Genomic DNA, 72,089 nt, shown 5'->3' on the forward strand with positions numbered 1-72,089 from the left:
ATCAACTCTTTTTCCTTATAATCATAATTTCTCCATTAATAGTATAATTTTAGGACTTCACATTCTACTTCTTTTTCAATACACAAAACACCTCCTAACAGAAGTGGATGATATGGATATTTCATGTTTGGCAATAGAAGAAATAAGCAATAAACAAAAAGGTAAATCTATTCCCATGACTCAGTTTTTTAAGCTGCAGATTAAAAAAGTTAAACTACCTGATTTTCTAGCAATGTCATAGGTCTCTGGGGAAGACCAATGGCTGTGATGAAGTATTATGTTTCTGAAGTTTGGAAATATGTTTAGGCCAACCAATAATGCAATAATAAAAAGTGAAAATAAAGTCATCTAAAAATCTTTTTCTTTATTTTTTTATTTTTATTTTTTTCCGAGATAGAGTATCACTCTCTCACCCAGGCTGGCGTGCAGTGACACGATCTTGGCTCACTGCAACCTCCACCTCCAGGGTTCAAGCAATTCTCCTACCTCAGCCTCCTGAGTAGCTGGGATTACAGGTACCCGCCACCATGCCCAGCTAATTTTTGTGTTTTTAGTAGAGATGAGGATTCTTCCATGTTGTCCAGGTTGGTCTCAAACTCCTGACCTCATGTGATCTGCCCACCTCAGCTTCCTAAAGTGCTGGGATTACAGATATGAGCCACCACACCTGGCCTCAAAATATTCTTAATTAAAAGTAAGACATTTTAAATAAGATATTCTTAATTAAAATTCTTTTAAAAATCAACTTTTATGAATAAATGTATGTAACCATTAAGTGATTCAAGTTTAAAATTTTAAGGTGCTATTTGTTTACAGGAATGAGAGGGCCCCCTTAAACATGCATACAGGATTTTACCAATAGAATGATGTTAGTATTCAGAATATCTACCACAAAATATCAAAGTGCATTTAATAACTCAAGATAAGTTCATTTGATATGAAAACTAATATCAAATTAGTTAAATTAAGATATAACACCACTAAATATAAAAGACTATGATATTAAACAGACACAATGCAAGAGTAAAATCAATAAGATAACATTGCAGTTGGTTAAACATGACTCACAATCTCCTCCGAAGCTACAGAATACATTGCCCAAATCATCTATGACTACAACATTGTTATTCTAAGATCATAAATTAATAGTGTCAAAACCTATGTAAATGAAATTGGTGTCTGATGTCAAATGAGAACAGCAGTTTTAGATGCCAAATACATTTCGTGTCATCAGTCAATGTTGTTGTTAGCTGTGTAAAACTTAAAAAAAAAAAAAAGATTGACACTATCCTCAAGATAATTGCTTCAACTGTTAATATCAATCTAATTAGCAGTAAACAAGATCGAAGTAAGGCAATCAAAAGATACTGAATGACTGGGGTGCTGACATGAAGAAGAACGGCAAAGAGCCATTGGTGCAAATCACTGCATAGTCTAATAGTCTGATTAGGTAAAATATGCAAACTTCAGAGGAGCCACAGCAAGCAATGAATAATAGAAACAACTTGGGTAGCTGGATCAAGAAAATATGAATGATCCCTGCTGAGTGTGTACCCAAGTACCTTAGGAAGCAGCTTGTTATTTTAGAAAGAATATGAAATTTATAGTCACTAGTTATTAATATTGACATTTCCACCTACTACCTGTGTGACCTTGGAAAAATTATCTTACTTCCATAAGACACATTTTTATCAATTTTATATTGGACATAGTGATACCAGCTGTTCACAGGGTGACTCAGAAGAGATCACATATGTCAAAACAGTGTGAAGTCTGTAAGGTGACACTCAAATGATGGTTTATTATTATTTCTTTGCAAGTGTTCTACATGATTCAGACATTACCTTTGTCCTAACTAGTGGAAGTACAGGGTTGGAATCCTGCCAACCAGCATTGCAGTCCCAACTCAGTTCTTTAGCCACTATGCAGCATATATGTCTTTCTTAGACACAGAGGAACTCTGAGAACTATAAATCATTCTTTTATAATTTGATCATTACTGGACTTCTTCGTTGCTATAATAGAAAAATCAAGTAGCCATTTCTTCTACAATGCATAGACATAATCTGTAGGTCAGTTAGTTCAGTGCATGTGCTAATAATTATTGTGCCTTGTACAAGAGGCTAATTTAGAAAGGAGGGAATTAATTGTTTTTTAATGTTCCTTTTTTATGCCTCATCGTGAATTCTTAAGGTTTAGGATTAATGTGTGCAAATTCCAAGAGTAAATAAACCATTGACAGCCTTAAAAACATAATTTTAAAACTTTTTTTTCCTAAAACATGAATTGTGAAATGGCCAAATAAAACCCAATGTTTTCTTAATTCTACCATCAGGTTTACTTAATATTCATTCTTTTTCTTTACCTATAATAACACTTTACTTTGTCTTATGGTAAATTCCTAGTTTATTATGTAGAAAGTACTTTCTTTGATATTCTAGCATATATAATTTTTTCATTAACTGATTCTTTGTACTACTTTAAGAATTACAATAGCAGTCCCTTCTTGCAAATTACTGTTGTGAATTATCCCATATAATGTGTTTCTATATTGAATTCAACTAAAGAAAATGTTGTTAATTTAATTACTAGAAATAAACAACAAGGTCCCACCAATAAAATGATCCAAGAGATTAAATCCTGAGGGGAATAGGTAGCATAAAAATTAATACCTATTTATATTCATTAACCACAGGATTGTCTAAAAGTAATTGTTCAGAGATCATCTAGTAGACGAAAGAAAGCTGCAATTTAAAAACCAAATGGTATATTTACCATTTGAATAAAAAATATTTCTGAAAAATAAGTTATCTTTATTTCCCCTAACTCTCCAGGTCAAATTATTTTCAATCGACCAATATTTATGGATGCTTGTGTGTAGTAATAAATTAGAAATTTTAAAGACACACTTCTGCCTTCAGATAACTAATACGCTAACTGGAGAAGCATGACATAGATGGATAATGTCTTAAAAGTTAAGTACATTCATAATAATGTAGTATCTTTGCATAGTGCTTAATATCAAAACTCTCTGTGAATGTAATTATTTTATTTGACCATTGCAGGCTACAATTATTGCTAGATAAATATTCAATACCAGTAAGGATATGCTATGATTCAGAAGAGAATCTCTTGCCAAATGAGTGATATTGGCAAATGATGCTTTAAGCCAAAGGAAGGTATTAAAATGATAGTGTCTATCACAGAAATGAAGAAGCAACCTATGTCAACTGGTTTTAGGGAAGATGAATTCACATTTAGACATGATGAGATTGGGTTGACAAAAGAACATACAATAGAAAACATGCAGCAGATAATAATATGCATTCATTTACAATAATATGGATGAACCCAAAGAACATATGTGAAATAAACCAGGAACAGAACAACAAATACTTCATGATCTCACTCATATGTAGAATCTAAAAAAGTTAAACTCACAGAAGTGGAGAGTAGAATAGTGGTTAACAGGAGTTGAGGGAGGAGGTTGGGGAGACGTTGAACAAAGAATAGAAAATTTCAGTTAGTAGGAATATAAGTTCAAGAGATCTATAGTACAACATGGTGACTATAGGTAATAAAAATATACTATATTCTTGAGAAATAAAAAAAAAGAAAAACATGAGCTAAAAGCAAAGCACATAAGTACATGAAGGTAACTCACAAAGAAGAAACTCAACTGGTCAGGAACACACTATTTTCTCCCAAAATTAAAGAAAATTAAAAGATCTAGGATACTGATGAAAATATAGACATAAGACATTGAAAACAAGTAAGGTCAAATATATAGATTTGTTTAAGTCATTGATATAGAAAGGGGATTTATCTTAGCACAAACAAGTCTTTAATGCTGACAATGGAAATGATAAGTTAGAAATTGTAGCAGCAAATATTATATGGATAAGTTTATAATGGCAACTGAAAACAGTTCAATACTTGGTTAGTGGATCAACAAATTTAAAAACTGGGTAAAAGCTGAGGAGAAAGGGTGCATCACAAGGGGAAGAGAGTAGAAATGTGATAATTTATTAAAATAGTTACAGCTAAAGAAGAATTGAGAAAATTAAAAGGCAATACCATTATGCTCAAAACATTGAAAAGTTACAACAAAGTCCCTATTGAATGAGACCATATCCTCTTGAGGTGTATTATGCTCTGGGGAGAGCCGAAGGCCACATTACCCAAAATAGAGAAATGGAATTTGGAGGACAATCCACATGAAAGATCATCAAACCTGCTTCCCACATTTCTGTGGACAGAGGTGGCTGCTATGAATGAATAATATTCTGGAGCCCTACCTTAGCAGGAAGATGTGAGGACTGTTGAAAAAATATCTGTGAATGGAGCTTGTTGACTAATGTATTCATGAAACATTTGCATCCCATTGTGGGACATGCACATTTGCATATACATTGTGCAATAAGTCCTTGTTCTAAGCCTTAAATTTTCCTTTATTTTTGTTAAGTTGGAAGTATGAAATTTCATGAATTGTCCAAGAAAGATAGCGCAGATAAAGGAGAGTCAAAAATTTAACTTTCTAGAAAAATAGGAGAAAGAAATGGCAGTGAAAGAAATAGGAAACAGCAAAAGAGAAACAAGGTAGTAAACAAACAACAACAAAAAAGAACTTCAAATGTGTTTGCAAGGAACAAACACCTAGAGCACAGTGAGAGAGAGAGAGAAATGTCGTTGTAATCACACCTGGAGGTCAATGCAGAGAGAACTGACTGACCTGATTCTTACTTTTTCTGCTTTAATATGTTTACATTTCTGAAAGTGTTGGGATGAAGGAAATACATTTAAAATGTTTAAACTGTTGTTATGATGTTATGTTGTTATGATCTTGATTTTCAGAATTAACTCTGTCTCACAAAATTAGATGAGGCAAATGGTAAATGATTTATAAAAATTAGCAATGAGGAAGGATACAGGAGAGGGCCCATTTTCGGTGGCAGAGTACTATTGCTTGATGAACACATTGATGGAGCTCATTCCCAGTTATATGAGCTTTTATTTGGACTTTCTTCAGAGTATTTCTTTCCTGCAAAATAACAACTGCAAAAAAAAAGTATATTGGCAATAATAGTTTGATCTATTATCAGTCTGAAAGCTGAATTTAGAGTACATGAGGAGTCTACTGTCAAGACCCCTAATTACCTTACACAACTATATTGACAAAAGAATCTATTATTTCATTTAGAATTCATAGAGTGCTCAAATCTTTTCAAAAATATTTTATTCACTGCGATACTAGTGTTGTAGAAATTTTAGCATTTCCTCAAACATCATCTTTAAACTTTTTAAAAACATTAATTGAATTATATATATATATAATATATAATGTTATATATATATAATGTGTATAAAACCTGCACATAAACTTCATATGGTAGTCATATAATTTTTACTAATAAATTTAGTTTACACAAACACCTTCTGAAAATACTATTTTTTTTTTTTTAATTAACCAGCATTAAGGGTTACACTGGGCCTGAAGAGTATGATGGCTATTTAGTAAATCTGTCCTTTTCTTTTGAAAGCTGAAAGGTGGGAGAAAGAACTTGCATTTCATTTGTTGTTGTTGGAACTGTAGAGAACTATTTACAATCTTAGTTATGCTTTCGTTTTCAATTCTGCTCATGCTTTTAAGTAAGAAAATAATATACATATATGGTTTTAGAATGATTGGTAAACATCTTTTGGTGTTTGGAGAAAAGACACAGAAAGTCCTAGACAACCTCTTTATTTCTAGGTAAAGAATAGCTCAATACAATGAAAAAATAAGAAATTTCCTCTACCTCCACCCTCCTAGGTTCTTTGAAATGTGTCATATGTCAGCTAATGTGATGAATAAAATGTACTTTTGACAAATGAGTACATTTTTGCTATTAACAGCATCACAAACTTTAAAATGATTGGTGATTTGTTCGAAAAGGGGTATATTTGTAAAAGCTGAGTATTATTGGAGAAAGAATGGCAGAATCAAAATCTCTAAGACCCCTATCAACTCTGCATGTCAGAAAGAGAAAAAAAAATGGCAGTTTGAGTTTTAATTCAGACTGTGGGGGCCTATCTTTCAAAACAACTAGACAGGGTTTCCAAAGGCTGGCCCACAGGTCTAAGGGCCCTAGCAGCAATGGCCCTGTTAGTACAAGAAGCAGATAAACTAACCCTTAGGCAAAACCTGAATATAAAGGCCCCCCATGCTGTGGTAACTTTAATAAGTACCAAAGGACATCATTGGTTAACAAATGCTAGATTAACCACGCACCAAAGCTTGCTATGTGAAAATCCCCACGTAACCATTGAAGTTTGCAACACCCTAAACCCCACCACCTTGCTCCCAGTATCAAAGAGCCCAGTTAAACATAACTGTGTAGAGGTGTAGGACTCAGTTTGTTCTAGCAGGCCCAATCTCCGAGACCATCCTTGAACATCAGTAGACTGTGAGCTGTATGTGGGTGGGAGCAGTTTCACCAGCCCCTGCAGAGTGACTCTGAAGAAGATGACAAGCTCTGCTCCAGTCACACCCGGAAGCTGACTGTTCCACGCACGGCCGAAGCATGAGAAAACACATCGCAGGACTCATTTTCCTTAAAATTTGGACTTGTACAGTAAGGACTTCAACTGACCTTCCTCAGACTGAGGACTGTTCCCAGTGTATACATCAAGTCACAGAAGTAGGACAAAAGGTTACTATGGTCCTATTATTTTACAGTTATTTTAAGTGTACTGGAACTCTAAAAAGAAGTTGTTTGTATAATGTTATTCTATACAAGGTATGTAGCCCAGGAAATGACCAACCTGATGTGCATTATGACCCATCTGAGCCTCCCATGACCACAGTTTTTAAAATAAGATTAAGAACTGAAGACTGGTAAAGACTCACAAATGATACGAGTAAAGTGTAAGCCAAAACAGAAAAAAAAAAGGGGGGTGCCCAAGCAAGTCACCTTAAAATTTGATGCCTGTGCTGTCATTAATAGTAATAAGTTAGGAATAAGGTGTAGTTATCTTAATTACAAAAGAGGCTATATGGCAGAAAATAAGTACATCTGTCATAAATTAGGACTGTATAGAAATAAATGTAAATACTAGTCTAGTATCATTTAGGCTACTTGGATTAAAAAAAAAAAATGAAAAGGATCAAGTTCACCTTCAGAAAGGAAAAAATGGCCCTTCCTGTACTAAGGGACAATGTAACCCCTTAGAGCTAGTAATAACCAATCCCCTTGATCCTTGCTGGAAAAAAAGAGGAACATGTAACCCTAAAAATTGATGGAGCTAGACTGGATCTTCAAGTAAATATCGTGGTTTGAGAAAAAAGTTTATAAATGCTCTCCTGAGCCAGTATTTCAAACCTTCTATGATAAACTAAAAGTGCCAGTACCAGAAATTCCATGAAAACCAAGAAATTTGTTTTTGCAATTAGCAGAGCATGTAGGCCAGTCTCTCAATGTCACTTCATGTTATGTATGTGGAGGAACTGTAATAAGAGATCAATGGCCATAGGAAGCCTGAGAATTAGTTCCTGATGAATTCCCGGCCCAAAAGAATCACCCTGATCACTTCAAAGTCCTAAAAGCCTCAATTATTAGACAATACTGTATAGAAAGAGTGGAGAAGGACTTCACCCTTCCTGTAAGAAGACTACATCGTGGAGTTCAAACCATACAGAGAAAAATCCATTCAGTAAATTTCCCAAGTTGCAGACCATTTAGGCCCACCCAGAATCCCACCGGGACTGGACGGCCCCCACTGGGCTATGCTGGATATGTGGACATAGAGCCTATGCTAAGCTGCCTGACCAGTGGACAAGTAGTGTTATTGGCACTATTAAAACCATCTTTCTTCCTACTGCGCATAAAAACAGGCGAACTCCTGGGCTTCCCTATCTATGCTTCCTGTGAAAAGAGAAGCACAGCTACAAAAAATTGAAAAAATGATAAATGCCCCCCTGAGAGAATCATACAATATTATAAGCCTGTTACTTAGGCACAAGATGGCTCGTAAGAATACCGGACCCCATTCGCATGATCAACCGAATCATACGGTTATAAGCTGTCTTAAAAATAATCACTAATAAAACCAGCAGAGCCTTGACTATTCTGGCCCGGCAAGAAACTCAGATGAGAAATGTTATCTATCAAAATAAATTAGCTCTCGACTACTTGCTAGCAGCTGAAGGAGAGGTCTGTTGGAAATTTAACCTTACTAATTGCTGCCTACACATAGATAATCAAAGGCAAGTAGTTGAAGACATAGTTAGAGATATGACAAAACTGGCACATGTGCCCGTGCAAGTGTCACATGGATTTGATCCTGGGACCATGTTTAGAAAATGGTTCCCAGCGCTAGGAGGATATAAAATTCTTATAATAACAGTTATAATAGTAATAGGAACCTACTTACTGCTCCCTTGTTTCCTACCTGTACTTCTTCAAATGATAAAAAGCTTCATCGCTACCTTAGTTCACCAAAATGCTTCAGTACAAGTGTACTATATGAATCATCATTGATCTGTCTTGCAAGAAGACATGGGTAGTAAAAATGAAAGTGAAAACTCCCACTATTGAGTGAGAGTCTCAAAGAGGGGGAATAAGGGAGGAGACCACCCCTCATATTGTCTTATGCCCAATTTCTGCCTCCAAAGAAAGAAAAAGTAAAAACTAAAAGGCAGAAATGAAATCCACAAGCAGACAGCCCGGCGCCACACCCTGCGCCTGGTAGTTAAAAATCGACCCCTGACCTAATTGGTGATGTTATCTATAGATTACAGACACTGTATAGAAAAGCACTATGAAAATCCCTATCCTGTTTTGTTCTGATCTAATTACCAGTGCACACAGCCCCCAGTCACGTACCCCCTGCTTGTTCAATTGATCACGACCCTCTCACACTCACCCCCTTAGTGTTGTGAGCCTTTAAAAGGGACAGGAATTGCTCACTCTGGGAGCTCGGCTCTTGAGACAGGAGTCTTGCTGATGCCCCTAGCGAAATAAACTCCTTCCTTTTTTAACTCGGTGTCTGAGGAGTTTTGTCTGTGGCTCGTCCTGCTACATAACCATTTAGTATTATTCTCTTGAGGGAACTCATTGAACTTTTTTGTTAGAATTACAGTAGTCTCCCTTATCTAAGCTCTTGCTTTACTCGGTTTCAGTTATCTGCAGTCAACCACAGTCTAAAAATATTAAATGGAAAATTCATGAATAAATGATTCATAAGTTTTAAATTGCTTGCCTTTCTGAGTAGTGATGAAATCTCATGCCCTCTTGCTCCATCCAGCCCAGTCCATGAATCATCTCTGTGTCCGGCATATCCATGTCGTAAATGCTACCAGCCTGTTAGTCACTTAGTAGCCGTCTTTGTTATCAAATTTAAAAACAGTGTATATATGGTTTGCTACTATCCACAATTCCAGGCTTCCACTGAGAGGCTTGAAAGACGCTCCCTAAAGAAAAGGGAAGTCTACTGTACTTTTCCCCTTTCTTTCGCTCGATTTCCTTTAAACTGAAAACGTTTATTTTATCGCTGTTTTTACGGTGAGAATTAAGTGAATTGTAATACATAAAGCATCTAAAATAGTGCCTGGCACATAGTAGGTACTATACTGGTCCTTATTTTCTGCATAAACTGTGTGAGAGGAGGGACTTTATTTTACATATCACAGTGTTCCAAATCTAGAACAGTACTTCTAGAAATACATGAATTGAGCCCAGAGAAGTTCTCACTTTCCTATATTGGTTCATTCGCAGGTGGCATCCTGATGCAGTGTAAAAAAAACCCAAAATGGTCGTCGTTCAACTTAGTAAAGGCTTTCTTACTTACCTATGGATTGCCCATGAAATTATTTAAGTCACTTAGCAGGCCCAGGACTTAGTTTACTTGTGTGTAACATTAGTTGACTAGATTAGATAATCTGTAATGTCCCTCACAGCTCTACATTTGTTTTGAGATATAATTTGTACTTTCAGAGAATATTTTTAGTAAGGACAAAGGACATACTAGAAATTTTTCTTATAAATAAAGCATCAGACTTAAAGTATTGTATCGTGTCTACCATCAGTTTTCCTGTGAGCTTAATATTGTCTGCAGGGTATTAGTTCATCTTTAGGCCCTGATTTACAGACACTTCATTCTTTGATGTTGGCAAAGTCCAGGCAATTGCCATGGAAGAGTGACTAACTTTGGGTGGGAGGAACTAACAATTATCTTTGTGTTTCTAGGTCTCTGTGGCCTTTTGATTCATCTTTAGTGACTCTGAATTTCCTGTGAGTTTTAATGGGCTGTAGCAAGATATTGGTGTCACATCCAAGGTGGCCTTAAGAATAACAAGCTGATGGATTCTCAGAAGTGCAGTCACTCCTTAAATTCTTGGCACACTTGTGATTTCTGTTAAAGAAGAAGATTCTATTTTTCATTGAGATTCATTTTAATGTGTCTGTCTAAGAGCTTCAATGAGGCAGTAAAAATACAACTGAGAATCATGAGGAGATAAAAAAGAAAATAAAGGTGTCAAAATTTTTTTCTTTTAGCAATCTATTTGGAAGACCTTAAGCTAAAAAATCTATGTATAATTTAAACCCTGCACATCTATATACTCTTACATGAGTTTTTTTTTTAATTCCAAAATTGTGTCTAGCAATGAATTAAACAGAGAAAGACAACTTGTTAGCTCAGAGAAAGGATCAGCAAACTATTTCCTGAGGGCCATATACAGCCCACCACTTGTTTTTATAAATAAAGTTTTATTGAAATGCGGCCATGTGTTGTCTGCAGCTGCTTTTGCCCACAAAAGCAGTGTTGAATAATTGTGACAGACTGTATGACCCACAAAACCTGAAATATTTAATATCTGACCCTTAACAGAAAGAGTTTGTTGTCCATTGGCTCAGAGCATTGTTTTTGTTTTATGGCATGAGTTTGGAGGGCTTAGTGCTACATCCAGATAGATGCAATGTTTCAAGGAATCTTATCTTTTCCAAGGCTGCTAAAATTATTAATAAAATCATTGTTAATTATTAGTGAAGAAAACTCACTTTTTCTATTTTTAATTCTAATGTAGAAAGAAAATATGGTAGAATCTTTTTGTATCAAAGAGGATATTAAGATATTAATGAGTTACTCAAAAATCCCTAAAAAAAGGTGTAAGATGGTATCTTAAGGTATTAATGGATTGCTTTTCTCTAACAGTTCTTTTTCCTCCATGACCTTTTCCTGTACTCAGTCTACCAAGGTATTCATAAGATAATTCTGCACATTTGCTTTGTTCTTTAACCTTCCACAGAAGTTTCAATCCTCCTATATTTCATGTCATAAAGATATCACTTTTTCCCACTCAGGAGAGAAAGCTCTTGTTCACTCTTCATTAACTCTCTCTCATTTTTGCTGTTAGTTTCCCTTAAATTAGTTTCTCCACCCTTTTACTCTCTTTGCTTTGGTCAGGGCTCCAGGCTAGTCTCAGGGTAAATCTTCTCCAAAGTTGCCAAAATTTTCTTCCTAAAGCTTAGATCTGACATTTAATAGTCTAGTTAGAAATATCAATGGTTCCTCAATGGTTATAAAATAAAATCTATGCCTTTTGTTTTGTTTTGTTTTGAGACAGTCTTGCTTTGTTGCCCAGACTGGAGTGCAGTGGTGCGATCTCGGCTCACTGCAATCTCTGCCTCTCAGGTTCAAGTGATTATCCTGCTTCATCCTCCCAACTGTCTGGGACTACAGACACCTGCCACCACGCCTGGCTAATTTTTGTATTTTTAGTAGAGAGGGAGTTTCACTATGTTGGCCAGGCTAGTCTGGAACTCCTGACCTCGTGATCCGCCCACCTTGGCCTCCCAAAGTGCTGGGATTACAATTGCAAGTGTGAGCCACTGCACCCAGCCAAATCTATCCTTTTTATTGTGATTTTTTTTTTAAACTTCAATTACTGGATCTCTGTCTGAAATGTTCTTTCCTTTTGCTTGACCCTATCAATTTCTTCTCATAAGATGTGTCAGGCATCAGTTTTCCTTGGGAATTTTTTTCTGGTCACTTGTCCTCCTCTAAACCTGCATTAGGCATCCTTATTTTCTATTCTCCTATAACACTTCACACACACCCTGCTTATGCAACCCGTTGCTGTGGGAGCACTCTAAGCTCCAGTGAAGAAACAGCAGGAAACAAAACACTCTCCGGACCAGATTTGTCATCTCATGGGGAGTCTCACGTGACAGTCAACAGACAAAACTTTTGCGAAGTGTGAGAAATGTCCCTCGACTCCACAGTGTTTAGAGGAGAAAGTGGGAACAATAATCCAAAAGTTACTCAGAGACCAGATGCCAGAGATCTAAGTTTGGGTTTTGATGCTAAGGGGGTCTCCTTTATACCTACAAGTCAAAGGGGCCTAAGGACATTCAGGTTACATTTACATCCTACACTTCATACGTCATCTAAAAATTGCTACATTTAAATTAGCAATCGGGCTTCAAACTACCTTTCGTCTTCACCTCCCATTCACCCTACTTTTTTTTTCCCCTGTGCCCTCACTATTCAAAATCACATTGAATGACTTCTCTAATGCACACTTTCATGCCTCTGTGCTTTTGATCCAATCTAACTTCTCCTGTAATAATTGACTTCCATCTTTTTACCTCTCAAAACCTTAGTTACTTTATAAAGCTTAAATAGTTCAAATGCCATTTATTCTCTTATTCTTGAAGTAAATGACCTACTCCTCTGCATTTATTGGCCACTTAATCCTTTCCTTGACAAATCAATTAACAGGTAGTATTTTAAATCATTATAGTTTCATTTGAAATCATTATAAGTAGCACATCACACAATGATGTGTTACTTGTATTACCCCAGTGACTGGCACAGTGCTTGATGTATAATACAAGCTCAATAAATAATATATTATGTTATGTTATTAAACTGAACTCTACTAAGTGTAACTTAGTACTCACACAGTACTTATAGGTAATGCCATTTTTCCCAACTACTTCAAGTCATTTGTGATGCTTTGTTTTGTTATTTTTTAACTGGGAGAGAGATTGTAAATTTGCTCTAGTTTTCCAATATGTACTCTTCAATTTCCTATCACAGTTTTTCTGTGCATTATCTTTCAAATGAATCACAACATAGCAGCCCCGACAATCTAGCAGTCCTCTGAGTGGCTGAGACTAAATGGGTGTTTTCGTGTGCTCACAGAGAAGTGCTTCGCTTTGGCTTATTACCGGCAGTAAACTCATTCAAAGCTTTTGCAAAAGGTACTCAAGTTTTATATCTCAGTAAGTTATTTTTCCTTTCAGAAATATTTATTATAAGCACCCAAAATATTAGTGGATGCTGTATATGGCTTATTTAATATCATTTTATAAGCTGCTTACTTACACTAGGAAATAGTGTTGGTGATATTCAGTTGATTTTAAGTTCCTAATACAAAGAATATTCTCACAAGTCTAGTGAGGAAAAAAACAATTGGATGTGATCTTACCAAGCATCCTCCCTTTTGGATAGTTGTGGCATAGAAGTTGCACCTGCTGTCTAAATTCACCTTGTTCTTCTAATGGTTTATTGCTTGTGTGGTATGTCTGTAATTAAAGCTTGAGATGACCTTCTCTACAAAGCGGCTCCATGTGATGACCAAATGAAATGCAATGCAAATTGATAAGATTAGTTCTGAATTCTCTAGCTGAGATAGATTGGATATTTATCCCTCTAAATTTCATGTTGAAATTAGGTATTCAGTATTGGAAGTGGGATGAGTGGGAGGTGTTTGGATCATGAGGATGGATCCCTTATGAATAGTTTGGTGCCATCCTTGCAGCAATGAATGAGTTCTCACTCTATTAGATCTCTCAAGAGCTGGTTGTTAGAAAAAGAGCTTGGCACCTTCCTCCTCTCTGGCTTTCTTCCTCTCTCACCATGTGATGCTTGCTCCCCTTCAACTTCCACAATGAGTGGAAGCTCCTTGAAGCCCTCACCAGAAGCAGACACTGGCATAATGCTTCTTGTATAGCCTGCAGAACTGTGAGCCAAATAAATTTCTTTTCTTTATAAATTATCCAGCCTCCAATATTCCCTTATGGCAACACAAAATGTACTAAAACACTAGCTTTCTTGTATCTGCAAGACTGATCTTTGACATGTATTCAATTTGCCTTTTAAAATTTGGGTCTTCCCTTTGTATATTTTCAATTTCAAAAAAAAAAATTCACACAAATCTGTAAGAAATGAGCCTTTTTGAAGTTTCTGTTAACAGCTGCTAGAAGCAGCTGTGCCCACTGGCAAGTTAGAATATTCAAGTCACCTTCGTTTCTTTTGGCATTGAAAGCTGACTTGGCTTTAGAACTTCCAACTGTCAGGATCAGAGTTAAAACAGGATGGATTTAATTCAGGTTTTTAAATGTGCAGTACCTCCATTCATTTTATCATTCACTCATTTATTCATTCACTTAGTATGTCTATAAGACAGAATGATAAATGCCAACTATAAATATGGCATTAAAATAAAGAAGAAAATAGTATCAGTTTGGGTGGTTGAAAAAGGGTAGGTTTCATTGAGGAGCTGAATCTTGAAAATTGGCCAATTTTTACCCATTCCAAAAAGGAAAGCTGGGCATGATCAGGTATGTCTATAGTGCCAGCTACTCAGGAGGCTGAAGCAGGAGGATAGCTTGAGGCCAGAAGGTGGAATCCAGCCATGTCAACATAGTAAGGCCCCATCTTTAAAAGAAAAAAAGGAAACAATTGAACACTTATTTCAAGAAATATTTATATATGAGTAACAGGATGTCTCTTGTTGTATATATATGCCACTTTATTTTAAGCCACGACATTTATTTTACTATTTTTTAAGCTATATGAGTATTCAAGACATTATTTTTCTTCTATAGAAACTGAAGCACCCCTTACATTGTTAATACATTATGATAAGAAGAAATGCTTTCTTTATACAGGCTTACAAAGTGTTTAAGGAGTTCAATATTTTAGATTAAATTGCACATGTCCAGGAAGGGAATTTGACTTCACTATTGACAAAGGCTAAGTAACCATTTGCAGACTTAATGAAGGGTGTTTTTGCCTGATGTAAATACTAAGATTGAGAATATCATGTTTAATAGGCATACAAGATTATAAATGATTTATTGGGAAATTAATGGAGGCAATTCCATAAAAACCACCATTTAATCTTGTGGACTTTAGCTATTCATGAAGTGAATTATTTCTGAATACACAACTAAAAAGGGGATACATTCATTTGACATGGAAACAAAATACACTAAAATGCAGAATACTTACTTTTCTAGTCTTATGCTAAAGGTTATAAAATGAGTAAAGATAGGGGAAAGCATCTCTTCCTCTGGCCTTTGTAGAATCCAGAGGGATCAGAGACAATGAATAATGATGTTTCAGGCATGACATTGTATGAACCACGATTAGAGAGATAAAAATATAGACATTAATTAGAATAAAATAGGATCAATGTTATAATGGCAGTGCTAAATAGACAAAGGGAGTATTTAGACAGGTAAGGGGGAAAGAAAATTAGGACACACAAAGTGTATGAATGAAAACTTGGAGTTCAAGCATAAGCGTGATGTGTTTGAAAATCAGTAAAGAGTTGGGTTTGAGCTGAACAATTATGCTGGTGTGAACTATACAGAAAGATCAAGTTAGCTTAAGGTGGTGTCAAAATGTGGAACAAGTTTTTCTTACAGTTCTTAAAAACCAATGATCAATTTTGACCAAGGGTGGTTATATGTGAAGATCAGTTAGGGGAGTAGAAGTATAGAGATTAAAATAAAAAGGGGAGTGTGAAAATAAATAAAACTTGTAAGCTGTTAGAACCCAAAAAAACACTTTAAGCCTTGAGAGAGATGTGACTGTGATCTAAGTCATGTAGCAATTCCGTTTCTTGGATTATAGCTTAACTCCTTTATTGTTCTTGTTCTGTAAATGACTAGGAAAGATGAGAGACCAGAACTCCTCCATTTCAACCACTGATCTTTGTTATAGATTAACAGCCTCCTTTATTGTCCTGTAACTAACTCAGAGCAGATGGAGCCCCAACAGGGACCCCATGAGAGTTACATCTTCAGTGTGGAATGTCAAATACACCTTTCCTGAAAGAAAAAGACCACCTTAACTATTGAAATCGTTGTAACTATGCACTAAGCCTTACATAGAAAGATGTTGAAATTCTGTTTAACTTCCTTAACTTTGTCTGTATAAATGATCCTAAACTTCTACACTTTGCAACACTAACTTATGTTCTTTGGCATCTGTGCTTCCCGGGCAGGTTACCCTTAACCTTTGTGCTTGAATAAACTGTCTTTAAACCAGAGTCTGACGTTTTTGATTATTTTAGATTGACAGAAGGAAATGTAAATAAAATACCAAGCTGGTACACAGTTATGTACTCTAGGCAAGAAGTAAGGCTGTGGTAATAAATTGAAAGAAAGAAAAAAAAGTTCAAGGGAACAATTGATAATTTAGTGTGGCTTGAACATGGAGAGTGAAAGAAGGCTGTTTCAAAAATGACTCTGAAATTTCAAGCTTGAGTAATTGGAAATAAAGAAAAAATATGAACAGAAATAAAGAAATCAAAAGTGGGGAATCTGGATTGGAGATGAAATGGTAAACTTGAATTTTCAGGTATCTCATTTGATGTGATGGAGACACATTCAAGGAGTGACACTATGGAAAAAGCATGTGTAAGAGCAAATATAAATTAAAAATAAGAGGCCTAATTATCTCTGTTGAAAATGTGGAAGAGATTTTCCTCCTTTATTTTTTTTTAGGCATCTATCTTAAAAAACTTAACATTGTAAGTACTTTCTTATCACTTTAAAATGTATATAAGCCTTTTCCAAAACTAAATAGGTGTTTTGTCAGTTTTAGGAGCCAAGCTTGTCCTTCTCAAGTACTTGGGAGCCATCTCTTTTAAATGCAAACACCAAGGATGATAACACCACTATCTCCCAGTTTCTATGGGAAGGTAGGAGGCTAACTTGCAAAACTGCCTTCTGTCATAAAGAGATGAGAATAAAGTGAATTTGCTAATACAGAGGGACATCTCAATCACCAGGCAAATTTAGGATGATTTATGTGTGACAAATGGCACTGTCAAGTCCTCTTATTTGAGGACTAGTTATTGTTTATCTTAAAAACATGTATGTAATGAATTAGATCTGCTCTCCTGTATAAAAAAGGTGAATTTTGTTTTGTTTTGTTTTGTTTGGTCTTTGCAACTGCTTATCAGATTGCCTGTCATGCACATCATGTTCTGGTTTAATACTTACTAAGAATTTTTTTTTTTTCCTCTTCTACCCTCATGGAAAGGTTTCTGGGTTGGGAGATTTTTGCTTTTAGTTATATTTTTCTAATGAATGATATTATAGGCAAAAAGTGAGAGTTGAAGAAAAAAGTTATCTTCACAGAGACAATTAAAAATGATGAGAGTAAGAAGAGTTAACTAAGAAAAGTTAAAATAAGGACAGCTAGGACCACATTTTACATACAGCAGGGCTACAGGGTTAGAAGTGAAGGGAGTAGGAGTGGAAACCTTCAGTGAGATAGTAGTAGAACTTTTCTGTACAGTGCAGTTATGAAGAGGAGAAACATTTTATGGAATAAATATGTAACTCTTCATTCTTCCAAGACATCAATGGTAATCAGACATTGAGAATCTGCTTGTTTTGATCTCAGTGATATTCCCCTTCCTGGACTCTCTTTCTCCCTTTCCTTCACTAAGATAAGCACTCCTCATTTTCTAAGGCCGAGTGTAGACTTCTTATCTTCTAGGAGGTCTGCCCTAACCACCTCCCTCCTAACTAGGCTGGAGGGAGCATGAGTCCTGAGTGCACCGTAAAACCCTAGGAAGCTTTCATTTACAATATTTTATGTGATTTTTATAATGACCATTTTTTGTATAAAGGCATCTACCAAGACTGTCAACTCCTTTAAAAAAGAAAGTAATGATGGTTTATCTATGTATGCACTATCAGTACTCAACACAGAGCCTACTGCATTAAAATGTTTGTTTAATTAACCGATTAACCATGGAAGTGTCAAGAGGTCCTAATAAAATAAAATGTGTTGGGGATTTTTATTTGTTTTTACTCTTTTCTCTCTCTCTCTCTCTCTCTCTCTCTCTCTCTCTCTCTCTCTCTTTTAAAGACAGGGTCTCGCTCTGTCACCCAGGCTGGAGTGCAGGGGCATGATCATAGCTCACTGCAGCCTCTGCCTCCCGGGCTTAAGTCATTCTTCAGTTTCAGCCTCTGCAGTAGCTGGGACTGCAGGCGTGTACCATCAGGCCCAGCTAACTGCTATATTTTTTGTAGAGACACGGTTTCGCCATGTTGGCCAAACTGGTCTCGATCTCCTGGTCTCAAGCAATCTGCCCACCTTGACCTCCCAAAGTATTGGCATTACAGGAGTGAGCCACCACGCACCCAGGAGGGATGTGTTTTGAAGGACAATTTAATCTAAATCTGTACTGTTCAGTATGGAAGCGACTAGCCACATGTGGCTATTGAGCACTTGAAATGGGCCTATTCTAAATTGAGATGGACTATATGTATAAAATATACACTGATTTACTGAGAAGAAAAAATGTTATATATCTCAATAATAATTTTACATTAATCACATGTTGACAAATGTAACACGATGAAATGCTATTCTGGATATATTGGTCTAAATAAGCATTAATTTTTTTAACTTTTTAAATATGGTCACTAAAAAATGTAAAATTACAGGTGGCTCATATTATATTTCTATTAGACAGTGTTAGTCGGAATAAAAGAATATCCTCAATTACATTCAAATAAATCATTAAAATCAATATGCTTAAGTATCCCCCACCCCAAAATCTAACAATGTTTTCTAATATCTCTAATTCTATAGATAGTGGCTCCTGCATCAAAACTCAGGCTTTCATCAGGTATTTACAATGAAATGTCTGAAATAACAATTTGCTTCCTGATGAAAGTTTATAGAAGCCATTTACTAGAATAAATAGGCTTAATCTTTCCCCTTCAATAGCCTACAAGAGTTCCCAGCATACTCAGTGTATGGGTTCTTCTAATATCCTCTTCCCATCATCCCCATTGCCTTCCAAATGTGCTAAGGATATATAAAGCAGAACCAAGTTCATTTATGTACATTAATTTGAATGTTTCTATGTACCATGTGCCCCTACAAAGCAGAGAATACCAAATGAAAAAAACAAGATCTCTACTCTCATGCAGCTGACAGTTTAAAGGACAGAATATAAAAAAGAACCATGTACACAAATGAATAAATAAGATCATTTTACATTTCTTTGAGAATTGTTTTTAGCCACAAATAACAGAATACCAAAACAACAGTGGCTTAAACCATAAGGATGGTTTCAGAACAAAGAATCTAGAGAAATGCAGCTTCAGGTATCTTCAGGCAATCAAACAGTGATCTCAGAGCTCAGCCTTGATGTTGTTTTGTCTCTTTCCACATCTGTCCTTAGTATAATACCTTTTAGTTTTTATGCTTTTTATTTTCGGGTGTTAAGATGAATGCTACACCTCTAGACATCTCATCTGAGATCAAGGGAGCTCTTTGCTTGTGTTTACTTTTAGCAGGAAGTTAAACATCTTCTCAGGAGCCCTCAGCACCCTCCCACTTACTGGACAGAATTGGGTCACATGGACATGTTTAGCTGAAAGGGGGTCTGGAAAAGGTAATAGAGCCATCCCTAAGTATCCATGGGGAATTGATTCTAAGACCCTGGAAGATACAAAAATCCACCAATGCTTAAGTTCCTTATATAAAATGGTGTAGTTCCTTATATATAAATGTATTCATATATAAATATAAATATAAAAATATAATATATAAATATTTATATATTATATAATATATAATTTACCAACTATAACTATATTATGTAATATATAAATATGTATAAATATATGATATATAAATAAATATATATTTATATATTGTATATAGATTAAATATAGTAATATGTAATATATTTATAATAATATATGATATATTATTTATATTTAATATTTATATTTAGCATATTTATATATTATATATTATATAAGTATTAAATAATATTTAATATAATATATAACTTCCTTATATATAAATGGCATAGTATTTGCATATAACCTACACACATCCTGTTGTATACTTCAAATAATATCTAGAGTACTTATAATATCTAATACAATGTAACTGCTATTTTTAAAATTGCAGCAGGAGTTTGGTTGTATATGTACTTTTATTATTTTTTGTTGTATTGTTATTATTATTTTTTATCATTTGCAATTTACAGTTAGTTAAATCTGTAAATGTGGAACCACAGATACTGAAGGCTAATTGTATCTATTTTCCAGGCACTGTGGTGAGGCCAAAAAGAGAGGAGATTAAATACAAGCTACAGTGTTGTTTTTCTTTCCCTTTTGATTACATTTCAGGTAAATCTTATAAAGAAAATACAACAAAGTAATGGGATAGAGAACAATTGGTATGTAGGGCATATTTATGGAAGATGATTTGAAAGGACCTTGGTAAGAAGGTGGTATTTGAGCAAAGAATTCAGTGGCCTGGCGCAGTGGCTCACACCTGTAATCCCAGCATTTTGGGTGGGCGGATCACCTGAGGTCAGGAGTTCGAGACCACCCTGGCTAACATGGTGAAACCCCATTTCTACTAAAAAAAAAAAAAAAAAATACAAAAAGTGAGCCATGTGTGGTGGCATATGCCTGTAATCTCAGCTACTCAGGAGGCTGAGGCAGGAGAATCACTTGAACCCAGGAGGCAGAGGTTGCAGTGAGCCAAGATCATGCCATTTCACTCCAGCTTGGGCAACAAGAGCAAAACTCCATCCAAAAAAAAGAACTGAATGACGAGAAGATCACCATGTAAACATTTGGAAAAGGAGCTCCTCTCTTACTCATGGGGACATCGTCAGGTCATGAGCAAATTCAACACTTCTTGTTCACAAAGAGAATTCTGTATTATTTTATATTTATCCTTTATATCAGCCAGGGCTTGGCAGAGAAGCTGAACTTGGCCTCTATATCAGTCATTATTTTCCCTATCTATATATGTATGTATGTCCATATATATATGGATATGGATATGGATAGAGAGGGAGAGAGACATACAGAGACAGCTATTTCAAGGAATTGGCTTACACAGTTATAGGGGCTGGCAAGTATGAAATACATAGGGCAAGCCAGGTGGCTAGAAGTTCTCAGGCAGGAGTTGATGTCGTAGTCTCTAGGCAGAATTACTTCTATGAAAAACCTCAGTTTTTGCTTTTAAAACCTTTCAGCTGATTGAATATAGCCCACCCACATTATCAAGGATAATCTACTTAAAGTCAACAGATTGTTGATGTTAACCAAATCTGTAAAATACCTTCATAGCAACACCTGGATTTGTGTTTGATTGATATTAGATATTAAATATTTAGGTACTATCACCTAGCCAAGTTGACACACAGAGCTAACTATTGCAGCCTCCATAGCTAAACTCCTAGAGAGCCTTGTTAAGTACAACTAATAGCATTATGGCTGTTACATGCACAAGTTACATTGATTTGAAGATATTATATTTGGTTCTATTTTATATTGTCATAAGTACATAATACTCTCAATTTTTCCCAGTCAAAAAATACCTTAAATTTCACAATTTTAGAAAGCAAAACCCTAGTTCAATAAAATTTGAAAATGTTAATTTAGACTATTTAAATGGCTTATCTGAATGCCTTACACTGGGGCTGGGCACGGTGGCTCATATCTCTAATCCCATCACTTTGAGAGGCCGAGGCGGGTGGATCACCTGAAGTCAGGAGTTTGAGACCAGTCTGGCCAAAATAGCAAAACTCTAACTCTACTAAAAACACAAAAATTGGCCGGGCCTGGTGGCCGACACCTGTAATCGCAGCTACTTGGGAGGCAGAGGTTGCAGTGAGCTGAGATAACGCCATTGCACTGAGTATGTGTGCATACCATTCCAAAAAAGTGAAATTCTTATGTATTTAATACAATAGTCTAATGCAAAAGAAAAATCTGAGGCACAATAACATTTTATAGTTTGAGCAAATAGCAGTCATGAATTGAGAATCACCAAACTGAAAGAGATTTCCTGCTCTAATGATGAAGCATTAGAAACAAGTATTCATAGGGTGAATATGAAAGTGAAATAAAGAAATTATTTGATTGGTTGCAGTTATAAAAATGCCCCTAGTCATATAACCTATGTTAGTTGAGTACTTATGATTGGCTAAGGTTAAGTTTTGTTTTTGTTTTGTTTTGTTTTGTTTGTCTAACACAAGTGTTTATCAGAAATAACTCAAGTTTTGCTTGAGTTAAGCAAGATTAAGGCTATTGTTTAAGGCCTAGTTAGTTTTGTTTGTTCAGGAATTTTTCAGGCCTGGTCTTTATTTTAATTTTACTTCAATGCTAGAAACCTATATGAACAGTTTCACGTAGCAAATTCTATATTGCTATAGTAGTATATATGCCTTAAAATGGTCAAAAAATGATTTCTTAACATACTCCTCACAAAACTTTTTGACACTATAATAGTTCTTCTATTTATTTAAAAACAAGAATGTTTCAAGCTTTACCAATATTTTTAAATGAATAATTCAATGATCACTTATTTCAACAATATTCCAACTAATATTAAAAAAAGCAAAGACTATTCCTAAATAAGACATTAAATTGACATAAACCTAAACAGAGAATTGGAAACATAAAAAGAGGACCTGACAGTTCACTTTCAAACCATATTGACACTAAAACAGTGAAACATGAGTTAAAATACCAGAAGTCATTACGTGACATTTGATATCATCATCATGACAATGCTGGAAAGGAACATATCTGGTAGGCTGAATGTAAAAATATAAGTGAAATGGAAAATATAATTGAAAAGACTGTCAGCTTTGCAAATTTCTGGTATAAAAGTGTTTTCTTTTCCCTACTTCCTCTTCCTCTTTCTAGAAACCCTCATTCATTTCTATTTCCCTCCATAAAGAGTCTCCAAACATCTAAGTGTAACAAAAACATTCAGGAACACATATTCCCATCAAACAGAAAGGCACCAAGAAACAGTAGATAGTATAGTTCTTATATCATAGAAAGTAGGTGCCTGATTTATTGTACAATTGCTGTAGGCTGCAAATAGTAAGTAGATCAAAAAGGCAAAATCAGTTGTGATGAGAAAAGGGAAGTTAAACACAAAATGAACATTAAAAAAAGACATAAACCTGAGCTTGCTGAAATATTACACCAACAATAACTTGAGAGTTAAGAAGGGCCAGTAGTATAGTATCAAATGATTTATGCTTTGCTTCAGTTTCAAGTTAAAATATTATCTACATCAGAATAATCAAGATAGTAATTAAGACCAATGACTATGATTAGAATTTAGATATTTGTCATGGAATATTCCATTTTACTTTAAAAATTATGTATATATAATATAAATTATAGATATACTTTTTAATGTACTAGGCACTGGTAAGTCACAAATCTACTGATTTGTTTGCAATCAAGGAGATTATAATCTGATTGGGAGGTTGAGAATAAGGGCCATGATGATAGACAAACAAAAACTGCAGCAACATGATACATGCTCTAAAAGAAATATACCTAAAGTGCTAAGAGATTTCCAACATGGTGAAACCCCATCTCTACTAAAAATACAAAAAATAGCCAGGCATGGTGGGGGGCACCTGTAATACCAGCTATTCAGGAGGCTGAGGCAGGAGAATCGCTTGAATCCAAGAGACAGAGGTTGCAGTGAGCCGGGATCACACCACTGCATTCCAGCCTGGGCGATAGACAGAGTGCTAAGGTTTTTCACATAAGGGATCAAGTCATGTTTTACACAGCCAGTATCATTTCTATTGTATTCTTAAGGATGATGAAGTTATTCCACATACTCTAGGTTGATTCCATCCATATACATTTCCACATCATTTTGTGGAAATGATGTCACTTTCCTAAACTCCCTTGCATCTAGATGTGGCCAGCAACATAATTATGGTCAATGAAACATAAATAGAACTCTAATGGGGACTTTTTAGAAAGTCTTTGCTGTCATATTTAAGGCTGTGTCCTCTTTTCCACTTTGGCTTATTTATACATCTTTTTGCCTGGACTGTGGAAGTGGTGGCCAAGGTGCACCAGTCATCTTGGCTAAAGGAGAGAAATTCGCTTTGACACCTCAGATCTCTAAGGAACGCCAGTAACTACCTATCTGACTTAGTCTTGTTGTATGAGAAGAAGCAAACCCCTACTTAGCCAAGCTCCTGCACTTTGTTAGGTCTTTTTCCTTGCAGATGAACATTGCTAACTACTGCATAGGAGGACATGAGGTCACTTATCAAGGATATGTTGTGAATGTACAAATAAAATCAGCCATAGGGAATCCCCAAATTAAAGTCCGTAAGGCCAGAGCTGGTAGTAGAATCTGGAAAACCACAAGTAAGTTGAAAGGGGAAATATTTGAAAGCAGTTTTTTGGACAACAAAAAAGAGATGGTTTTTCATGAAATAAATGTTCTCATCAGTCAATTGCTCTGAAATGTGGGTAAAAGTAGAGTCTATTGGATTTGACCATTGGCGGGCATTGTCGTTTTGGAGACAGTAGATTTCATGAAATGTTGACAATGCAAGCCAGACTGCAGTGGGAAGGGCAGCAAGCAGAAGATGTTGAAAACAATAAGAACAGAATGATGAGGGTACACTTTTAAAATGGCAGAAATGGGTACACTTTTAAAATGGCAGGATAGTGGTTTAGAGAGAGAAGCAATGTTGAGGGAAAATTTTCTTTCACTTTAGGATAGAGCAAACTTTAGAAGAAAGCTTCAGTGGAGAAATAATAACATTTTAAGGACACAAGGTCATGGAGAAAGTGGAAGACAAATAATGGCCAAAGGTTCTATGGGACAACCCGAGGAATATTCCCATAAAAGAAGGATATCCATGTCCTTTGGAGAGAAAAGAATGACGATGGATATAGGTGTGTGGAGATAGGAAAAAGGGATACAGACAGAAACTATCAGTAATAGTCTTTGTGAGGTTTTTTTGTTTTGTTTTGTTTTTTGTTTTGTTTTTGTTGTTGTTAAAATGTTCAGTCAGCTTCTCAGGGTAAGTGGGTGGATGTAAGGTATAAGATTTTAGGAACAGATAAGGGTTTAGAACAACCAAATTAAGAATAAAATTGGACAAGGAGTCCTGGAGGGCCCAGGAAAGGCTGGCAAAGGTGAGCTGAGTAGCCAGCTAAGCCTGTGACCTATTGCTTCTTCAATTATGCCTAGCTTCCAGAGACTGACAGTTCCTCTTTCTACACAGGTGTGGGCATGGGGCAGATTATGACATGTGGCTTCTCCTTGTTTGCACCCAACTCAAATTTTTATAAAATGAAGCAGTTACAATAAATACCAAGTAAAATTTGGAAGAAGTTAAAAAGAAAACAGAAAACCTGAGTGGGTTGGAGTGTGGCAGGTAGAGGGAGTCATTCCTGTCTGTTTTGCCTTATCGAGGGAGTGATTGTGGATGGATAATATGGGCTTCCCACTGTTTTGGTCTCTAGATCTTCCTGTTCTTATGTCTCCCTACCCCTTCCCCAGAGTCATGCAATCCAGTGGTTAACTTTACAGTATCTCTAGAAACATATTCCATGATTATAACTTCAGATTTTCTTTCTCAGGAATTTGTAGATGTTGCCGAAGTTATGTAGATTCTAAATAAATAGTACTTTCATCCACATCTGCTTATATGACACACATATCTATACACTCATTGTTGCTTTTTCTAACTTATGATTTCATCATATTGTAGAGAAAAATGATTCTAAAGTGAGATTGGCACTGAGATTTTTATTTTCAAAAGAATCTTTGAAATATTATCAAAGTGAAAAATAAAAATAAATATTTCAGTCTCAGAAAGATATTCAGAAAGTATTCAGAGTCCACGATAAGTAAGGAAATTCTTTCTTTTTAGTCAAATATGTTCTTAAAATGCTATGTCATCACAGTATTGAATCTCCCTCTAGGATTCCCCAAGGCAGATGATTATTCTACTGAGACACAGTATCAGCATTTTGCTGTGGGTTTCCCCTTAGTGACTAGCAGGGGACTTTTTTCAAAGACAAAAAGACCTCTGAATTGTCTCCCCAAATCTGTGATTCTATCAGATGTGGGCAGGGCAGGAATTTCCTTTGCTCAACTCAGAATGAGTGAGACAGCTGTCAAACCTGCTATACCTGCCTACATTCTCATGCTTAGGGCGTCCTTACTTCATCATTCCACCCTCTTAAAAAAAAATCTTCCAAAAAAGCAAACGTGTGACTAAAGCCACATTCAGTAGCACTAGAGGTTGTCTACCAGCCCAGGAAAAAATTATTACAAATTCTCAAAGTATTGACCGCAAATAAAGTCTTGAGTTGCCATTATGTGGAAGGTTCTATGTTTCCTTAGAGGAGTGACTTGGGAATAACTGAAGAATGTTAAAAGAAGGTTAATTTAGGCACATAATAAAAAACATGCTTTCTTTCTTCTAATGATAACTTTTTAGCTGTGGAAGGGCATGTGTCTATATGCCTTTAAAAGCACAAGCTGATTAAACTCCTGTGAAAGAATCCTATAGTAGTAGAAGTTTGAACTAACACAATTCTAAATTTCTGTTCAATTTGGAGTCAATAAGCAAATATGTTGTCCAATATTTCTCAAGTTTTATTTCTGTGAGAAGTTAATAGGTATGATTGTAGAAAAACAGTTCTCTGGTCAATTTATGTTTGGAAAACACAGCAAACTATATTTACTTTTTTAGGTATATGGTTTACATTAATATAATAGATCTTTAAGTAGGTTCATATTTTAACCAAATGCTTTACAAATGTTTCTAACTACAGAACTGGCTTTGTTTTGTTTTGTTTTGTTTTCCAGGTTTTTAGAAGAAAGTTTTGTTTTGTTTCACTTTGAATTCTGGCTAATTTGACACTAGGCACATAATGCATAACATAAAGGCTTTAACATGATATATTGCCTTAATAATATATATATTTTAAGCAATATGTCAAATTTTGCATCCAGTAGTCAGAAAACATAAGATCTGCTCTTGAAATATGTTTTTAAAAAGAATATCAAATTATGATGACTTATGTGAGAATTAGAGCTCATACAATATTCATCTTCTAAGCTATGATACATAATTCAAAATTCTTTACCAGAAAGCCTGTAACTACTTGAGGGCTGATGTGTGGCTTAACTAAATACTTTGCTCAGAGGAAGGGTGATGTTGTTGCCTGCCCAGAATCATTGCACCTGAGAGAAGGGAGGGGTCATTACCTCAGAGTAGCCACACACCCTAATATTGTCAATGCTACACATGAGTGATGGTGAAAATCATTTCCGTCATAAGGCAGAAATAATGATTGACTTCATTCTAAAAATCTTATGCTGATGTAGCTTTCCTGAGTCAGCTACTTTCTTAAAAAAAACTCTCTAAAAGCAATGTGGTATCCTGGATTGAATCCTGGAACAGATCAAAGTTATGAGTGGAAAAAAATAGGTATAATCCAATTTAAAGTCTGTTTTTGTTGTTGTTGTGAGACAGAGTTTCACTCTATCACCCAGGCTGGAGTGCAATGGTGTGATCTTGGCTCACTGCATCCTCCCCCTCCTAGGTTCAAGCGATTCTCCTGCCTCAGTCGAGTAGCTGGGATTACAGGCACGTACCACCATGCCCGGCTAATTTTTGTGTTTTTAGTAGAGACAGGGTTTCACCATGTCGGTCAGGCTGGTCTCATTTAGTTAATATATTGTAGTAACGTTGCTTTCTTAGTTTTGATAAATATGCCATGATCAGGTGAGATGTTAGCATTAAGAGAAGCCAGTCAAAGAGTATATATGAACTCTAATATTGCTGCAGCTTTTCTGTTAATTAAAATTATTCCAAAGTAAAATATAATTTTTAAACATTTTAATAAGAGAAAAGAAATATTAGTTTCCTTTTAGTGATCCTAAGAATCATGGTTTCTGCTTTTGAAGCTGAAAGATGAACATGCATGCTATATGGATTAAATATGAGATAGTATACTATATTTTTAAAAATCTAAAAAATTACCCTGAATGAAGTGTAATTTTTAAATCTTATAGATGGACAAAGATAGGTAATTTTGTCCTTGACACCAGAATAGCTCTTAGGGAGAGTACTCTCTTTATTTAAAAGTATACCTTGTTAGGCTTTGTAGGAGAGAGCCTAGGAGCAAAATCAAGGCAACAAAAATGAATTAAATGACTCTGCACGGTATTAGTTATTGGTTCTTAAAGGAAGGGGGAAAAAAAAACCAGAGAGATAAGAAACAGAGAAAGGAAGGAGAAATGAAATGATCCAGTGATACAGCTTGGGGCAGCAATTTTGAACAGTCATTTAGGTGTCTTTATGTTCACAAGAAAATATGCTGTGCTAAATTAATATAGGCTTGACTGCTAATCTTAATAATCTTTCTTATAATGAATTAGATTTTACAGTGATTTAGAGTAAGGCATTCTTTTCATGTTATCCACAAAGGACAGAAAAGAGCCAATCACATGTGACCAACCAACATGATTTATTTGGCTTACACAGCATTTTAAAATAATTTGAACTGGTTTTCAAAAATGGAGAAATAATATTTTTTAATATTAAGATCTTAATTTCTTGCTTCCCTTGAAAAATCAGAAGGGCAGCAATATTGAGCCCATAATTCCAGGTGCTGAAATAGGCTGAGACTGCATGAAGGATTGTGCCTTAGGACTAGGAAGGCAAGTGCTTTCCAGCTCTTAACCATCTCCACCACTCCCTATAGTCTGCACTGAGGCCCACTTCACTCATTGTCCCGCCTACTGAATGTCAACTAGCAAACACAGCTGTATCGTAGTAGCTCTTCCAGTGAAGCAAACAAATATTATATTAACAATTTGCACATGGTTCTGTACTTAGAAGGATATATTGCATTATCTAGAAACCATACCTTAGAAAAAAAGAAATTGGTTTTAGATTTAGACAGATCTTGATATCGAAATCTTCCACTTACAGTAATTTATTATATTTTATTATTATTTTTATTTTTATTTTTATTTTTTGAGACAGGGTCTTATTCTCTCACCCAGGTTGGAGTGTAGTGGTGCAGACTTGACTCACTGCAGCCTAAACCTCACCAGGCTCAGGAGATCCTCCCAGCTCAGCCTCCCAAATAGCTGAGATTACAGGCACACACCACCATGCCTGGCTAGTTTTTGTATTTTTTGTAGAGACTGAGTTTTGACATTTTGCCCAGGCTGTGTTCAAATTCCTGGGCTCAAGCAGTCTACCACCTTGGCCTCCCAAAGTACTAGAATTACACACACACACACACACACACACACACACACACATTTGGCAAATATTCTTCAAAAGGTCTAGTCAAAAACAAAGAAAGACTGGCATTAGCAGTACAATTGGTGAAATTTGAATATGGTCTGTAGATTGGCTAGTTTCCTGGTTTAGATAATAGTACCATAGTAATGTAAACTGTTAACGTTAAAGGAAGCTGAGCAAAGGTATATAGAAATGCCATGTGATGTTTTTACAACTTTTTTATAAGTCTAAATTATTTCAAAACAAAAAGTAAAAATGAAAAAGACAGAAAAGAGTGAATAAAGCATGCACCTTTAAAGAAAAAGATGATTTTATGGCTATATAATATTTTATCATATGACTAGGCCTTCATTCAATTAATCCTCATATTGGCATTGATTTTATTTTTCCTTTTTTGCTATCATAAGTAGTAATAAGATATCCTTTCTTATACATAAATCTTTGCCAAAATGAAAGATATTCCAATAACAAAAAAGTGATGTAGATGAAAAGTAAATTTATACACGGAAAATAAATGGACTGAGAAAATGTGTGAAGAAGCAACCCAGGCATGACCAAAGCATTATGTGAAGTCAGGTTTAACAAAAGAATAGGGCCCTCTCGGGAGAGAAGTTCTAGATCAGGTCGAAGTGGGAAGATGGGGTCATGTTGCAGTGGGCCTCAAGATCGAACAGTCACACTTCAGTTGATAGTTGATGAACTGAAGGTTTGCCAAAGATATTCTTTTCTTCAACATGACTCCTCTACTAACTAGCATAATATTTGTGATTTTCAAACGGATGTTTGAAGGAGGGGTTAGGAATGCAAAATGTTTATGAAAATAGTAACATAAAAGAAACTCTGACTCAAGGCCATTTACTAGGATTGTGCAAAAACTAGCAGCTACCTATTTTGATTTAGAATGGTGAATGTTTGAAACTTTTGACCTTTAGCAAGCTGAGAACCAGCTGAAAGTAAGGGCCAGAAATAGATCTGCAATCATTTGACATTGACAGCAAGTCCTGAAAATTACTCACTTTTTATAATAATTGAATGTAGATAGATGAAAGGATAATAGACAAATGCTCTTTACATAGATGAGATAGGTTTCATAATATTACTTATCTTTGGCCAACACCTTACACATGATAGATGGTAAATTTGAAATGTAACCCAAATTTTAAAGAGAAATAAGCTCTGTGGCAGCTATTTTCAAGCCTATTACTCTAAAAGCTTAACCTTTAGTTAAAATTCTTTGAGCCTAGTTTCAAAGCATTAAAGAGAATTATATCTATTATATAAATATTAAATTACATTATCTCTTTCACTGGGTTACTCTTCATTGGATTTCTTAATATTACAACTCGATTTCCTAGTCAATTTCAACTTCTGAAAGATAAAATAGGAAATTAGTCTATTAGTATTCATTATAGGGTTAAAACTTCAACAGTAAAAAATATGAAATCTCTATATTTAAATTTAATCACCAGTTCCCCAATATATACATTTACCTTTAGCTGAGCAGTATTCTGTGTATAGTTTATTTGAAAATCTGATTAAAACAGAGATTAGGTGAACACCTCATATATCTTTCCTAAAGTTACCTCACGTTTTTCCTCAGAAAGACTTAATATTTAAGTCGTGATTATCTTCAAGAACAAATAAATCAGACGAGTGCCTACTTAGCAAGTTTTGAAAGCCTCTGTGTAAAACTGTGTAAAACTGCTGTCCCAAAACTATTCCCATCATTAATAAAAGATAACCTTTAAATATCTATCAGCATATGGTAAACCGAGGGACAAAAAGGAATTTTAGTCTGATATGAGTGTTAAAATCCTCCAGACAAAGAGTACAACAGTGTGTGTGTTCTCCCTTAGTGCCACAAGTACCAATAAACTCAACTTCGTTGACTTAAAGGGGGTGGGTGTTCCTAGTGCCTTTGATTAGTGGGCATATGCTTCTGCTAGTAAATTATCAGCAATTAGTTGCCTCGCAGTCTAGACTCACAGAGACAGATGGAGAGTGAGGGGAAATGGGAAACCCAGGTTAAACTTCAATATAGCTTGGTCTACGGCCGTCCTCGTATAAAGAGGATTTGTGAGAAAGAGAAAACAAAGGAGCTATAACTCTGACTCGGATTGGGATGTAAAACACATTGTGCTAAATTAAGTTGTAGCAATCTTTGAGAAATGTTTAAAACAACCACATCATGGTTCTCCAGACATTCCCTTGCAACCCAGAAAATCTGATTTAGCATGGTTGTATGGTATTAGAAGAACATCATTGAATATATGTAGTAACAAGCCACAGTCAGTCTGCCAATGGCAAACGGCATAGAAAAATAAAAAGACACTAGCTTGGGATTCAGAAGAAAGTGATTTTATTTCAGTCTTTGATATCAACTATTATGACTTATATGACTTGGGGCTAGCAAATTTCCCCCTCTAACTCTCAACTTCTCTTCTATATAAAGGGGTGAGAAATTGATCGTTACTTTTCTTATTAGGAACAAGGTTTCTTCCCTCTAAATATTACATATGGGGTGGCAATGCACAAAGATGTAATTTTAAATAACAACTTCATGGTATACAAAAGACAAGAACGACCTATTGATATTCTTCCTTTTCAAGTCTGAGGCACAAGGAGAATTGAATGCTGAAACAAAAGATTCTCTTCTCATGCTACTCAATGTGTGGTCACTGGCATCCCTGAAAGCTTCTTCAAAATCTAGAATCTCTGGGCCTTCTCTAGACTTCCGGAATCAGATTCTAACAATCTGATTTTTGGTGATTTTTATACAGAATAATATTTCAGAAGAACTGTCCTAAATCACAGTTAGTATAGAAAACTCACGAATACTACCTCAACATACCATCATTCTTCATTTTCAGTGCCTGATCCCTTGTAGGGAGGCTGTCCAGTGCAGGGAAGAGAGGTCGCAACAGCTGATGCATCACAGCAGCTGTTCATAGCTGATGCGTCATAGCAATGAGAATGCATCATCCCCATATTTGATGTTTCTCTCCATATGGAAATGTGATTCTTCTGACTTCTTTCTCACTTTCTTTTTGCCAGGAATGACATAATCTCATTGGTTAAATTAAAAACAAAACAAAACTGGGGATTCTTAGTTTAGTTTCTGCCTTTCTTCCTTTTGAAAGTTAACTGCCCACAGCAAGCATACATTGGTCACTGTCCTTCAAGGTAAAGTGACCAGGCTCATCTCTCTTGTAGGAAGGTCTGCTCTGGTCCAGCATCACCTGTATCTCTGACTAGTTGTTTCAGACCACCCAATTCTGGGATAAGTTATGCAGCCCTTCTTGGTAAGCTATATTCTCCAACTTAGTCATTAATGGTAATATAAATGATTACTGTTTGTCTTGTTGTACATTTTCTTCAGAAACCAAATGTGGAAAAGATGATGTTATTATTTGGATCCCCTCAGGAAACCTAATAGTTGTCAACAGACCTAAATCATGGTTCAGATTTTTATTTACTGGAACTCAATTTCTTCTTCTGTAAAGTGAGATGGTTGGATGGTTCCCAAACCTGAATGAGCTTTGGAATTACCCATGGTTTTGAAAGTATCATTTTTTTTTTCTTTTTTTTTGAGATGGAGTCTTGCTCTGTCACCCAAGCTGGAGTGCAGTGGCGTGATCTCGGCTCACTGTAACCTCCACCTCTGCCTCCTGGGTTCAAGCTATTCTCCTGCCTCAGCATCCCTGGTAGCTGGGATTACCGGGGTGTGCCACCATGACTGGCTAATTTTTATATTTTTAGTAGAGACGGAGTTTCATCATGTTGGCCAGGCTGGTCTCGAACTCTTGACCTCAAGTTATCCACCTGCCTCAGCCTCCCAAAATGCTGGGATTACAGGTGTGAGCCACTGTGCCTGGCCTGAAAGCACCACTTCTGATTTAAAATCTCTAGCAGTGGGGACCACAAATCCACATGATCCAAAAGTGACTCAGGTGTTGCCAATCTGAAGATTCTTTTTAGAACCCCCTGCCCTTACTACTGAAAGTCTGGTCCACCTTACAGCACCATAGGCACTATTTGAGACCTTGCTGGAAATGTAGAATTCTTGACCCTGTCCCAGAAGAACTGAATCAAGATTTGAATTTCTACAAAATTTCCAGGCTTTTTCGTATGCACATTAAATACTGGGAAGCCTTTCCTTGGACTATGTTATCTCAACAGTATTTCCCAAGCTGAAACTGCTATGATTCTATTTCTTTTTCATTGCTCTATATCTGGCATATAGCAAGATGCTCAATAAATATTTATTGAACTAATTAATCCATTCTCTGTTCAGTGGAATGTGACTACAGCTTAAACATTTGGTCACAATCCCTGCATTTATCCCTTAATAAACAGAGCAGAGGCACCCATCTATCTCTCTGGTTACTGATAGTTACTCAAAACAACCATGGATATAAAATCTGTCTCATTATATGCTCCCCACCTTTTTCTGAATTCTGATAATAATTTGGTGAGAAAAATCTTTTAGGAAGTTAAGTTGCTCACTTTATAATTATCTCCCTTTTTGTTCTCCTGCCAAATTCAAAATCCTTCTCTCAGATTGATACTCCCTGGTCTCATTGATCTCCATGGTGTTTAACAGTATTCATTACTATCTCTCTTTGGAAGCTTCCTTCATTTGAGTTTCAAGATATATTATTTCTTAATTCTGCTTATGATCACTTCTTCTCTTGTTGTTTTACACTCTCTTCTTCTGTATCTAAAGAATAACTAACCATCCTTGGCTGGGCGTGGTGGCTCATGCCTATAATCTCAGCACTGTGGAAGGCCAAGGCAGGCGGATCACCTGAGGTTGGGAGTTCAAGACCAGCCTGCTAACATGGAGAAACCTGTCTCTACTAAAAAATACAAAATTAGCGTGCTTGGTGACACATGCCTGTAATCCCAGCTACTCGGGAGACTGAGGCAGGAGAATCGCTTGAACCTGGGAGACGCAGGTTATGGTGAACCGAGATCGTGCCATTGCACTGCAGCCTGGGCAACAAGAGCAAAACTCTGTCTCAAAAAGAGGGAGGAAAAGGGAGGGGAGAGGGGAGGGGAGAGGGGAGGGGAAGGGAAGGGGAGGGGGAGGGGAAGGGAGAGGGGGGGAGGGGAGGGGAGGGGAGAGGGAAGAGGAGAGGGGAAGGGAAGTGGAGGGGAGGGGAGGAGGGGAGAAAAACTAACCATCCTTTATGGCACAGCTTAATTATTACTTCCAGAATTAAGTTCTGAAGTTTCTACCATCTCTAACTAAATTAAGGGCAAACCATTATTTAGTTTTTATCTGTTCATTTTTATGAGTTAGACAAGACCAAAATGAAACCATCTTACATTCAATGACCATGGGTTTTACAGGTCTAGCACAATTTAAAAGACATAGTCAATGTTTCATTAATAAATATTTACATAACTGGGGCTATCATTGTTACATCAGAGGAGGAGTTGGTGACTAGGGATGGCTTAAGGCAGGGAATTACCCCAATGCGGCATTAAAGAAACTCCAGATTATTGAGCTCCTGCTGCAGATATTAATTCTGCAGGTCTGAGAATGAGAACTTCAAATTTATATTTAAGAAGAAAATATTACTCAAGTGATTCTAAAGCATGGCAGGGGCAGTAGCCACTGAAATATGCAACTTTGTAGATATGAATGTCTGTCCATACAGGACAGATTTAAAAGCCTATCTAAAGACCATTATTGAGAAATATTTTCTGTCTTACCCTGTTAGTCAAGCATTGGACAACCAAACATAATATCTGATATTTTGTCAGAAAGAGAAGAAAAATTAGAAAGATTCAGAGCTGACAAAAATCATGGAGGCACAGTCCAATGACAGGCTAATAACTCATATGGTAAACAATACATGAACCAGCACCTGATAGCACAAGTATTGGCTGTCCCTTTGCTCTGACCAGAAATGAAATTTGTATTATAAAGTTGGCCTGGCCTGAAAAAGTATGTTAAAGATGTTTCTGCCATTTTTGGAGATAATCAAACTGTTGTAGTATGGAATAGGTGTCATGAATGAAAATAGAATTTTCCTCCAAGTAGAAAAGGTAAGAAAATGCCTTACACTTCATTAAAAAAATCTTCATTTGGATTATTAGACTTTATTTCTGAAACAATGTCAAGTCATATCATTATTCAGAATCAGTCTCAACACATTATTAAATGTTAATCACATGAGATAACTGGAGCTTAAAGCTGAGGTCTCCACTTGTCTGCAGAGGCCAGTGAATTTATAGGGCTCAATCCAGGTGTCCTACTTAATTTCAGCAAGCATTCTCAAAGTTCCTTTTGCAAATTTCTTATCAAATAGTATATCTTTGTAATGTCAATCTGTGTACAAGAACTGATACTGTTGTTCCTTGTGTTTGAAGAAGCAGTGGCACCACCGCTTGGCATGTGTAGGAGAATGAAATGTTTTGTGAGAATTGCTGCAGGACAAGTTGTGCCTCTTTACTGAAGGGCCAGTGTAATGTCCTGGCACTCAATCAATGCTCACTGACTATCTTCCCAGCTGTTTGTTCCCACTGAGTTTCATTATAAGAAATGGTGCCTCACTGTGTCCTTCTGTTCATGTCAAACTATATTGTTTCACTTCTGAACTTAATTCAATATTCTGTGGGCCAACCCCATGTCATATCAATAGCTCTGAGGGAAAAACCAAACTTGAGTATACGTTCTATCTATGATGAGCCTTTAGTTCACTTATTTATAGCATGATGTCAAAAGAAAGGATTGACCCTTCCACGAACCAGCCAGCATTGCATAGAGCAAGGGCTCTCAAAAAGTGTTCCTGGACCTGCAGCACCAGTGTACCTGGGAACTTGTTAGAAATGCAAATTGTTGAGCCTCACACCAGATATACTGAATCATAAACTCTGAGAGTAGGGTTTAAATCAATGATCTGTGATTTAACAAGCCTCCAGGTAATTCTAATGAACACTCTAGTGTGAGGACCTTTAACAGAGAAATATTTATTGACCCATTCTTCTGGTCATTCTTCTTCTTCCTCCTCTTTTTTTTTTTTTTTTTTCTTTTTAAATGGAGTCTCACTCTGTCACCCAGGCTGGAGTATAGTGGTGTGATCTCAGCTCACTGCAACCTCCACCTCCCGGGTTCAAGCGATTCTGTCTCAGTCTCCCGAGTAGCTGCGACTACAGGCACACGCCACCACACCCAGCTAATTTTTGTATTTTCAGTAGAGACGGAGTTTCTCCATGTTGGCCAGGCTGGTCTTGAACGCCTGACCTCAGGGGATCCACCCACCTCAGCCTCCCAAAGTGCTGGGATTACAGGTGTGAGCCACCGTGCCCAGCCTGATCATTTATTAATACACATTTTTAAATTCATATTAAGAGTCAGGCACTGCCAGGGGCATCAAGATGCTGGAGACGGAAAGGGAATAAAACAAAAATCCCTCAATAGTTATTCTAGGGCCCACAGCTTCTACACTGATTCCAACCCTTCCCTCTGAAATAGAGCTCGCAACCAAAAGAGTGAGAGAAATTGTTAGTATGACTGGCTAAAGACAAAAATTTTTCCACTATAACATTTGACCTAAAGGTATTCTTTTCCAAGAAGGGGAACAAAATGCTTTTCTAAATTTCGGTGGGAAAAAGTAATGTCCAAGTGTTCATATGTAAGATTACATTGCACATAGTTTTGTCAACAAAAATACATGACTGTTAATATTTTTTGTTAAGAGGACCGTCTTTCATTTTATAACAGTTTCAAACTATACGTGTGTGTGTGTGTGTATAGAATATATACACACATATATTCTACTTTTACATATGAGGCAGAGAGAGATTTAAGAGGCCTGTTGCCTTGAGTTACACATTGATGATAAACCGGGCTCTGGAAAAGCACTGAAACTTAGGAGTTATACCTGGAAGATTAGTGCTTTTTATACAATGTGCTTCTCCATCTTAACATCCAAACCAATGGAATTACATCCATAGACAAGGAAATAGTCAGGCCCCCAAAATAAAGACATAAACGACCCAAGGAACTTGTATCAGTTTTATGAATTGAGGTTCTAAGATTATGTTTTATTTGATACTTTTTTTCTGCTCAAAGGTTAAAACCCCACACCATCATACTGCCTTGATTTGGGAAGATTTCTACCTGCCATGGTTTGAAATTAATTTTGGCATAGACTATTAAAAAATAATAAAACTACAATCGCAAGTATGAACATTCATGCACAAAGACAATATTTAAGATAAGACTTGAAGGGAGTACATGTTATTCTGCCATCTCTTTTCATTGCCCTATATGACTTTGGAATGAATTGTGCTGTGGTTGTCTCACGTGCTGTTCACACAGCTCTCAAAATAGTGACAATTGTTTTAACAAATAACTTGTTAATCTTTTGCTCTAAGTGTTGCAGCTTTGAACATTCAAGTGATTATCTTGGCTTTAACTAAATCCCAAAACTTAAGAGGGCTCCTTACAATTTTTACAAGTTTTGTAAGTCTGCATGAAACTTTCACGATTGTTTCCACTTATTTCGTTTTCAATTCATAATGAACACATTTCTGTTGCAGGTTCTGTATGTGTGGTAGAGTGCTCTGTGTCAGGACTAATAGAAGCTAAATTTAGTGAGCACATGAGAGTATAAACTCTCTAGAGGCAGTACGATTTAACCACCTGAACAAGACTACAGTAGCTAAGTTCAGTTTTACAGATGAGCAAACCAAGATTCTTAGAGTTTGTTAAGTTTAGTAACTCTCCCAAAGTGAAATATTTTGTAAGTGACCAAGCTCTCTGAAACCAAGTTTGTTTCATACAAATTATATATACTTAATAATTGTTATATTATTCATTCTAGATTTTGTTGGGTGATACAATTTGAAAGATCAGTAATCTAGGGAATAACATGGGTGAATGACAGTTTTTCCACCATTCATTATTGTAATGTAATCAGGATGTCTCAGGCACTTACTGTGTAATAACAACAACAACAAAAATGGGAGACTCAAGGACGAACAAGGGCCCATGCCTCAAGATGCCTTTAATTTAGTGCAGAGTTGTCCGATATAACCACCAGTCACCTGGGGCTACCTAAGTTTACGTTTAAATAAATTAAGATTAAACAAAATTTCAGTTCCTCAGTCAGACTAGCCACATTTAAGTTGTTCAATAGTGACATGTGGCTAGGGGTTACCATGAACAGTACAGACAGAGCATTTCTATCAGTCAGAACTCTGTGTAATTCACTATCGGAGTAAAACTATGGCAAATGATGCAATGATTTCTGATTTGGCACAACTGATGAGAGACATTCGCTCTGTTATACTGAAATTTCTTTATGTTTGTTAACCCTTCAGAGTCTGTACAGTAGCAGAGAACATCATTGTTAAATGTACTCTGCTCAAAAGAAGATATAGATATGCACTAGAATCCAGATGCAGGCAATTAATATTGCAATTCAAATTTTCATAGTAAAATTACAGTGAAGAAAAAAGGTCATACCTACCATATATTTCAATTCGGGGGGTGTGTGGGGGGGCACAATCTCCTTTATAGAAGTTTATAAAAAAATGGTTCATCTCAAAGTATTGTAAATTAAGGACATTGCTCTAAACTAATCTTCAACAGCTATATGAGGGCTAAACAAGGAAAACATAGCCAGGAGCTATTAACTGCCACAGTTCCTTATTTAGGAAACCAAGTAGCATAAAATCAAGTTAAAACATATCATGTCTGCCACTATTGCTTTCAGTGCCATGCTTTCTGAAACTCTCTTTAAACCTGACCTTTTATTGCTTCTTTGTGCATAATAACCAGTTCATTTGACCAGAGGTTGATTTTAAGGCATATTTTGTAAGTTGCATTTTACTTATTTCCCCCAATTAGAACATAAAATATTAAAAAGTGCTACATAGAGCAGGTATCTCTATTATAATGAGTAGTTTTTGTTTTTGTTTGTTTGGTTGGTTATTTCTGCTACTAATGAACCGCAAGTTTGGCTAAAATAAGTGAAAAGCCTAAAGCTAGGGAAAGCTTACCAAAATTAGAGATACCCTATTCACCTTTCCATTTCTTTTCTTTTTTTTATAAGTATGTACGACAATTAAATTAAAAATCCTAAGAATTGAAAATATTCTGTAAAAGTGTGTTTATTATCATTAAACATATTAACAATTTAAAATTATAATAATTTTAAAAATACAAATTCATGAGAATTAGGTTTAAACCAACAATCTCTGAGTTAGCCATGTCTCTAGATGTGAATGATTAGCTGTCTCTAATTTACTATTTTTATCACTGTTTCTTGTCTAGCATCCTTTTTAAAGATGCATTAGGCCTGGCGCAGTGGCTCAGGCCTGTAATCTCAGCACTTTGTGAGGCTGAGGCCGGTGGATAACCTGAGGTCAGGAGTTCGAAACCAGCCTGGCAAAAATAGCAAAGCCCCATCTCTACTAAAAATATAAAAATTAGCCAAGTGTGGTGGTGGGCACCTGTAGTCCCAGCTACTCGGGAGGCTGAGGCAGGGAGAATGGCTTGAACCCGGGAGGCAGAAGTTGCAGTGAGCCAAGATTGCACCACTGCACTCCAGTCTAGGCGACAGAGACAGACTCCATTTCAAACAAAACAAAACAAAACAAAACAAACAAACAAACAAAAGATGCATTAGACCCTTCCTCCTTCCTTTTTAATCCAGTGTCAAACAACTAGTATTTCTATTAAGATTTTGCTGTTCTCTCTGAAAATCTTTATAACTTCCCTTCTTTGAGCCCTTTTCTTACTTCTGTTTTCATGGCCACATCACTTCACACTGTTTGGTGCTTCCCTCCCTTTCAGTTTCAGCTTTTCTTGCTTGCTGTACTTGTTGTTCTATTCTCATCCTGCCCACACTTCTCAATCTTCACACGTATTTTCTGCTGTACCTGTCCCTATCCCTGAGTTCACTCTCTGCAGTTGCCCTCAAGCTAAGTGGGCTGGTTTTAAAGTTCTCTTCTTCGGTCTTTTTTTTTAGATGGAATCTTGCTCTGTCTCCAGTGCAATGGTGCAATCCCAGCTCCCTGCAACCTCCACCTCCTGGGTTCAAGCAATTCTCCTGCCTCAGCCTCCTGAGTAGTTGGAATTACAGGCGCCTGCCACTGTGCCCAGCTAATTTTTGTATATTTTAGTAGAGATGGGGTTTTGCTATGTTGAACAGGCTGGTCTTGAACTCCTGACCTCAGGTGATCCACCTGCCTTGGCCTCCCAAAGTGCTGGGATTAAAGGTGTGAGCCACCACACCTGACCCTTCACTCTTTACAAAGCCTGGGAGAAGGTGTTTATCCATCCCTCCATCTGGATAGGCATCATTTCTCTATTCTCTCTTCTCTATCCTCCAAGGAATATAAAACAGTTGGCATAGGCTGGGCGCAGTGGCTCGTGCCTGTAATCTCGGCACTTGGGGAGTCTGGGGTGGGTGGATCACCTGGGTTCAGGAGTTCGAGACCAGCCTGGCCAATATGGTGAAAACCCATCTCTACTAAAATTACAAAAATTAGCCAGGTGTGGTGATGTGCGCCAGTAGTCCCAGCTACTCAGGAGGCTGAGGCAGGAGAATCACTTGACCCCAGGAGGTAGAGGTTGCAGTGAGCCAAGATCATGCCACTACACTCCAGCCTGGGCTACAGAGAGAGACTACATCTCAACAACAACAACAACAACAACAACAAACAGCTGAAATTTTTAGTCCTAGAAGCAATTTGTCCATATGACTGAGGAAAAGAATAAGGAGAGTAAATACAAAGCATATGAGTAATGTAGTGAAACAGCAACATATGTTCTCTACCTGTGCAGAGCATTGTATATAATAGTCCAACTCCTCGCACCAGTAAGGATTTGGAAATTTTTCAATTCTGCATGCCTAATAAACTTAGCTAGTAGTTGATTTTAAAAGTAATATGATAAAGAGAAGAATGAAATTTCTTTTTTTGTTGTACATATACATTCTGTAGTTCCTGTTTGTTTAATTCTTCAGTGCTTATATTTTATAATAGGTAATATACTATTCCTAAATTGTTAATAACAGATGCTTACTCAAGATCATAATCATTTCAGTAGCTGCAATATTTTAAGCCTCTTGACCATCTCCTTTCATATTTTTAAAATTTGGGTTTAAATTGCCTTATGCTACATAGTCATACTCCCTATGTAGTTTTTTGCTTTGTTTTGTTTTGCTAGAATATAGCATGAAACAATATTAGTGTTAAGGTAATTTCAGGTTGTGTTTATAATTCTGAGACTAGATAAAGAATAAACATGTGACTAATATGTATGATCCTCAGATTTATTAATTAGAACATGTATTGGGGGAACCAGCCCCCAGTATTTCAACATAGGTTCTTTTCTATTTTCCCTAAGTGTCGGCGGGTCTGAGAAATAAACAAATGTCCATGAAATCTTCACAATTTATGTTCTTCTGCCATGGCTTCAGCCGGTCCCTCTGTTAAGGGTCTCTGACTTCCCATAACAAACATGTTAACTTTCTATCTATATTTTACAGTTTATTCTATTTAATTATAGCTATTGTCTTAACACAGATTTATTTGTAATTTCAACATAATGACCAGGAAAGAGGTAAAGAAATTGTTGTACGGATCCAAGTAGATACCATTTCAAGTTAGTCATTTCTTCATAATGACTGTTATTTTTGACCTATGCTTATAAGCTCATCATAGTCATCCCTGTGAATTACCTCAGAGGTTCATCGTAGACTCTTCTCAGGAGTATACAGTCTACCTGTATACATCCCACACATAGCTGCAGTACAGGCATTCCAACACCAGGTGGCACTAGTAGTAATTTATAGCTGGTCAGTCTTGGGTGGCGCAGGTACCTTTAATAAATTCAAAATATTAGTCAAAAAGCATGGCTTTATTTAGGGCACCATGGGATACTAATCATTTTCTTCTAATTTTATTATTTTCACAAATGATATTTTCTTATATGAATTTTTAAATGATTTACATTATATAATTCACATTATCCATATTTCCCTTTGTTTAGATATTTGCATCTCTTTGTGTCTTTCTGCTATGCTTCCTAGTCTTACTCCATGAAAACATGTTAGGAACACAGCTAGAACTGTTTTTAAATTAATAAAATTGAGCCATCTTCTACTTTTTGAGTTAGCTCATTCTTAGTCATTTCTGCCTTCTCCCCCTCCCTAAATTTCACATCCAATCTTTAATTAACTGAACCAAACTGATTACAAATCAATCATTACTTTCTCTTTTTACACCTGAATGGTCCAAACAGCAGAAGCTTTTAAGCAAGACTCCCAGTTGACTAGAACAAGCCTGGGCAGTTTAACAGGCTTGTTGAGAACACAATGGGATAATTGTTTAATATGCCTTACCACTGGGCAATCAAAAGCTGTCCATCAACTTAGCTTTCATAGATAATATTGAAATCTAGTTCTCTCAAACTCTCTAAACATTAACTAAGATAAGCGACCTGTTTTAATATAATGTAGTCTCTAAGAGGCTGGGCCATGGGAAAGCCATCAGACTTTCCCAGGTCTTACACATCCAGGCAAAATATAGCAAAGAGAACAGAGCAGCAGAGCGGGGTGGCTCTTTAAATTCATACCCACTACTATATACTCAAAGCTTAATTGCAGTCATAGTGATTCATAAACACTTTAATTGTAAGGGTTAAGTTACAGCAAACAAACACAGACGGTGGAAGCTGAAGACATGCATTGGTTTGTTCCTTCACATGAAGACTAGCTTGTTCCCTCTACACAGGTTGAATGAAAAAGAAAGGTGCACAGAGATAAACAACAGTAGGTTAATAAAATACAATCCATTTTGAAGGTAACTAGATTCTCTCTCTCTCTCTCTTTTTCTCTGTTCTTCATTTTGCCTGCCTCTTTTTTTCATTCCATGCTTGTCAGGAGAAGAACTTCAAAATATTCATTTTATAGTAGAGTGTGTTTTTACATATCACAGGGAAATCCCTATTTGTTTTGGCTGACACTCAATAGCTAATTAGTCTTAAACAATCTGGTAAGAGCTTGAACAGAGACCTTCTTTCCCTGAAATTCCCTCTGTGGCTTTACAGGACCCAGCTTTTCCAAAAAACTTTGGACAAATTTACAGCAGTTTTAGACTCCAAGATATGGAGCCAAATGCTTTCTTTTTCCTATTTGCACTGAACTGTGCTAAAAATTGCATCTCATTTATACCATTGAATATGATAAAATAATGATAGCTGGCATTTATTGATGACTTCCTATATGCTAAACCCTTATCCTCAGCTCTTCATGTAAGCTATCTCATTTAATATTTATAAAACCCTGATATTTTGTTTATTTTTACAGTTGACAAAATTGAGACAGAAACAGTTGAGTAGTAGACTAAATACAGTATGTGGCAACAGTTTGTATTTCTATTAAGTTAGACCAAGCACAATCAGAATGGAGGATTTAAGCTCTGATTGATTTGTAGTGAACACATGCTTTACTTGGCGGGGGGGGGGGGGGGGGGCAAGCCTGATTCCCTGGAGAGACAGCTTTCACATAAACAGACACTCTGACCTCACAGCATGTAGAAGACTACGCTAATCCTCTGAAATGTAAAGAAGTGGCTTTGATGTTTTTTATAAGTATGATTCACAACTAAAAATTAAAACACTTTTCATCGTGACAAATTAGTATACAAATACACACATGTTCCTAAAAATTTTCATTTAATGATATTCTTACTGCATGTAATAAAATCTGACATTTCTTGTTATTCTATTTTTTGTGTGGTAGAGACTCATAAATTGATCCCTTGAACCACCAATGGGTTATAACCTGCATGTTGAGAAAAAAGCTGTTTTGTAAAACACAACAATAAAGAATATCAAAATCCAAATAGACGAAGAGTTGCATTACACTTTACCACACTATTTGACATCTTCTACATATGATTAAATAAAGAATATCCTCTATAATAATATTTCTTAACTGGATATGAGTTTTCCTGTGGAAATGTAAAAATGTGATCATGTGTTCTTTTTGGTAATGGGCAGCACAAAACTATGAAAGCCTGGCTGCTGGTGCTAAAAAATAAGACACAAAAGGCACAGAGCATCCAAACATTAGAATGGCAAGAAAAACAGAAGAATCAAAATTAAAAAGGGAAGTGAGTTGGGGTAAAGGCCATCAAAAGGCACATGGTAATTTCAGACTTAGGTCAGCAGAAGCTTTGACAGCATGGAGTAGTGGGAAGAAAGGAAAAGGCAGGGCTGGCCAGAAGGGACGGTGGGTTGACAGCAAGATTATAGATAACATAGAAGAGTACAGATAATTTGGGACTGATTTTAATGAGTGTTCAGATCCAGAATCCAAGGGATCATGCTAATGAATCCCAGCAGAGAGACTCCAGACACTGGTGATGTCCAATGTTAGACAAACCATGGTTGTGGCTCTGAGGTGATGGTTTTCTAACTGTAGAATATATGTGAATTACATGATGTGTTTGCTTAAAATTCAGATTCCTGAGTGTCACCCTCAAAAATTCTGAATATGTGGAAACCCAGGACTCTCCATTGTAATAAAAGTATAGCCATGCCTTGAGAAATAACCTATTTAGTATTTGGAGAAAGATCCAAATGGAGCTGGGGAAATGGTGACAGTGGATACCTACAGGGACTTGGCCGATTCTGTCTTTGAAAATACTAAAATTTAGGTTGAACTCACGTTCAAGCCTTACCAGGCAGATGGGATGCTAGGCCTTGAGTTGCAAAGTTGACCATACAGAATGCTGCCTTGAAGGCCAAGAACAACCCTGCCTAATATAGGGGTCAGACTGCCTCTGAAAATTGTTGTGTCTTGCTAAGTGATAGATATTGGTGGCTACATGGGCCAGAACCATGAGCAAACATAAATGAGTCTTCTGAAAACTAGTAAGAATGACTTTCTGAGGGCATAGAATAAAATTTAGAGAAAATTCTAGATGAGGTCAAAGGTAGAAATAGAACAAAATTTGGCCTCTTTGGGGCCAATAGGGAAAGGACATTAGATGGAACAAAGGTTCTCTAAGATAAGCATAAGTTCCCTAATGAACTAATTCTGCCATGTCTCATGTGTATATGTTTTGTCTTTGTAAATTCTCATCTTGACATTACCAGTAATCACCATCAACAAGTATACATGAAATGCTTTGTTTTATTCTATTATTTGGTGTGATTAGTAGTTAAAATTTAGCAAATATCTTTGATTTTCCATAACCACAAAGCTCTTATAAGGTTACTGGTTGATAACATGGAATTTGGAATGACCCTTAACTTCAAATTCTCACTCATTCATTTTCAACTATTTGACCTTGAGCAGATAATGTGGTCTAGGCAGGTTTTAATTATTGAACGTGTGAAATTAGATGAGATAAAAAACATGTATTTCTCTTCTTATGTATTATCTCTAATTCTCAAAATAACATGGCAAAATGAATGTATTTATGCTATCCTTCAGGTGAACAGATGGAGGCTTCATAGTTTAAGTAACTCAAAGTCATAGAGCTAGTAATAAGTATACCCACAACATATTAACAGCAATATCTACCCCAAAGTTTAGCATTTTCTTACTAAGTCACACTTCTGTCGTCACTGTCCTCCACTATGATGACTTCACCTTTGTTTTATTTCTTCTCCTAGCATCTACATGATCTGCAATACCAGTTGAGGAAAATTTATCATCATTCTTTTCACCAGTTGAGACAAAGTGAAAAGGGAGAAACTGCCTTCTCTTTCCCTCAAAACATGTATTTTATAAGAATGAGTATGGTTCAACAAAACCCACCTGATGGTTAACCATTTAAAGCTGTTTCCATAAATTCAATAAAGCATCTCTTAAGTATGAAGGTATGCAGAACGTTGATATAATTAGAAAGAATCTCTGCAGGTGGATACATTTCCCAAAGGAGTCATAATCTAAATTGCCACACCTATTCTACATGGGATTTGGGGGCATTACTGTTAAAAAAAAAAAAAAAAAAAACTTTATCTGTTTTGTTGTAGGGAAGGCAGAATAACGACTTTAAATCCAGTCTTTGGAAGGTTTGCCTCCACCTGACCTGAGATGCTTGACGTTCACAGCAACATGATATACTTAAGTGGGAATGTGGAATTCCACTCTTTGATTCATTTGAGCACCATATAGGAGCCAACATTTTCTTTTCTCTTTTCAAGTTCTTCTTTACATGACTGAACAAGTGATCTAGGTGTGGTTTTGATGATTATTTCTGGAGCTCGGAGCCAAGATAGAGAGAGGTATAGCATTGCAGTTTGGCTTTCTTGCCTGCCTATTAAGGAATGCAGGAAAGGTGCCAATTTCATTGAGTTGAAGTCCAAGGCATCTTGCAAAACAATACTTTATAAATGTCTGCCTTTTAAAGAATATCATGTGTGGCCGGGCGCGGTGGCTCACACCTGTAATCCCAGCACTTTGGGAGGCCGAGGTGGGCAGATACTAATTCAGGAATTTGAGACCAGGCTGACCAAATGTGGTGAAACCCTGTCTCTACTAAAATTACAAAAATTAGCCAGGCATAGTGGCACACACCTGTAATCCCAGCTACTCAGGAGGCTGACACAGGAGAATCACTTGAACCCGGGAGGCAGAAGTTGCAGTGAGCCGAGATCGTGCCACTGCACTCCAGCCTAGGCGACGAGAGCAAGACTCCATCTCAAAAGAATATATATATATATCATTTGTAGAATATGCCATCATGTTAATGTCATAGTCTAATAAATTTAGGAAAACTAAACTTACTTTTTTCTGAAATGTTATGAAAATTTAGAATTGAATATTTTTAAAAGACAACATTTTCAGGTTAGTCATTTATTCTAAACCTAAAAAAATTATCCATTGTTAAATGTTCTTATATTCTATATATCTTGACATTGAATTGAAATTGGTTAGATATTTTTATCACAGGATTAAATATCTGCACCCCTAATTGGAAGAATGGATATGTTTTATATGTGAATGACAGAGTGTCTTATTGCTTTTTTCATGAGTGATTGAAACCATAGCAGGGTACCAATCCAGAATACAATTCTGCTTTCTCCTCTTTCTTCTCAGTTTAAGATTGAACTTGGGACATGAATAGAAAACAGCAACTACATTAAACTATTTAAAAAGCTTTTTCACATCTCTTGAATCAAAACGCTGTTTTTCACAAGCCAAGTAGGATGATTGTGGCTGGCATTAAATCGATCTATTGAATGCTAAAGTTATTTTTCCATAACACAAACCCAGCATGTATAGCTGTGGCTAAGCCTCCATCACCCTCCCCTACAGAGGAGTCTCAAACCAAATTCACAGGGAACCTCCTTTAGCAATTTCTGAGTTTTTATATTCACATACTTTTTAGACTTTCATCTCTGATCATCAGAAAGATATTTTTCTCAGTTATGGAAACTTGTGTTTTAAACATACAAAGAAAATGAACTACAGCGTTTTGCCCAGACAACTGCTGACAGAACATCTGCTAAACAATAACACTTTTGATTCTCACTGACCTAAGTCAGAACATATATTGGCAACCTGCTTCAGACTTAAGATTTCCTAGCTATTTTAATAAAACTCCATTAATCAATTCCAACCTGTTTCTCATAATAAAGAGTAACCTCAGGAGAAAATGATATGACACTGAACAAATAATTCCTATTTGTAAAATTGTTTAAACAAGTATTCACATGAGAGATTCTTGACCCAGAGGGATTTATATTATGTAGGTTCATTCCTTTAAGGGCAAGTAATTACTTTTCAAGATGAGCATTAGTAATAAAGATTTGCAAAGACATGTTTAGAGTTTTATCTTAAATGCATCAAGACCAGTCCTTCTCTGTTGCATCAAATTATTATTCTTTGCCAGAACTTTTTGCCTAGTTCTAAGGGAGCTTACCTGCTTTGTCCAGTTGCAACCCAGTAATTTCATATAAAATTGAAAATACGTTCTAAGGACACTATGTGAAAAAAAAAAAAATAGAAAACCCTTGACTCCATATGTTACTGGTAATAAACTGTAGGTTGTGGCCTTTTCATTAGCCAAGGTTTCTAGAGGGGATTTAAAAATAGTGTTACTTTTTATATAATTTTTTATTTTTTATTTTTATTGTATTTCAGTTTTTGAATTTTTAAATATTTCATTGATGGAAATTCAAGATCTGAGTAGACTTGAGATTTTTGGAGTTAGGAATATATGTTCAAAATCTCTAGTTTGACAATGGGTCTCAATTTATTATTTATATGACCTTAAGTTGTCATATAACCTAAGTTTAATTTTTCTTTTCTGTCAAGTGCAATTTACAATAATTTTATTTACCTCAGAGTTATGATGTATAACCAATGATATAATGTTTCTAAAACATTTAGAAATGACAAAGTTCCATAACTATTGAAGGGTCAAACCCCTCACCTTAGACATGAGAAAAATGAAGCCCAGAAAAATTGGTAGGAAGGGCTAAGACTAAAACCTGAGACTCTTAATGAGATTGAGGAACCAGGAGAATACATGTTTCCAAATCTAGACTTTGAGTTTATTATAACCAATTGGATTTCATGCAATAAATAATGCACAGAATGTGTTATATATTTGCTGACATATAATAGTCCCACAAAGAGTGACCAAGACCCTGAGAGGCCTGCAGGGCTTGGATATGACTGATATAAATCTGTGGCTTGTTTTTGAGTGATATTCCCAAACTGTGTATGAGAATGGCTACCCAACAGATTCCTTAAGGAAGGAGAAACTGCAGATCCCTGGAAGTTCTCTCTAATGCAAGACTTGTTGGAGAGCCAGCCAGTGGAAGACAATTATTCAATATTATACCTGAGGCCAGTGGGGGAAGAAGGTTCCATCATTGTGGAATATATGGTTTTAAGCTCTTTGAAGTGAGGAAATTTGAAGAGGGGCCATGTTATGAAAATAAGTGGGCATTGTCAAATCAAGGATGGCTTTGGGTAGGGAGTTATAAAATTCAAGTGTGTTAATAAGAGATATAATGCTGTAATATGGGGGAGCACATGGACTTTGGAGTTAGTTCTGGGTTTGAACATCAGCTTTGTGAATTTCACAAGTCATATAATTTCTTTCTGGGTCTTAGTTTTTATAAATAGAAACTAGAGATAATGTTACTTATTTCTTAGGATTATTACCAAAACAAAAGAGAAAGTATTTGTGCAATTATTTGCATATGCTAAAGTCTTTAATAAATGCTGCTTCCCTTGATATCTATTTATCTTTCTAATTATCTGTGTTTGTACATTCATTGGATTACTTTTATTCATCACCTTTTGTTCTTGGTTCCTTACAATGCCCACAGATTTATTGATAAATTAGGTTAAATTGTTTTTAGTTCTATTTTAATAAATGTTATGTTACTTCTGTAATAATTATTGTTGATACATCCTGATGTTACTTAGTAGTAAGCTCTATTTTAGAGCAGTTTTAAATTAAATGCGTTTTATTTTTCTTTGAAAATTTCCAAAATTTTAGATTTTAAATTAAAATGATTCTACTAATCATTGAAAAAGAAAATTAAGTAATAAAGACACAATGTATTTTCAATTTTATCTCATATTTTAGGTAGTATTTTTCATGTTTGCTGGATATCTATAAGCAACGATTTCTACTCAAGTGATATTGTGCTACTAAGTGACCATGTGGCATTTGAAGAGTACTTAGGCTTTTCATTGCCTCAACTTCTTCAGTTGTAAAGTGAGGATAATAATTTTCCTACCTGCCTTCTAGGGTTGTTGACGATCAGATGAAATAATAGTTGTGAAAGTGTTTTAAACATCTTCATGCATTATACATTTAAGGAGAGGTTTTATGCTAACGTGTCTCTATCTTTAGGAAATTCCACTCTCTTGCTTAATGTTTTGTAATTTATTAACAAGAGCAAAGATATTTCTATTGTGGTATTTTAATATCTTCTCTGAACATCTTGAAGATCTTCACTACTTTTTTAAAATAATTTTTAATTTTTGTGAAAAATTTTTAACACTACCAAAATGAGAGGCTTCTAGAATGAAAGATTATGATGCTAACATTTCTACTTATTTTATCCTACTAATAGGAAGAATTATAGTCTCTTAGAGATATCTGTGATATGACCTAGTCTGTAAAAATTTTAAGTCAAATACATTAAAAGTTACTCAGTCAAATACAAGTGGCAAATATAAGGTGTAAAGAGTTGTGTTTCTGCATGAAAATATAAATGGAATGTAAAGTGCCAGTCATGGCAAGTGAAGAACTATAATTAAATTTCTCACTGTGTTAAAAAAATTATGTTAAAAACATGTTAAAAAACATACCTCTCCTTGTAAAGTTTGCGTAGATGGGGGTTTCTTCTAAGACTGTGGATATCCAAACAACTCTAGTTCCCTACCATGTGCCCACTATCTTTAATCAGGATGCTCATATAATGGAGTGCTATACTGGTATTAAGTCCAAAGTGATCATCAAGCCACTTCTTGATTATTTTCTCTTTTAACTTTCTTTGACACAGTGAATTTCAACTCTAAGAGTTGTTTTATGTATTCATTCAGTAAATATCTACCATGTAACTACCATACAAGTATTTCTCAAGAAGCTTAAATTGAATACAGACGCTATATATAAAAAAAGAAATAGTGGATTATAAACATCACAAGAAAATTACAAAGTAATAAAGTAGGTTAGGGGAGTATACATAACCTTAATAATTTTACTCTGGGAGTATATTAAGGGAGTACACCTAACCTCATAATTTTACTAAGAGGACCATAATCTGAATCACATGTATTTGATGAAAAAACTGACCTCTTTGTTGTTCAGAGGTGGTAGCATTTGCATCTGGCCTCAAAGACGGATGAGACCTTGATAAGTAAAGATGAAGAAAAATATTATAGATGTTTAGCAAAACACACACAAAAGTATAGAAAAAAGAGGAGGACAGTGTTGTTTCTGCAAGAAAAAAAAAAAAAAAAAAAACATTTACCCAGTCTAGCCAGAGCACACATAGTAACCTGGAGCAGAGTACAAGGACATAACTCTGGCCAGTTGAGTTATGTAGTAACTGTAGAAGGTCTTGAATGTAAGCCAATTAGTTTGCCTATGAATTTGAACAAAATGGAGAGCCACAGAAAATGTTTAATCATAGTATTGAGATAACCAAACTGTAGCATCTCCAAAGATTAGAGAGATTAATTTAACAGAAGTTTACAGGCTTGGTCCTGCTTCCTATTTCTACAGTGGGAAGATATTAGTAGGGTGGGCAGAAAAATCGCAGATAATTTTACTACCAGGAGCAAAATCCAAACTGTATGTATGTGAAAGCCCTGAACTCCCTGTTGCTATATGGTGAAAGTGACTTGCTGCCAGTGAACCCATAGCCTGCTTGGACTCAAAGGCCATATACAAATTTTTGTCACATGAAGAACATGAAAACAACACGGCAGGAAATAAAAGTGTTCCTTATTTTTAAAAACAGGCATTCTCAAAGAGAAGAAAGTAGGAAAAGAGACAAAGGACTGGTCATATTTCTATAAATAAAAGCCGCCCTCTGTTATTTATGATACATCCCCACTTTCAACCCACTTTTGTTTAAGAATAATTGATGTACCACACATCTCCAACCATCTGATCTTTGACAAACCTGACAAAAACAAGCAATGGGGAAAGGATTCCCTATTTAATAAATGGTGCTGAGAAAACTGGCTAGCTATATGTAGAAAGCTGAAACTGGATCCCTTCCTTACACCTTATACACAAATTAATTCAAGATGGATTAAAGACTTAAATGTTAGACCTAAAACCATAAAAACCCTAGAAGAAAACTTAGGCAATACCATTCAGGACATAGGCATGGGCAAGGACTTCATGACTAAAACACCAAAAGCAATGGCAACAAAAGCCAAAATTGACAAATGGGATTTCATTAAACTAAAGAGCTTCTGCACAGCAAAAGAAACTACCATCAGAGTGAACAGGCAACCCACAGAATGGGAGAAAATTTTTACAATCTACCCATCTGACAAAAGTCTAATATCCAGAATCTACAAAGAACTTAAACAAATTTACAAGAAAAGATCAAACAACCACATCAAAACGTGGAGAAAGGATATGAACAGACACTTCTCAAAAGTAGACATTTATGCAGACAACGGACACTTGAAAAAATTCTCATCACCCCTGGTCATTAGAGAAATGCAAATCAAAACCACAATGAGATACCATCTCACACCAGTTAGAATGGTGATCATTAAAAAGTCACGAAAAACAGGTGCTGGAGAGGATGTGGAGAAATAGGAACACTTTTACACTGTTGGTGGGAGTGTAAACTAGTTCAACCATTGTGGAATACAGTGTGGCAATTCCTTAAGGATCTAGAACTAGAAATACCATCTGAACCAGCCATCCCACTACTGGGTATATACCCAAAGGATTATAAATCATGCTGCTATAAAGACACATGCACACATATGTTTATTGTGGCACTATTCACAATAGCAAAGACTTGGAACCAACCCAAATGTCCATCAATGATAGACTGGATTAAGAAAATGTGGCACATATACACCATGGAATACTATGCAGCCATAAAAAAGGATGAGTTTGTGTCCTTTGTAGGGACATGGATGAAGCTGGAAACCATTATTCTGAGCAAACTATCACAAGGACACAAAACCAAACAACGGATGTTCTCATTCATAGGTGGAAATTGAACAATGAGAACACTTGGACATAGGGTGGGTAACATCACACACCAGGGCCTGTCATGGGGTGGGGGGAGGGGCGAGGGATAGCATTAGGAGAAACACCTAATGTAAATGATGAGTTAACAGGTGCAGCACACCAACATGGCACATGTATATATATGTAACAAATCTGTACGTTGTGCACATGTAACCTAGATCTTAAAGTATAATAAAAAAAAGAAATAAAATAATAAAATTTTAAAAATTTGATGTAAAAGCAAATGCTCCCATAACAGAAAACTCAATGCAGTTCTAATCACAACACTAGAGAGATATATCAAAGTAGAAGAAAACAGTTTCCATAGAGGATAGATAAATATATGAGTGAGAGGGACTTCTAAAAATTGACGATCTTAGATAATGAAGGATTTTTTTTAAAAAGACATTTGCTTAACCTTACAGAATTATGAAGGATATGGATAATATGCTTAAAGATTTGTTCACTTGGCATACCAGAATCATTACATGGAGTGTTCTTCCAAAAGCTTCTAATGGAAGCATCAGGGCAATTATTTCAAAGAGGGCTCTCTACACCCTCATAGTAATATACACTGACAATATTAGGAGCCATGTGAAGGCTATTAAATAAATTTTATAGGTGAGAGAACAACAATACACTACTAATCAAAGCTAAGATGTTTTTAGTGAGGGAGCCATAACCTTCTAATCTTTCTTGGAATCACTGTTAATAGAGGGAAGGAAAGAATGTATATTCTGTGAGAAGAAAAAAACATAACGAGAAAAGATGATTCTGTGCTTGTTGTGGCTTGTGCATTCTACTAGGTGGTTTCATAGAGTCATTTCACGTGCTCCTCACAGTAACTGTTGTGGAGGTAAAATATGAAAATAAGTAACTTATTCAAGTAAACACAAGATGAAGAAATAGATCTAAGATCTATAGATGTCAATGCTTTTTTTCCCCTTTTACTATGCCCAAGTATTTATTCAATGACTACTCACTGAGCACCTACCAAATGTGCCTTGCACTGAGAACATACTAGTGAACAGGCAACAATTTTCCTGACATTGCAGGGTTTATGTGTTAGACACAAGTGAATATATAGTCAAATAGGAGTTAGAGTAAATTTCTGTGAAGAAATACAAAACTGCTGTGAAGAAAGCAAGGTGAAAGAAACAGTAACAAGATAGAGGATGTGGTGGAGGCACTGTGGTATGCAATCAAAGCTCCTGTGAGAAAGGGACGTTTCAGAGATCTGAGCAAAGCGAGGAAATGAGACACAGGACTCTACCAAAAATTCATTCCAAGCAGAATGAACAGTAAGTGCAAAGGTAAGTAGGCAGAAATGAAGAGTGATCTTCATGTCTTCAAGAAACAAGACATGACTAGAGAAGAGCAAGAAAACTGGATTTGTTAGCAGTCCAAGTTTTCTACAGTGTCAGAAAATAATTGACGACATGTGTTTAATTAGCTATAAAAGGAGGGACTTGAATATTTAAAGGACATGCAAAGGAGGGTATGCTGGGAACAGAGACTGAAAGAACTCAGAGATGTGGGAGTAAAACCAGCAGAGGATGATGGAAGAACAATGGAGCATTTCAGGAAGAACAACAGAAGCAATCATTTTACATGCAGCTGAGAGGTAGGATGAAGACCAAAAGATGCCCACTGTGTTGCTCAACATGGAGATCCTGACTGTGGTGATTTTCCAGCAATTCAAAAGAGGAAGAATAGCCTTTTCAACAAACAGTGCTGGAACAATTGAACAGCCATTGGAAAAAAAAAAAAAAAATACCTGACTCGACCTAAGCCTCACACCTTCTATAAAAATTAACTCAAAGTTAATCATAAACTTAAATATAGCACATAAAACATAAAACTTGAAGAAAAAACACAGAATAGAATATATTTGGGATCTGGAGATAAGCAAAGAGTTCTTAGATGTTACACTAAAAGCCCAACTCATAAAAGAAAACATTGATAGATTGGACCTCATCAAAATAAAAAAAAAATTGTTATTTGAAAGACCCCAGACTAGGCGTGGTGGCTCACACCTGTAATCCCAGCACTTTGAATCACACCTTCTATAAAAATTAACTCAAAGTTAATCATAAACTTAAATATAACACATAAAACTATAAAACTTGTAGGAAAAAAGGATACAATAGAATATATTTGGGATCTGGAGATAAGCAAAGAGTTCTTAGATGTTACACTAAAAGTCCAACTCATAAAAGAAAAGATTGATAGATTGACATCATCAAAATAAAAAATTTTGTCATTTGAAATGCCCCAGGCTGGGAGCGGTGGTTCACACCTGTAATCTTTCTTGGAATCACTGTTAATAGAGGCCGAGGTGGGTAGATTGCTTCAGGTCAGGAGTTCAAGAATAGCCTGACCAACATGGTAAAACCCCGTCTCTACAAAAATACAAAAATTAGCTGGGCATGGTGGTAGCGCCTGTAATTCCAGCTACTCAGGAGGCTGAGGCAGGAGAATTGCTGGAAGCCAGGAGGCAGAGGATGCAGTAAGTCAAGATTGTGCCACTGCATTCCATCCTGGAAAACAGGGCAAGACTCCCATCTCCAAAAAAAAAAAAAAGGAAGAGGAAGCCAGGCATGGTGGTTCATGTCTGTAATCCCAGCACTTTGGGAGACCGAGGCAGGTGGATCACCTGAGATCAGGTGCTCGATACCAGCCTGGCCAACATGGTGTAACTGCATCTCTACTAAATATACAAAAATTAGCCAGGTATAGTGGCGCATGCCTGTAATCCCAGCTACTCGAGAGGCTGAGACAGGAGAATCGCTTGAACCCGTGAGGCGGAGGTTGCAGTGATCCGAGATCATGCCACTGCACTCCAACCTGGGCAACAGAGTAAGACTCCATCCCCTGACCAAAGAGAAAGACTAAATTCACAGGATGAAAAGACAAACTATACACTGGGAGAAAATATTTCTGAGTCATGCATCTAATGGAGTATATCTAGAGGATTCTTAAAACTAAAATATTAAAAAAAAAAAAAACTGAACTTTTTTCTTTTCCAGACAGAGCTGGAGTGCAGTGGCACAATCTCAGCTCACTGAAGCCTGTCTCGTACCTCAGCTTCCCAAGTAGCTGGGACTACAGGTGCGTACCACCACACCCAGCTAATTCTTTTCTGTATTTTTTTTTTTTTTTTTTTTTTGTAGACACAGGTTTCCTCCATGCATCCCAGGCTGGTCGCAAACCCCTGGGCTCAGACAACCTGCCCACCTCAGCCTCCCAAGGTGCTGGGATTACAAACATTAGCCACTGCATCTGGCCAACAGCTCAGTTTAATAATGGACAAAACCTCATTTCACCAAGAAGGAGAGATGGATGGTAGAAAAGGAGATAATCACATGAAAAGATATTCATTATTATTAGCCATCAGAAAAATACAAGTAAAATCCACAATGAGATGTCACTACACACCTATTGAAACCGCTAAATTTTTTTTAAAAAATCATACTTTGGTTCTTATCAAGTATTTAGTAAGCATCAAGTGTTTATTAGTATCAATATTTATTGACAAGTTTTTTAAAGATATAAACATGGTTATAAAAATGATTTTGATATTTGTATACATTATATTTAGTACTATTTTTAAGTCAAACATTTAGTATAAATTGTCTTATTTGGCAACTAACCACTACATAAATCACATTTTGTGGAAAGAAATATAAAAGTGAGAATTTAGAAATTTTTTTTTTTTTTTTTTTTTTGAGACGGAGTCTCGCTCTGTCCCCCATGCTGGAGCATAGTGGCCGGATCTCAGCTCACTGCAAGCTCCGCCTCCCGGGTTTACGCCATTCTCCTGCTCAGCCTCCCGAGTAGCTGGGACTACAGGCGCCCGCCACCTCGCCAGGCTAGTTTTTTGTATTTTTTTTTTAGTAGAGACGGGGTTTCACCGTGTTAGCCAGGATGGTCTTGATCTCCTGACCTCGTGATCCGCCCGTCTCGGCCTCCCAAAGTGCTGGGATTACAGGCTTGAGCCACCGCGCCCGGCCTAGAAATGTTTTAAGATACGTAGAGCTTCATGTGAAATTATGTTTCAAGCATTGTTTCCCTAGTTAGAAAAGATGGGAAGCAAGCATTAAAACAAATCAATATAGTCTAATATGATTAAGCTATTCAAAAATATTCTGTTATTTTTTTTTCATTTGCTAATGCCTCCTATACCATGCATACAAAGTGCAGACAATTCTGCCACGGAATACTCAGTGATCCAACCTACAACAGAATGAAGAGTGTTCCTGTAATTTAAAAATGAAAATATTTGATTATGTTGTGCTGAAATATCCTGTGATACTGTGTTACTTATATAGAAAGCACATCTGTATTAGTCTGTTCTTGCATTGCTATAAAGAGCTACCTGAGACTGGGTAATTTATGAAGAAAAGAGTATTGACCCACAGTTCTGCAGACTGCACAGGAAGCATGGCTGGAAGGTCCTCAGGAAACTTAAAATCATGATGGAAGGTGAAGGGGAAGCAGGCATTTCTTACATGGCCTGAGAAGGAGGAAGAGAGTGAAAGGAAAGGTGCTAAACACTTTTAAACCACCAGATCTCATGTGAACTCACTTGCTATCACAAGAACAGCAAGGGGAAGGTCCACCCCCATGATCCAATCACGTCCCACCAGGCCCCTCTCCAACATTGGGGATTACAATTAGACATGAGATTTGGGTAGGGATTTGAAGTTTGTCATTACTATGCATATTTTTGTAAATGTATTCTATATATGTCTTACTACACATATTTTGTAAATTTATTCTATATGTGTCTTTCTATAAACTAAATGATTTCTGGAAAAATGGTTTTGCATGCTTTTGAACTATACATAGAGTAAGACTGTATATATTGCATAAGACTCTTATTGCATAAGACTGTATATATTGCATAAGACTCTTGTGAAAAAATTAACTTTCTAATTTATTGTTATAAATGTAACTCTAATTTCTAGCAATCTGCTAGATCTTTCTCTTTATTTGAATTGTCTCTTGATTTTTTTCTTTATTAGTCTAGCTAATAATATTGGTAGTGGCCAACCGATATTATTTATTCTTTCAATGAACCAATACCTGGTTTTGTTGAATCTTTTGTATGGTTTTTCACGTCTCAATTTCATTCAGTTCAGCTCTAATTTTGGTTATTTTTTGTCTTCTGCTAGTTTTGGGGTTGGTTGGCTCTTGTTTTTCTCATTCTTCTAGGTGTGGTGTTAGGTTTTTAATCTAAGATCTTTCTAACTTTTCGATGTGGCCATTTAGTGCTATACATTTCCCTCTTAACACTCTCTTAGCTGTTTCCCAGAGATTCTGGTATGTTGTTTCTTTGTTCTTTTTTTTTTTTTTTAAGATGGAGTCTTGCTCTGTCACCCAGGTTAGAGTGCAGTGGCATGATCTCAGCTCACTGCAACCTCTGCCTCCTGGGTTCAAGTGATTCTCCTGTCTCAGCCTCCTGAGTAGCTGAGATTACAGACACGTACCACCATGCCCAACTAATTTTTGCATTTTTAGTAGAGACAGTGTTTCGCCATGTTGGTGAGGCTGGTCTCAAACTCCTAACCTCAGGTGATTTGCCTGCCTCAGCCTCCCAAAGTGCTGGGATTGCAGGCATAAGCCACTGCACCCAGCCTGTTCTTACTATTTTCAAATAACTTATTGATTTGTGCTTTAATTTCATTGTTTACCCAAGAGTCATTCAGAAGCAGGGTGTTTAATTTACATGTAATTGTATTGTTTTGACTGATATTCTTAGCCTTAATTTCTACTTTCATTACATTGTGGTACAAGAATGTGATTCATATAATTTTAGTTTTTTGAATTTGCTGAGAAGTGTTTTATGGTTAATAGCATGGTCGAGTTTACCATATGTGCCCTGTGCAAATGAGAAGAACGTATATTCTGTTGTTTTTGGGTGGAGTTCTGTAGATATTTGTTATGTCCATTCGGTCAAGTGTAGAGTTCAGTTCCTAAATATCTTTGTTAGCTTTCTACCTCAATGATTTGTCTAACATTGTCAGTAGAATGCTGAAGTCTCCTACTATTATTGTGTGGTTATCTACATCTCTTCAAAGGTCTATAAAAACTTGCTTTATGAATCCAGGTGTTCCTATGTCACGTGCATATATGTTTAGAATAGTTAACTCTTCTTGTTGAATTGAACTCTTTACCATTACATAATGTTCTTATTTGTCTTTTTTGATCATTCTTGGTTTAAAATCTGTTTTGTCTGAAATAAGAATAGCAATCCTTGATTTTTGTTTTTGTTTTGTTTCTTTGTTTGCTTAGTAGATTTTTCTCCATCTCTTTACTTTGAGCCTATGGGTGTTATTGCATGTGAGATGAGTCTCTTGAAGACAGCATCCAGTTCCTTCTTTATCCAATTTGCCACTTATGCCTTTTAATTGGGGCTTTTAACCTGTTTACATTCAATGTTAATATTAATATGTGTGTATTTGATCCTGTCATGGTGGTGTTGGCTGGTCGTATATAGACTTGATTGTATAGTTACTTTATAGTGTGAGTGGTCTATGTGATTGTGTTTTTGTAGTCACTGTTGACAGTCTTTTTGTTTCCATATTTAGGACTACCTTAAGGACCTCTTGTAAGGTGGTTCTGGTGGTAACAAATTCCCTTAGCATTTGCTTGTCTGAAAGGATCTTATTTCTCCTTTGCACATGAAGCTTAGTTTGGCTGGATATAAAATTACTGTTTGGAGTTTGTTTTTCTTTAAGGATGCCTAATATAGGTTCCTAATCTCTTCTGCCTTGTAGGGTTTCTGTTGAAAGGTCCACTGTTAGCCTGTTGGGGTTCCCTTGGTAGGTAACCTGCCCCTTCTCTCTTGCTGCCTTTAAAATTTTTATTTTCATGTTGACTTTGTGAAATCTGATGACTATGTGTTTTGGGGATGGTCATCTTGTATAGTATCTTGCAGGGGTCTCTGCATTTCCTGAATTTGAATGTTGGTTTCTCTAGTGAGGTTGGGATAATTTTCATGGGTGATATCTTCCAATATGTTTTCCAAGTTGCTTACTTTTTCACCCTCTCTTTCAGGGACATCAATGAGTTGCAGATTTGGTTACTTTACATAACCCCGTATTTCTTGGAGATTTTGTTTATTATTTTTCATTCTTTTTAAAATTTTTGTCTGACTGTGTTATTGTGGAGAGCCGATCTTCAAGCTCTGAGATTCCTTCCTCAGCTTGGTGTATTTTGCTGTTAATACTTGTGATTGTGTTATGAAATTCATGTAGTGAATTTGTTATCTCTATCAGGTCAGTTTCTTTCTTAAAATGGCCATTTTGACTTTCAGCTCCTGTATCACTTTATTGTAATTCCTTAGATTCCTTAGTTTGGGTTTAAATTTTCTCCTCAATCTCAATGATCTTTATTCTTACCCATATTCTGAATTCTGTGCCAGGTTTTTTTCTTCTTCTTCAGCCATTTCAGCCTGATTAAGAACCATTGTTGGTTCTAGTGTGAGAACTAGTGTGGTTGTATATATGTGAGAAGACACTCTGGTGTTTTGAGTTGCCAGAGATCTTGTGCTGGTTCTTTTTCATCTGTGTGGGCTGATATTCCTTTTTTAAGCGTTTTGTTTATGTTTTTGTTTTTTGGGTTTTTTTGGCAGAGTCTCGCTCTGTCACCAGGCTGGAGTGTGGTGGTGCCATCTTGGCTCACTGCAACCTCCAACTCCCTGGTTCAAGTGATTCTCCTGCTTTAGCCTCCCGAGTAGCTGGGATTACAGGCACATGTCACCATGCCCAGCTAATTTTTGTATCTTTAGTAGAGACAGAGTTTCACCGTGTTAGCCAGGATGGTCTCGAACTCCTGACCTTGTGACCTGCCCTCCTCGGCCTCCCAAAGTGCTGGGATTACAGGCATGAGTCACCACGCCTGGCCTGTATGGGTTTTTTTGTTTTGTTTTGTTTTGTTTGCTTTTATCTTCTTTGAGACCCTTGGCAGGTTGACTGTGGCATAAAGTAGATTCAGCTTACTGGCTTCAATTCTGGAAAATTTCAGGGGGCCAAGTCTCAGCTCGGCACTCCTGAACTGTATGTTATAACTCACCGAGGCTGGTACCTGGTCCCCGGCTTTGTTCTCTGTCTATTCACGGTTGGGAATCTGTTGCATTGGAGGGTGGCGAAGTGTTCCTGGTCTTCTGGCCTCAACACCCCCACATGGGGGTCCAGGCCAAAGTCGAGGTGGTGGCAATGGGATCCATGCTTGCCCGCATGTGCCAACAGCCAAAGTGGTGTGGCAGTGTGCATGTGTGTTGGCTGGGGCAGAGAAATGATGGGAGCTTTTGCCTTAGTTTTCATAGGCGCTGTATATTGGCAAAATATTCTGGTGTTGTATTTTGGGCTGCGATCCAGTAGTTGGAGCTTAAAAGTGTCAGCCAGCAGGTAGGCTCTTACTCTGGGCATAACTCTTTGGGGTTTTGGCACAGTTGGAAGTAGTGTTCTATGGCTGTGGGGCAAGGTCCACTTGTGGACCTTGGAGGTGCCCCCTCTGATTACTGGCTTCCTGCCCCCATTTCTTTTGTTGAGTGTTCTGGTCCACGTGGCTCCCTCAGACATGAGCTGCAGTCGGAAGACAGGCCATATTCTTGATGTATAGGCCTTGCAGTAGGAGGCACACATCACTCCTCCATTGGTCTGAGAACCCGGGAGTCTTACCTGTCTCAGTGATCTGAGAGTGAGGGCTCCTCCTTGCTTGGGCACCACTGGAGCCAGTAAGTTCCTCTTGGCTAGGAGCTGTGGGGGGTGTAGGGTCAACTAATCAGCTGTCCAGGTGCTTTCCCGGGGACCATGGGGTTGTGCCTGCCACGGAGCTCAGGCAGAAGAGGGAAAGCTGGGCTGGAATCTCTAGCAGGTGTGGTCTCTCTGGCTATGGGAGGCGAGAGTGGGTGGAGTTGCCTACTAAATTCAGGCAGAAAAAGTACTGCTGGGTTGGATGCTCTAGCAGTAGTGGCCCACCCAGCTACCAGTGTCGGGGGTGGGTGGAGTTGCCTGCCTTGCCATCCAAGTATTTCCCAGGACAACAGGGAGGCTGCACCCACCAGCTGAGTTCAGGCAGTGGCAGGACCGCTGGGCCAGCTTCCGGTCCCAAGCCTTGTCTGGTGAGGGGGAGTGGAGCAATCTTACTGTTCCTAGGCACTTCAACTGCAGCCTCTGTTAGAGCTATGGTGCTGATGCCAGTGTGTTCTGGGGTCCAAGACTTGTAGAGGTCCCCTTGGACTTGGGAGTTGCCTCTTTAAATATCGGGTGACTCTCTGCCTCTGTTTAGACATGCAGTGGGGTTGGGGGGCTTGGGGACGGGTGTGTAGGCACAGGGAGTCTCCCATCCTCAGTCTTGCACTGGTCCCTGTGGAGAGCGTGAATCCCCCTGGGGGGTCTCACTCACTCACTCACCCTTTCCCGTGTAGGGCAGCTTCTCCTGGCTTCAAGTTGATCCCAGAGAGGCAGCTGCCTAGCTTGGCTCGTCTCTGCTCTCTGCGCCCCCTCGCGGCCTGGATGGATGCTCACATGGTTTCTTAGGTGCTCAGCTTGGAAGGTTAGTGTTCACTAGCCCTTCTGTTTCCTCTCTGTGAGAATGGCACATATGAGCTGCTTCTAGTCTGCAATCTTGACCCAATCTCCTAAATTTTAAATATGGCCCTAACTCATTATTTTTAGTTTTCATGCCAGTAAACAAGGCTACATAACTATGCAGAATTACTTGTGGGACAGGTCCCTAATGTATATACATTTGGGGTTTACAAATCACATTTATGAACTACTATTTCAAAGCGAGTCAACCAATTAACAGCCCCACTAATGGCATTTGAGAGTTCCAACTTCTTCACATCCTCACCAAGATGGATATTGTAAAACCATCTAATTTTTGCTAATTCAATGGATGTATACTGGCATTTTATTATTGTTTTCATTTGTTTTTCTTATATTTTTATACATTAATATGTTAGAAGAAAAAATATGATTAGCCATTCCATTACTGGCCAGTCATATTTCCCCTTCTCTGAAATGCCTGTTCATGTTTTTGCCTGTGTTTTCTTATTGTGCTATTCATCTTTTTTAAACCGAGTTTTTGGAGTTTTTTTTATGTTTTCTGAATATGATTCTTATGTTAAATAAAAGATTATGGCTTATTTTTAGATTTTATGACTTTTTAATATGTAAAAATGTTTCTTAATTGTAATAATTTCAAATGTAACAATTTTTTAATGTGGTATATTTAATGTGTTTTGTTTAATAATTTTTTTGCTTCATTAAGGTCACAAAGATACATTTTTCAAGTTTTAAAGTCTTGCTTTTTACGTTTAAGTCTTTGATCCACATGGACTTGATTTGTTTTGGCATGATGTAATGCTCAAATCTAATTTTATGTTTTTCTCTAGGATAACCTGCTTTCTTAATACCATTTTTAAAGTAGCCCAACATTACTCAATTCTGACATCTATCAAACTCTCAAATATAAGAAGAGATCCTGCCATATCAATTGAAATAGTATCATGCCACTGAGGATTTTGGTATTTCATTTCTGTATTCTGTATTGTTTTCTTTTTTTTTCTTTCTTTTTTTTTTTTTTAAAGACAGAGTCTCGCTGTGTCACCCAGGTTGGAGTGCAGTGGTGCTATCTCACCTCACTGCAACTTCTGCCATCTGGGTTCAAGAGATTCTCCTGCCTCAGCCTCCTGAGCAGCTGGGATTCTAGGCACACATCAAGACTGTCTAATTTTTGTATTTTTAGTAGAAACGGGGTATCACCATGTTGGTCAGGCTGGTCTTAAACTCCTGACCTCGTGATCTGCCCACCTCAGCCTCCCAAAGTTCTGGGATTACAGGCGTGAACCACCATGCCCAGCTGTATTCCGTTTTCAATACCCACTACATTAATCACTGTAACTTTATAATACCACGTGATTATCTGGTAGCTTAACTTCTGTTGTCTGCTTTGTTTTGTTTTGTTTTGTTTTTCCCAAACTGTCTTTGTTTTGGGCTCTTCCCCATGAATTTTACTATCAACTTGTTATAACCTCCCACTCCTCCCCTGAAAATGCCTTATTTACATATTGATTAATTTGCTTATTTTATAGGTGAATTTTGGAAGAACTATAATAATACATTTTTCAATTCATTTACTCAATTTTTTTAAATCTTCAACATATTTCAATTTTTTGTATAAAAAGTTTGACATATTTTGATATATTTATTGTAAAGTTTCTAAAGTACAATACTTAATATGCTATTATAAATGAATTTTTTCTACTGTATTTTTAATTAAACTTTGATTTTGAAATAATTCTAGATTCATATGCAGTTATTACATGTAATCTAGACAAATCCATATAAACTTTCCATGTGTTATAAAAATAGATTCATAAGGCATGTAACTACTTGGAACTGGCTTTTTTTACTCAGCATAATTCTCTAGAAATTAATCTAGATTGTTGCAAGTATCAATAGTTCCTTTTTATTTCTGAGTAGTATTCCGTGATATGAATGAAGCAAAGTTTATTGAACAATTCACCTATCGAAGGACATATACGTGGTCTCCAGTTTTTGGTTATTACAAGATGCTGTAAATATTTTCATATATGTTTGTGGGAACACAAGTCTTCCTTTCTTTAGAATAAATGCCCAGAAGTGCCATTACTGGATTGTATGGTATATGTATGCTTAGTTTTTAGAGAAACTCCAAACTATTTTTCCACTATGGATGTGCCATTTTATATTCCCACAAGCAATGTATGAGAGATCTAGCTACTCTGCATCCTCCCCAGTATTTTGTGCTGTCACTGTAAAAAAAAAAAAAAAAAAAAAAAAAAAAAAAAAAAAAAAAAAAAAAAAAAAAAAAACCAAAACAACAACAACAACAACAAAAACACAGTTTAGCAACTCTGGTTGATGTGTAATGACACTCATGTGGTTTCGATTTGCATGTTCCTAATAAATAATGATGTTAAACATCTTTCCATGTCCTTATTTGCCATCTGTATATTCTCTTCATCTCATGATATGGTTTGGCTGTGTCCTCACCCAAATCTCATATTGAATTATAGCTCCTATAACCCCCTGTGTCATGGGAGGGACCTAGTGGGAGGTAATTGAATCATGGGTGTGGGTTGTTCCCATGTTTTTCTCCTGATAGGGAATAAGTCACATGAGAACTAGTGGTTTTATAAAAGGACAGTTCCCCTGCACACACTCTCTTGCCTGCCACCGGGTAAGACGTCCCTTTGCTCTTCCTTCATCTTCTGCCATGATTGTGAGGCCTCCCCAGTCATGTGGAACTGAGTCCATTAAACTTCTTTCCCTCATAAATTATCCAGTCTTGGGTATGTCTTTCTTAGCAGCATTAGAACAGACTAATACATCTCATTTGGCCATTTTCTAGATGTATCATTTGTTTTTTACTCTTGAGTTTTGAGAGTTCTTTATATTCTAGATAGTCATCTTCTGTTGGATATGTTGTTTGAAATATTTTCTCCTAGTCTGCAGCTTATCTTTATCTTCATAATGAGGCCTTTCACAGAGCAAGAGTTTTCCATTTTAATGAAATCCAATGTATTTTTTTTCTTTTACGGCTCACAGTTTTAGTGTCATATTTAAGAACTCTTTGCCAAGCTCTAGATTTCAAAGAATTTCTTCTATGTTTTTTCTAAACATAGAAGAAATGTTTTCTAAACATTTTATAGTTTTACAGTTTACATTTAAGTGAATGATCCATTTCAAGTTAGTTTTTGTAGGTATCATATTATAGATCAAGTTGTAATCTTTTGTCTGTGGTTGGTCTATTTTGTCTTAATTTTTGTGAAGGGTACGTGTGGGTCTAGATTCAATGTTTTTGCATGTGGATATACAGTTTTTCTAGCACCATTTCTTCAAAAGCCTACCTTTGTGCCATTGAATTCCTTTTGCTCCTTTAACAGAGATCAGTTGACTATGTTTATATGGATTTATTTCTGGGCTTTCTGTTCTCTTCCATTTATATGCTTGTCCTTTCATCAATACCAAAATATATTGATCAGTTAGTTTTATAGTATGTCCTGAAGTCTGGTAGTGTCAGTCCTCTAACTTTGTTCTCCTTCAATGTCATGTTGTCTATTCTGGATATTTTGCCTCTCCGTATAAACTTTAGAATATGCTTGTTGATATCCACAAATTAATTTGCCAGGATTTTGATTGGCATTCCACTAAGTCTATAGATAAAGTTGGGAATAACTGATATCTTGACAATATTGATCTTTATATACATTAATATGAAATATCTCTCTATTTAGTCCTTTGATTTCTTTTATCAGAGTTTTGTCATTCTCCTCACTAAATCTTGTGCCCACTTGTTAGATTTATAGCTAAGTACTTCATTTGGGGAGTGCTAATGTAAAAGATATTTTGTATTTAATTTCAAATTCCACTTGTTCATTGTTGTCATATAGGAAATTGATGGACTTTTGTATGTTAACTTTGTATCTTGAAACCTTGTTATAATTGTTTATTCAATCCAGAAGGGTTTTCTGGATGATTTTGTTAATACTCTACATAGATGATCATGTCATCTGTGGACAAAAGCAATTTCACTTTTTACTTCTTAATCTGTATGCCTTTCTTTTTTTTTTTTTCAGTTTTTTTTGCAGATCTTGGTTGGAAAGCTAGTTCCTCACCATTATACATCATGTTACTTGTAGGCATTTTGTCTATATTCTTTCTCAAGTTGAGGAAAATTTCCCTCTAGCCTTAGTTTGCTGAGAATTTTTAGCACAATTAGATTTTAGTATCTGTCAAATACTTCTCCTGCATGTATTGTTATGTTCATATATTTTTCTTCTTGAGGCTGCTAATGTGATGGATTATATTAATTGATTTTAAATGTTCAACTAGCCTTGCAGACCTGAGATAAATCTCACTTGTTCATGGTAAATAATTCCTTGTACACATTGTTGCATTCAATTTGCTAATATTCTGTTATCGATTTTTTGCATTTACATTAATGAGAGATACCGGTCTGTAGTTTTCTTTTCTTGAAATGTCTTTGTCTCATTTTGGTATTAGGGTAATGCTGAACTCATAGAATTAATTACAAAGTATTCCTTCTGTTTCTATCATCTGAAAGAAGTTGTACAAAATTAGTATAATTTTTTCCTGAAGTGTTTAATAGACTTCATCAATAAACTTATTTAAGCCTGGTAAGATAGTTTTTTAAATTAAAAAACTATAAATTTAATTTCCTTAATAGTTAAAAATATTATTTAAAAGTCTATTTCATTTTGGGTGAGTTGTGGTAATTTGTGTTTTTTAAGGAATTGGCACATTTCATTTAAGTTGTCAAATTTACGTGTTAGAATTGTTCATAGTATTTGTTCTCTTATTATCCTTTAGATATCTGCAGGGCCTGTAGTAGTATCTCCTGTTTCATTATTTATGTTGGTAATTTCTATTTTCTCTCTCTTTTTCTTTGTCAGTTTTGCTAGATATTTGTTCACTTTATTAATTTTTTCACAAAACCTGTGAACCTAGGTTTTGCTTCATTGCTTTCTCTTTATGATTTTTCTTCTTTTGATTTTACTGATTTCTGCTATCTTTATTATATTATTTCTTCTGCTTATATTGGGTATAGTGTGCTTTTCTTTTTCTAGGCTTTTAAGGTACAAGCCTAGATTACCGACTTGAGACTTTTCCACTTATCTAATGTATGCATATAGGGCCATCAATGTCCCTGTCTTCACTGCCTTCATTGTATCCCTCAAATGTTGATATGTTTTATTTAAATAAAGAAATTTGTTTCTAGGTAATTTATTTTATTGTTGTAGCTGTTGTAAATGGAATTGTTTTCTTGATTTTTTAAAGATAGCTTGCTATTGGCATATAGAAATGCTAGCGATTTTTGTATTTCAGTTTTGTAACCTGCAGCTTTAGTGAATTCATTTATTAGTTCCAACAGTATTTTAATATAGTCTTAGAATTTTCTTTTTTTTTTTTTTTTTTTTTTTTTTTTTTTTTTTTTTTTTTTTTTGAGACGGAGTCTCACTCTGTCCCCCTTGCTGGAGTGCAGTGGCCGGATCTCAGCTCACTGCAAGCTCCGCCTCCCGGGTTCAGGCCATTCTCCTGCCTCAGCCTCCCGAGTAGCTGGGACTACAGGCGCCCACCACCTCGCCCGGCTAGTTTTTTTTGTATTTTTTAGTAGAGACGGGGTTTCACTGTGTTAGCCAGGATGGTCTCGATCTCCTGACCTCGTGATCCACCCGTCTCGGCCTCCCAAAGTGCTGGGATTACAGGCTTGAGCCACCGCGCCCGGCCAGTCTTAGAATTTTCTATGTATAAAATTATGTCATCTGTAAACAGAGACAATTTCAATTCCTTCCTTTTATGCTGGGTGCTCATTATTTCTTTCTGTTGCCTAATTGCTCTGGCTGGGACTTCGAGTATTATGTTAAATAAAAATGGTGAAAGTGAGCATCCTTGTCTTGCTCTAGGTTTTAGAAGAAAAACTTTCAATATTTCCCCCACTTAGCATGTTGTTAGCTGGGGGTTTGTCATATGCAGCCTTTATAGCATTGAGGTATGTTTTTTCTATACCTAATTTTTGGGTGTTTTTATTATAAAAGGATATTGAATTTTATCAAATACTTTTTCTGTGTCTATTGAGATGATCATGTGGATTTTGTCCTTGGTTCTGTGAATGTGATGCATCACATTTATTAATTTGCATATGTTAAACAATCCTAGGATCTTTGGGATGAATCCCGCTTGATCATGGTGAATTACCTTTTTAATGTGCTGTTGAATTTTTTTTGCTACTATTTTATCGAGGATTTTTGCATCAGTTTTCACCAGGGATATTGGCCTGTAGTTTTTTTTTAATATTGTGTCCTTGTCTGATTTGGTTATCAGGGTGATTATGGCTTCATAGGATAAGTCTGGAAGAATTTTATTCTCTTTGATTTTTTTGGAATAGTTTGAAAATAATTGGTATTAGTTCTTAAATGTTTGATAGAAGTCAACAGGGAAGCCGTCAGGTCCTGGGCCTTTCTTTGATGGGAAATTTTTAATTGCTGATTCAAATTTCTTCTTATTGTTCTGCTCATATTTTCTATTTCTTCCTGGTTTGATTTGATAAGTTGTATGTGTCCAGGAGTTTATTCATTTTTTTTAGGTTTTCTGATTTGTTGGCATAAAGTTGTTCATAGTAGTCTCTTATGATCCTTTCTATCTTTATGGTATCAATTGTAATGTCTCAATTTTCATTCCTAATATTATTTATATGAATCTGCTCTCTTTTTTTCTTAGTATAGAAAAGGTTTGTCAATTTTTGTTACGTTTTCAAAAAAACTAACTCTTCCTTTCATTGATCTTTTGGGATTTTTAATCTCTATTTCATTTATTTCTGTTCTGATCTTTATTACTTCTACTCATTTGGGGTTTAGTTTATTCTTACTGTTCTAATTGCTTGATGTGCAACATTAGGTTGTTTATTTGAGATGTTTCTATTTTTTACATATAGTTGTTTATTGCTATGAACTCCCTTTTAGAACTGATTTTGCTGTATCCCCTAGGTTTTGGTATGTTGTCTTTCCATTTTTTTAATCTCAAAAATTTTTTAATTCTATTTTTAATTTTTTAATTTACCCATTCATTGCTCAGAAGTATGTTGTTTAATTTTCATGTGTTTGTATAGTTTTTAAAGCTTCTCCTGTTAATGATTTCTGGTTTTATTCCATTGTGGTCAGAAGAGATACTTATGATTTCAATTTTTAAAAATGTGTTGAGACTTATTTTGTGGCCTAACATATGGTCTATCATAGAGAAAGTTTCATCTGTTGATGACTGTGTACTGTGTGGCTATTGGGTGGAATATTCTATAAATGTCTATTTATTTCATTCAATCTAGAGTCTAGTTTAAATCTATGTTTCTTTACTTATTTTCAATCTAAATGATAATTCCATTGCTGAAAGTGAAATGCTGAAGACACTTGCTATTATTATTGTATTATAGTCTATCTCCCCCTTCAGATCAAATAATATTTGCTTTATATATTTGGATGCTCTGGTGTTGGGCACACTTACATTTATAATTGTGATATCCTTTTGCTGAATTAACCCCTTTATCAGTATGTAATGAGCATCTTTGTCTGTTTTTACAGTTTCTGATTCAAATTCTATTTTGTCTGCTTTCTTTCAGTTTCCATTTTCATGGAATATTATTGCCCATTCTGTTACTTTCAGTCTATGTGTGTCCTTACAGGTAAAATGAGTGTAATGCAGGCAGCATATAGTTGGGTCTTGTTTTCTTATTTTGTTTTTGTTTTTATCCATTCAGCCACTCAGTATCTTTTAATTAGAGAATTTAATCAATTTACATTCAAGGTTATTATCGATAGGTAAGAACTTATTCCTGCCATTCTGTTAATTGTTTTCTAGTTATTTTGCAGAACTTTTGTTACTTTCAATTATCTTGTTGTTTACCCTTGTGGCTTGGTTATTTTTTGTAGTGATAAGCTTTGATTCTTTCCCTCTCTCCTTTGTGTTTCTGTTACAATTTTCTGTTGTGACTACTCCGGGACTAATATTTAAAAACCTATAGTTATAGAAGGCTATTTTAAACTGACAACTTGACTTTGGTTGCATACAAATATTCTAGAATTTTACCCTCTCACCACTTATAATTTTTTAAATTTTTGCCTAAATTTATGTATTTTGTATTATGTATTCCTTAACAACTTATTGTAGCTAAGGTTTTTGTTGACCATTTTGACTTTTAATCTTTATATTAGAGATTTTAAAGATTACATACCACCATTGCAGTAATGGAGTATTCTGAATTTGGTTATAAGTTTACCTCCACCAGTGAGTTTTATACTTTCATGTGATTTCATAGTAGTAATTAATGTCCTTTCACTTCCAGTTGAAGCACTCCCTTAAGCATTTCTTGTAAGGCTAGTCTAGTGATTATGAACGCCCTCAAATTTTGTTAGGCTGGAAAAGCCATTATTTCCCCTTCATTTCTAAAAAATAGCTTTGCTTGGTATAGTATTCTTGGCTGAGGGGTTTTTTTGTTGTTGTTTTGTTTTTTTGTTGTTGTTTTTGTTTTTCTTTCCTTACTTTGAATATATCACCTCTTTGTCTCCTGGCCTGCAAAGTATCTTCTGAGAAATCTGCTGATAGTCGAATGAGTATTTTCTTACATGTAACTTGATGCTTTTCTCCTGTTGCTTTTAGATTTCTCTCTTTGTCTTTGAATTTTGACAGTTTGATTTTAGTGTGCCTTAGAGAGGACTTCTTTGGGTTACATCTAAGTGAAATCCTTTGAGCTTTAGGGACCTGGATGTCCATATCTCTCCTAAGATTTGGGAAACTTTTAGCTATTATTTCCTTAAGTAGGCTTTCTTAGCCTTTCTCCATCTCTTCTACCTCTGAAACTTGTAATGTGAACATGTGTTTGCTTAATGGTGTCCCATAGATTTTGTAAAATTTCTTTGCTTTTTTTCATTTTCTTCCCTCTGACTGAGTTATTTTAAGAGACTTGCCTCAAGGTCAGAAATTCTTCTGCTTGATCTAGTGTGCTGTTGAAGTTCTCAATTATATTTTTAATTTTGTTCATTGGGGTCTTCAGCTCCAAAATTTCTGTTTGTTTGAGAGCTTATATGATATATAGCTCTTTGTTAAACTTCTGATATTATAAATTGTTTTTCTGATTTCGATGAATTGTCTATATAATCTTGTATCTCACTGATTTTTTATTAAGATCATTATTGTAAATTTTTTAGGCAATTTGTAAATTTGCTTTTTCAGGCTCAGTTACTAGAAGTTTATTGTGGTTTTTTTTTTGGCAATTTCATATTTTCTTGCTTTTTAAATGTTTCTTGTTTTCTTGTGTTGCAATCTGTGCATCTGCTGGAATGGTTACCTCTTCCAATTTTGTAGAATAGCTTTAATAGAAAAAAGTTTTCATCTAGTTC

Source organism: Macaca thibetana, chromosome 4, assembly GCF_024542745.1.
Source record: "Macaca thibetana thibetana isolate TM-01 chromosome 4, ASM2454274v1, whole genome shotgun sequence".
Classification (NCBI taxonomy): domain Eukaryota; kingdom Metazoa; phylum Chordata; class Mammalia; order Primates; family Cercopithecidae; genus Macaca; species Macaca thibetana.